This window comes from Cuculus canorus, chromosome 2 (assembly GCF_017976375.1).
Source record: "Cuculus canorus isolate bCucCan1 chromosome 2, bCucCan1.pri, whole genome shotgun sequence".
Classification (NCBI taxonomy): Eukaryota; Metazoa; Chordata; class Aves; order Cuculiformes; family Cuculidae; genus Cuculus; species Cuculus canorus.
Window position 1 is genome coordinate 144,273,997 of NC_071402.1, and position 71,906 is coordinate 144,345,902.

The following is a 71,906-nucleotide window of genomic DNA, read 5'->3' on the forward strand; positions in this document are numbered from 1 at the left end:
AAAATGAAGTGTGCAGGCATGGCAGGTGCTGGGCACACAGGACAGGCACACATGCTAACTCTGACTTCAGGTGTATGACTGTGCAATGCTGCCCAAGTGTCCACCTGATAAATCAATCAGCACTGGAAGTCATCCCCCCAGTCATCACGGAAGAAGGAATGCTTCTGGCCTCAGTTACAAGTTTCATGGGGCGCAGTAGGAAATACCACACCTCTCTTTAAGATATGTATGCTCAGAGACACACCTCAAGACCTTCTCCTTCCAGGTCATTTCTAGCTTCCTACCAAATCCACACTTACTTACATGTACTACAGGGAAGGCCAAGAGAAGACATGGCAGTTAACACTGGAGTCTTTCTGGAAGGCTGGAAAATAAAACCTAACTGCGTAGTAGTAGTTACATAAAACATTGAGGAACTTGCTGAACATTTTTAACATTATTTGTGTCATTTCCCTTCCCTGAAATGTTGCTGCTCTGGCAAGATGTGTTACTGCTGTGTTGCAGCCAAAGATGTTTTCATATTTCTGTGGAAGAGCCAACTTCAAAGGAAACTCTTTGCTTTCTTGAAAATATCTTTTCTTACACAGAAAATAATTCAATTTTCCCTGAAAATAACCCAGCGTGTACATGAAAATGGTATTTGGTTAACTCTACTTGAGACGGTGAAGCCTGTTTTTATGTTCTTTCAAACCTACCTACACTCAAAGCCACATGGACGCAGCATACAGCAGATCTGCAGGGTGAGCAGGCAGCCAATTAGACGAGACATCATTACATGGGGTTTTTTGGACTATTTTTCAAACACATCCCGTAGCAGGAATACCTTTGCCAGTATCTCTGGTGCCCTGGTATTGCCATCTCTGTATGCCAGAAAGAACAATTGTGGTCCCCATGGGGACCACCGGGACTTTGCCCATCAGATGTTCCTGGGGGTCTAGGTTGGTCCTGTGCCGCTAGCACCTGGGGAAAGGGAACATGGTGCCATTGGGCGGCTGTCCCTGGAACATATCCATGCTCCCGGCCCTGCCTAGAGCAGCAGCTGGAACCCACTGCCTCCAGGCACCTTGGCAGGAGCTCAGCAGGTGATGGAGCTGGGGTCCCTAAACAGCCTGTGCCACTAGTGGCAGTCAGGTCACTCCAAGGAGCTGGTGACCCAGCACAGAAGCATAGCCGTGGTGCCAGCCTCCTCCAGCATTCCTTTGTGCCTGTGGCGGAGGGTCACCAGGCTGACTGGCATCACAGGATGTGCTGTGCAGACAGTGACTCATGGAGTCCAGACTGCTTTCCAGAGGAACGAATGCTGTTGGATGAGAGGGAAGCTGGCATGGGTGATGTGGACACTGAGCTTGGCTTGGAAACCACTATCATTATGCACAAAAACAAGGGAAAACAGCTCAATGATTGGAGAGGATCCTTACACCGGCAGTGGATAAGGCTCCTAAAGCAGCACCCACAGTGACAGAGTGGTAAAGGCCTCTGCTCAGGGTCAGCTCTGACAGCTCAGGGTCAGCTGTGCCATGAGCTTATGTGTACCAGGATCATACACAGGAGCTCCTGATCACTTACAATTTATATAGGCAAGAGAGGAGCTGACAAAGGAAAACACCTACACTGGGGATTCACACACCAGTTTTGAAGACTTCCTCTTTGGGCAAACTGTGTTTTTCTCTTATTTTTTTTGGGGGGGGGGGGCAGGGGAAGAAGAAAAGTTGACCTTGGCTCACTGTAAGGGAGAGTTACAGGAGAAGGCAACACTTCACACTGTCAGCAGCCTTGACAAGCCCAGGCTGCTCACAGGCTCCACGGCACTTCAACTCCAGAGGTTTGATGCATGCCTTCCTGCCACCCCCTCCTCTCAGGCTCTGCATACATCTCCTGAAGTCACTCCCTACCTATTTCTCATTTCCATCCCTTGCCCCTCTTTGTCCATGTACTGCTTCAGCATGTGACTTGTTATGAGTTCTAGGAGGGATTATAAACTTTTCAAACATCATTATTTACTTCAATTTTTTGTATTGGCAAGGCTATGCCTAGTGCTGTAGTCTGAAAGTGAGGCATTGCCCCACTCTGCATGGACACTGTGGTAGTACTCTTCCTCTGAAACCAGTTCCTGTTTGACAAGGTTCACGCCTGAGACCAGGTTTATGGGTGACCACGATGCTGTAATTCCATGTGGGTTTGAAAAGAATCAGCTAAGCACAGCTATTTTCTCTTGCACATCTCACTCTGGAGTATACCTGACTCTCCTTCCTCTGATACCCTCTTCTACAGACAAACTCACCTTCTCCTGGGCACCGCTCAGACCAGCCCTGCAGCCACGCCACCCTACTGCTTAGGTGACACGTGGTGCTGCCTTGCACAGGAGGTGTGGGGCGCAGGTGAGCAAAGGCTCATGGCTGCTCGCCTCCTCCCTGGTGAGTCACCGTGCCCCAGTATCAGTCGGCAGGGCTATTTCTGGTGGCCAGCCTGGAGCAGCATGAGTTTGCCCATGGGACTGTAGTGAGCCACTCCCAAGGTCCGTCTGGAATTTTTTTGGGCGTTGCTAAGTTTGGTCAGCACGCAATGTTCTTAAAGTCTTTGTTTTCTCATTGCTCAAATGATTAGCTTTGGATGGTGGTGGTTTTAGAAATGGACCTTGCTGGGCCTTTCCTGTCAGGAAAAGAAATGGAAGCTCAGGCTCCAAATAATGCTTTGGTGCTTATTTGCTGGGAATGTGCAAAGTCCTTTCTCCCTGGGCACAGGATACAAAGCAAAGCTTAGGAAGCTAAGTTGTTGCCCAAAGTGCCCAAGCCTGCCTTGGATGCAGCTGATACAACCCCAAGGGCAGTTTCTAGCAGTACAAACCTTCCCTGTTTAGGTCTCTCACGGCACGGTGCAGCTCCGTATTCCCCAGACCTTCTCAACTTATCTGTTTGGTCTTCCCAGCTGCTCCAGGCATCACACCTCCAGTGTCCCTCCCCTAGCTGCCTCTTTGCTTCTGCCACTTAGCCAGAAGAGCAGCACACCGGTTTCCTCAAGGTCTCAACAAAGAGGTTAGCACTTGGCCAAGGGCCTCCCTCCACGTCTGTGCCAGCACTGCACACAGGGCAAACCACTCTGCACTTCTACTGAGTTTCTCTCAAACCTCCATTTGGGTTAACAGGGGAGCTTGTTTAAACCTCAGGCAAGAAAACCCTTATTTCTGCTTCTTCCAGTTTGTCCTCCAGATCTCTTCTTCCCACTGACATTTTTTTCAGGAATAGAAAAACAAGGGCCTGATTTTAGAACGAGTTAAGAAAGCTGCAGAAACCGAGCAGCAAAAAGCTCACTTTCAGGAGGCATGGGAGAAAAAAGAGCAGGCAAGGACTGCAAGGAAGCAGCAGCTACAAGAAAATGGGGGAAAAAAGGGGCTTTGACTTCTCTTTTCTCCCATGTTCTTTCAAAGGCATAACCTAATCTCGAAGAGATCATTGCATCTCCAAATGTTCTCTAAACCTGCTGTAGGCTGCTTGCACGAGGAAGCCCTGCAGAGGAGCACAGCAGTCAGTCGGTGCAGTCTCAGGTTAACAGGCTGATCTGAGCAAAAGAAATCTAAGACCAGGAGGAGAAAAGTTACCTCTGGCTCTCCAATTTCATCAGTTACTGTGAGCAGTGAGTTTCTCCACGCACTTTGCAGTTAGCATTACTTTCAGTATTCCCGCCAGAAAAAATTAAACCAAACGCCAAAAACAGAGCCAAACCATTTGCAAAATCGCACAGCTCAGGGCAGACCCACCACCTCCTCGGGGCATGAGCTGGCAGGGATTTCACACCATCCCTTTTCATTTCCTCCTCCCTTGACCTCCCCTCCAGCCTTGATTGCTCCAAGAACACAGCTGCTCAGGCAACCAGATTAGAGAAACAATCTTCCTGCTCCCAGGTTATTTTAACCCAGTTCACTTCCCTGACCTCATTCCCAAGGCAGTGGCACAAACAGGTCAATTTATACACTACAGGGATCAACCACTATGGGATATGCTTGATAGATGTGACATGCTTGGGATATGATGTATTGCTACAGAGAGAAATACCCGCTTAGCTGCAGCCTGAGGCTCATCTGAAAAACAGTCCTCAGCTATTAGAAAGCTCGCAGTGCTGGTAGCAATATCTGGCGTTTGGTGTACCTGAACAGCCATTTGTTGACTGTGTACCAGTCCTCTGAAGTGATATTCATTATGAAGCCTCATCCTGTTTAGACCTGTGGATTTGCCTATACAGAGCTATTCATTTACTCAGTCGAACCTTATCACCTATGTTTGGTAATATATAAACTCTTAACTACTTTGATTAAGCCGGTCACTTATAACTTGTATAGTATGTATATAAAAGCCGTACACCAAGAATAAAAATTAAATAGTGAGCCTGTCCCAATATGCTAAATATTTCCACGCTAAATCATTTAACTGGGTGGGGGAAGAGAAGGATGGCATTAAAGAAAAAGAATAAAGAAAAATCAGTGTAACATTTTTCAGTGTTAAAAAACACTGCCTAACAGCCTGTAACTCCCACATGGATCTCATTGTTGAAGTAGCTCAGCACTCAAAAAGCATTTGCATAACATCGAGCCACTGTTTGGTGTGGATAAACACCTTAATTTTATAGAAGGGAAACTGGGCAAGATATTTTAAGCCCACCTCCAGTTACCTGAAAAGCTCCATCCTCCTAATTCTGTGAATCTCATTAAAGATCAAAAGACATCAGCAAAAGACCAACAAATTGAATGCAGCTCTCAAGGCAAAGGTGAAGATAGAGAAAACATAACCTAATGGTTTGTAAGTCAGCTGTACTGGAAGTCTGATACCTGGACTAATCCTGATCATGAAGAGGGATACCCTACACAGCTCTCCTCAAAGCAGCTAGTCATCTAGAGATTTTGTGCAAAGTATTAGAGCAGGTGGATTATTCTCAGCAGGACTTCTGCAGCAGCAGTTAACATCAGGACTGAAGTGCTGCCTGTTGTACACAAACCTGTGCAACATTCAGGCAGTCCAGAAGGAGTGTTCTGGTCTGGGAACAAGATTTTGTCAGAAACACTCACTGTCTGTTAACTAGAGTCCAAAATCCAGCAACAAAGACCTTCACTCAACTCTCCGTTAAGTTGAATGATACATGTAATGTACTGGGGCCACGGTAGGGGAGGTTGGCCTGAACACAGTCACAGCCCCACAACATTTTCAAGGAGGAAAGAACAGAGTGACCACAACTCAAGGCACTGAGCTGGATTTATTCATTTGACCATATCAGTATCAAACTAGAAATCACCTGTTTAAGATCATGTGTTAGATAGAAGGAGCATTAAATAACAGAGGTATGAAAAAGAGACTGTGCTTCAGAAAAGATTCAGTGTACAACATACACAGTATGCCATTTTTACACAAATGCTTATAAAGAGTCATCCTAAGCATTAAAAAGAGTTTTATAAAAGTTTACATTTTCATCCCATGGGATGTACAGAACTATGCAGTTTACATAGTTTTACTATCATCCAAAACATCATGTTTCAAATGTGTGAGGCACAGCAAGAACAATACAATTCCATTTCCATAGGAACATAAACACAGCTTGTCACAAATGACAGGCTTTCCAAACCATAGCACTCACGGCAATTATACATGTGTAAAATTTTAAAGTATTAAAAAGCAAGAGTCTGGAGCCTGCCCACTGTTACCACTAGGGAATAATATTTGCTCTACCCTTGAAAATCATCCACAGTATCCTTGCAGTAGCTGTAACACAGGAAGCAAGTGGAGCCACTGCTGTGCTTTGTCAGGGCCAGCTTAATGTGCTATTCCCAAAGCCAACCAATATAGTCAATGAAGGATTACCTACACCCATGGAAAAGAGGGACAGCACCCTGCTTAGCTCTGACAGCCCAGGGAAGACACAAAGTTAATACACATCTGTAACCAAGTGATGCTTTGGCTCCAGCAACAGCTGACAGGAATTAGCTCAGCTTAAGGAAGGCCCTGATTTCCATTAGGAATGACCAGAGACTGGCCAAGTCTCAGAGACAGAACAAGACTGAACCCATATTTGGATAAATGAAGATTTTTTTGGTTTTTTTTTGGAAGGTTCTCTCTAAGGACAGCTCAGATAGACTTGACTCTCACAGCCCACATGCTCAAATATTTTGCAAGCACATACATTTTATACAAGTGCAAAGCCCAGCACAGGAAGATATCCTGGATTAAGACATTCCCAGCAGTGTTCTTTTTGCCATCTGCTTGATGGTGAACCAGCAGATGCTCAAATATTGTTGCTTGGGATCAGCTTATCAGAGCCCCTAAGGGTTTAGCTTAATCATCTGTGCAATTAAACACTATTCACATTTTACAGCCTACAATGGCAATATTTTTATATACAAATTTGAAAATCAAATCCTAAAATAAAGTTTTAAGAGGTAGAGGTCCATTTCTGACCTGCTGACACACAATGTTACTGAGTTAGTCATATTCTAGGGCTGGTGGTCCCCTAACAATATTGAAGTAACCAGCTAGAGCTCCGAGGTCTATGTAGAGCGATCTTTGCCTCTTTAATAGGTCTGACTCTTCCATGCTCCCAGTACATAATGAGGAATCTAAAAAGGAAAGAGAGAAAGCATGTCGTTATTGGACAAAGAGCTACATTAGTTCAGTTTCATGGCTGCAGACATTACTGGAATAATTGGCCTAATAGTTGCTCTTTTTTATCTGTGGTTTAGAAAGCTTAGTTTTTATGGACAATGTAGCACAAACCTCATAAAATAAAATGGAAGATACCAAATCAACCCACAACTCTAGGGCAATGAAAGATAAGCAGTTTGATGCTCAGAACAGCAAGTGTGTTCAACTCTTTCAACAAACTCTCCGTCAGGTGGGCCAGCTAGAGAGATTCCTCATGCCCTGAGCCATAGTGCTAAAGGAGAGTTTAGTGCAAGAACACACTCTTAGATTTCTGCTAGTTGAGAATTCCCCTTCATTACAGGGAAATTTTCATCTAAACAGATGACATCCTCTTTGTGTGGATGGGTGTGACAATACAGAATAAACATTGAAACATCAGTCTCAACTTATTTTTTTGCTTTTAATTTGAAGTTTGAAGAAACCTTTCTAATGGCTTTCTAATTCCCTGAATACTTGTGTAATGAGTGCCCTGGAATTTTAAGTAGCAAAATTGAAGTTCCAGTTTAACAGTCAAACATTTGTTCATCTTCAAAAGAATTGATTCTGATGGCCTGAACCACTCAAAGAACTATGCACCCAAGCGGCAAAATCCAGAGGAATCAAAGCCATTCTAGATGCAATGTGTTTGATTTATATGCTAAGTAGATTCGTTGCAAAAAGTATGAATTACTCCATGCAAAATTTTGCACTGATATCTTTTCAAATTCTTATCACAAGCAAATAAACCACTTGTCTGTGATCAGTTTTTAAATGCTTTCCGTCAGGATCCTCCAAACTTAATTTAGAAGTAGAGGAAAAGCATCTTGAAGCCTGTTAGCAAGTTGCTGGCAACAAATATCCCTTGGTCTTGATACTATCTGAAGACACGCTGAGTTCTCTAAGGGATTATTATCCTTCATAAAGTACTTATTAATGTACAAAGGAACCATGTTCTATCCTACAGTCATTTTTGGTTTTAAAACAACTGGCTTCTACTTTTGCCACTCAGCATAATTACAGCTATAGTTTTGTGTGTGTCTTAAAGGAGGCACTAAATGTAGGAGTTTGGGATGGTGGTGGTTATTGGACCTTTTTTTTTTAACAAACAAATTACTAGTATCAATGAAACATCTCCAGTACTGTGGCAAATTAAGGCAATTTGGGACAGCAGCCTATACTTCATGAAGATGTGCCCTGAATGACTGCCATGACTTTCTCATGAGCCAGCCCTTCCGGAGCTGCAGAATTCAGGCAAGTTCTTCCCCTGGTGAAGTGTTTTACATAACACTTAATGAGCTCTGGGTCTGATCTCATCTGATTGGGATTTTTACTGGTGTCTTTCCAGAAGCTTTTTGAGTTTCATTTGTTTCTAAACACTCAAATCAAGTTTTGACACAAAGTGAAGTCTACAAAGTGTACGGTAAGTGAACTTGATATCATTACCTGTAATGTTTTCTGGCAACTGCAGCTCCTTCCTTGCAAGTAGTCTTTTCCTTTCAAACAATGCCGAGTCCAGACTCTGGCACCGTGGCTGCTCTTCGGGAGGCGGGTGTAAGGCTTCATGTTTCAGTAAGTCTGCTGCAGACAGCCTATGACTAGGATTCCTTTCTAGAGCTGCTTCTAGCAACTCTCTCATAGAAGTGCTACAGTCTTCAGCAATGTCCTCTAAGGGGGGAGCTTGCTTATGTATCTGTTGGAACAAAAAAATCCCACTGAAACAGTTATTCCAAAAATAATGGAAGAGGAAGTCACAGATAACCACACGAGTTGTCTGGGAATTCCCCAGTTACAAATCATCACCTCTGTAAGTTGTGCTGATCAATTAGGACAGAACACATAACTGCACAAAATTCACCTTTTTTTTTTAATAATCATGTTTTATCATAAATTCATGAAATCAAAGCAACTCCAGGCAACCCTAAAATCCACTGCAATACAAATTCACCTGATTTCTGTACCACACTGGATGAAACAGAGAATCAAATTTGCCAGGCTTCAGTTTATCTCTATCTTCTAAGCAAAACATACAAGTAGAACACAGATGGGTTCATTCGAATCAAGTTTCACACTGTTCTAACCCTGTCCTTGCAATAAATCCAAGCAAGGCCTGTAAATTGTAACACAAACCACAGAGGATTCCAGTTAAGCCTCTGTCTTGCCCTAAATGATCAAAATCCACTTCTTCCCTCCCTCCCCCGAATCAAAAACTATGATATCATCTCTCTGACAAATACTGAAACTGAGCTAGGGCTTTGCTAAGGAAGGATGCTTACAATATAGAGGTAGGATGGATACGCAGAACGAGGATATCTGTTCACCCAGGGTGGGATGCCGGTTTGCATATGAATAATAGTAGCTCCCATGCTGTAAATGTCTGCTTTTGTTGTGTGGCCTCTGCAGAGGATAACTTCAGGGCTCATGTAAATCTGTGAAGAACAGTAAAAAAGATTAATCTATAGGGGAAAACAGCAAAGACAAATCATGACATTTAGCGATCTGATAAGGGATCACAAAATCCCTTTGAGGGAATGCATCCGACTAGTACCTACAGCCTAAAGACCAAGCACCAGTTGGGGAATAGATTTTTCTGCTCTGCTCATTACCGCAGTCAAAGGGATTTTCTAGTATGGCACCTGAACAAACTCGTATTCCAGGTTTGCCCTTGCCAAACAGGCACAGCTGAGTGGCTGGGGGTCTTAGCTGAGCTTTGAGAGGCTGAGCTTCAAGCCACAGCTCTGTGTCATTCAGCTGGGTAGAAGGAACCTCATTCGTCTGCAGCAAAAGGAGGTGCCTGAATTGCCAGTTAGTTTTGCCAGGCACTGCTAGGACTGCCCTATTCTTGAACAACACAGGCCTGCGCTAGGCTAAACGGGGTGATCCCACTGCTAGCCACTCAGCTGGGGGTAGGAATTCACTCCTCAAATCCCTGCTACATTGGATACTACATAACTCTTCTGGGCAGATCTGACAGATATACACCTTCCTGTCTTCCATACTCTTTCTCCCCTCTTCCCCTTATCTGATGACCTGCATGTTGGGGCATTATCCTAAAGAAACAGGATAGTGAGGAACAAGCCAGGTCTCTTCAGACCTACATGCCCTTTTTACCATGTTACCCCCAGAGCAGCTATTAAGGCAAGCATCCTTCTTAGATCCTCTTTTCAAAACCAAAAATTCAAATCTCATCTAAACCAAAATATAATTTCCATCTAAACTTTTCACTGTTTCAAATGTTTGTGGATTTGTCGAGCAGGATTTAGTGGGAAGTTCCTGCCAGTTCCAGGCAGTTCAGAGTGCAGCTGGAAGAGAACCAGACAGGCAGGTTACAGGAGGTACACCCCACAGCTGGCAGGAGATGCCAGCACAGCCCTGCCACCACTGCTGGCTGAGGGAGTAGGTTTCAACACAACACAGGCACAGCCCACAACACACTAGGTTAGCAAGCCACCCTATTTGCTTCTGGTTTCTACTTTTCCCTCACCCAACTTCCCTCTAAAGTAGCCAAATAGAACTTTAATTAGTTCAAGTAAGCATGCCACAAAGAATCATGTTAAAAGCCATTAACTGACACAAAATCAGGAAGTTACATGTTTTGACTAATTATCACAGATAAAGAATGGCTGCGGGTCTCACGCAAATTCCAAAGAATATTTCCCAGTAAATCACATACCATATCTACAAATACTGCTTCTAATAAGAAGCATGTGCAAAGGTTCAGCAGGTGTCTACAGCTACTTACTCCTATACATTGCTTTCTTCAGGGATAAGATAGAGTGCGTCACACCTCCCATGTTAAAGTCTCAGAAGGAGCAAAGAACAGAATTTCTGCTTTTGTAAAAAAGGTCATTAGCAAATACAGTGCAACTTGAGTGAAATCTACATAAACAAAAAGCAGCTGCCTTCTTGAGGAAAAGAAGGATGCTAGAAAGAGAACCTGTCTGCAGTCATAGTCAAAGTGTGGAAATGGTCAAGATGCACCTTGATTGCAGGTGGACATAAAGCAAAAAGGAAACATGCACCAAAGCTGTCATTTCAGCCTGATTTAGGCTGGCCTAAGACTGTTGCCAAAAAAGTAAGCAGCTCAGGTTCCAGGTACAGTCCTCATTCTCACTCTTTCCGGCTGCTGAGCTGGCCACTTGTCTGCCAGTCAGACCAGAGACACAACCCATCCCCAAACCAGTACTTTTCATTGTGTTGTGCTAATTTTAGTTTAGTATTCCTGCAAATGAATCACACCTTCCATACTCAACAAACCGTAGCAAACATTTTCCTCCCTTCAAATGGTTGTAACTGAAGCTTAAGTATTTTAACAAATTGACAGAAGCATAACAGAAAGGCAGCAAATGCCCAGAAAATGTATTTTCATTTCATCACAACCATGGTATATTGTGCTGCACACATTCTGCATAGTGTGCATACACCCCAGTCTTTTCATGATACACCAGTTAACCAAGATTTAACTTTCTTTCAATCATTCTGACCAGAAATGCAAGTATTCATTTTCATAAACACAAAGAAGATTCACTATATTCAGACTTTCAGTGCCATAGCAGCAAATAAAACCCCTAAAGCTGTAGAGGAGAACATGCACAGGAGAAAGGTAACTCCAACTGCCACTTCCTTCTTGGATACCAGTCCTGCCAATACTAGATGCAAAAGAAACCAGCGAGTTCACAGGCATGGTGGTGCATAGCAGTGACAGAGTTCCAGCAAGGGCTTGCACAACTACATGCAGAAATAGTCCTCCTGGACAACTGCACCACTTCTTAAGGCTGTATAATAGAGGACGAAAAACATAGGAGGACTTTGGAGAGCCAAAATCTTCCTTTGAAAATACCAAGAAAAAAACAGTTCTATCAAAGATTATAGAAGACATTTGTGGATGACTGGATTAGTCACCCCACAATGCTTGAACACAGGCACTGAGGAGAGGAAGATGCTTACGAGGAAGGCTGTAAGCAGAGAAAGCTTATAGACTAGCACTTGTGATATTCTTCTAAGTACTTGATTGATTTGAAAATCTTCTTTCCCAGTATTCTCTTTGCAACCCTGCTTCTTGCTGTGATGCTGCAGCAGAACAGCAGGATTGTCGGTTCCAAGGACTGGTTACCTCTTACCTGAGACAGAAAACACCAAGCACTGCCATATTTCAGAGTTCTGGAGATTATTCTTTTTCCAAAGACATGACTGCAGGTGCTCAACAGTGCAGGATAATTTTCTTCCTACTAAATTGAAACCTAAGTGTTTTTTGCACTTCTTACCAACATGAACTTGGCCTGTCTTCTAACAGCCAGGAACAAATCAGAATAGTTTGGGTTGGAAGGGACCTTAAACATCATCTAGTAATTATCACAAGTCCACTCTGCAAACACCTCCACCCTTGAGAAACACCCCACCAGGGCTTCCAACTCATTGCCACAATTTTTCTTAGTCTCATTAACAGAACACACACACCCCTGCTCCCTGAACGAACAAGCAAAAGTCCAAACCAAACCAAAATAAACCCCCCACGAAGTATAAACACAATGTCAGAAAGCATGTTGCTTCCCATACAGTAAGCACATTAAGCTCTTTCCTCACGACTAGAAAGATAGTGAAAACAAGTGCTCAAGTATTTTCCCAAATATCTTGAAAACAAATAAACAAACAAGCCTGATATTCTGTGAAATCTTGGTTTATGCTATCCTGCCAAGGAGTGAAATGATCTTTGTCAGCTATACAAGCACCTCCTTTAAACGCTTGCCTATACTGTGGAAGACTATCAAAATGGTAAACACCAACATTTCAGCTAAAGGTTTCCTGTAAACAACCTCCTTAAACAAAAGAGAGCATGCAAAGCCACATTTGCAGCAGCTATCCAAGCTAATTGTTGCTGCTTCATTGTTTGCTAAAGCTCCAGCCCTGGAAACACTAAGGCAGGAGTGTAGCCCAAGTGACACGCAGGACCTCTGTGCGCTTTCAGAGCCAAAGTCACTGAGAACATTTAAAAGGACTTCCACCTCCATCACTGTAATGCCTAAGCAGCTTACCAGATAATCATCAACTGTGCCACACGCAGCCCCCAAAAACCAAGACAGTTACACATTGGTGGGGAACAGAGATTAGAAATGCTAAAGGATGAAACCCAGAGGTCTGTAATTTCTGTGGTTTCAAAGGAGGAGTCAAACTACTATGTTGAGCAGGTCATCCCAGTCCATAGCCGGTATCTCAGAAGAAATCTTTCTAGAGCAAAGAACAAATTCCTGTCTGAAGCGTCTTTGACCAGCAGCTGATTCACTACAAACAACCCTCCTCAGATTACTGTTCCTTTGTTTGACTTCAGTGAAGCCAAATTCCTCTTTGACTTCAGATTTAATAACAGCTAACAAATGAGATTTCAGAGAAGGTGACAAGGCTTTCAAAGTGTAACACCCAATTCTCCATTCAACAAGTTGAAAATAAAAATATAATGAAGATAATATTAATGTTTGTAACTTTTTGATAAGTCACCATAACTCTGTTTTGCCAAAGCTTCCACCTTCAAGCTCCAAATTTGAGCCCTAAGCATAACACCCATGGGAGTAATACAACATAAAGGCTTTTGTCCCTCTGGCTTCTTACCTCTGTTCCTCTAAGGTCTTTGGGATAGTAAATGTCTTCAGTCATTTGAACACTTAGGCCAAAATCCACCAAAACAGCCTTAGTTGACATAAAGACAATGTTGCTCGCTAAAAGAAAAACAAAATGACAACATTTGAGTTTCTAGCACACATGGCACATATATTACCACCTGCTTGTTTCATTTTGATATTAGTCTGAAAAGGGAGATTAGCACAACCAGTCTCTATAGCTGACACGGTCATTCTCCTTGCCAAAACAGGTCTGTTAGTGATTAGGTCAAATTTTGCGTCATATCTTAAACATCAAATTGTACTGGTTTACATAAAAGAAGCAACATTTGGTTGTTTTGCTAGCTAAAAAAATAAAAGAGAGAGACGGAGAAAATGGCTGAGGGCAAAGGAGGAAGGTGTAAGGCTGGCAGGCATGTCAGCACAGCGAGGCTTGCTCTGAATACATTTAATAGCCTCCAAGGTGGAGAGGATGCTGTGCAGATCTGGCTATAAAGAACACAGCTTCTGCTCACCAAGGGGTTTCTCTACACTAACAATTTAAATGAAGACAGCATCAGAGAGGAACTGAGTCTCTTCCACAGCAGCCACATTGGCTTCCTGCACCGATCAGCACGAGAGGCTCAGTGTGATGACAAAGGAGACACCACTGCTGCAGAAGTAATATAAGACAGAGATCCAGACTTTTACCAAACTGCAGCAATATCTAGGACCTTAATTCAACTTCCTTCATAAAACTCTGCCAAAGGCACGACTTTGTACCCAGAGGCTTTCTTTGCAATTGTACTTCTGATCAAATATTTATGAAGCACTTTGTGCAAGCCTTAAGAAACTAGTGTTTGCTGTTTCAGAAGATGTGGACAAATGGAAGTCCCCAGGTTACACAATAAAAAAAGCATTTTTCTCCCAGAGAAACCTGTGGGTCATTTTCCATCTCGCTGCCATCCAGTGGGAAGACATGCTTGATTTCAGCGGTACTGGTTCCTGAAGCAACCCTTGATCGATCTGCCTCCCTATCAGTGCCACAAAACTACATAAATAAATCTGTAATTTTAGGGATACCTTTGAAGATATGGATTTTAAACACCACAAAGAACAGTGCAGCAGGCCACACTGCCACAAAACCGCAAGTTCTGATGTCTGTTTGGGACTGCACCCAGACACAGACTTTGGACCAACATAAGGCCGAAAAAGGCTGGGAAAAGCAAAACACATTCACATCTGCCACGTTCACGATGGCCCAGTTCTCCTATCCATTATCAAGATGCAGTGGGTTGGGTTTTGGCTGGTTTTGGTTTTAAATCTTTTAATTCACGTCATTCTTACTGCCAATTACAATAAACCCATAGGAAAGACTCTTACTACAAGCAAGAAAGCACAACTAAGGGGAAAATTAAGCAGTTTTATAGTTGTCAGAATCTCAAATGCTTACATCTGAAGTAGTGACCTACATTAATTTAAAAAAAGAGCAAAAATCAAGATAAAAATCCTGATACTCTCCTTCTGTCAACTATTTTTTGTAACACTTCGGTTTCAACATTTCTATTTTAAACCACTAAGTTTAGCAAAAATTAACTCACAGAAGAGATAAGTCTTTAATAGTTGCCCTGTTTCTAGTAAATCAGAATGTATCTGTCTGCAGAGGTGAGGTGATATTTAATACTAAATTAAATTTAATGCATTAAAATTAAATTTTAAAGCAATTTAATATTCATGGCAGTGCAAGTGGAAGGTGGGCATGGAAGCATTCAGGATGAATTTATATGAAAAGAGGGAAACTTCTGGCTTAACACAGTCTGAAAATGTCATTCATTTTCTTTAGGTTTTTATTTCAAATTGAGTTGCTGAAGAAAGGCAAAGGAACTATGACTTTTGAATCTTCTCCACTGAAATGAATTCATAAATAGTGTAAATAATGATTATTTCCATAACCTGATCTTGTCATTTGTTGAGCATTATGAATACCTCCCTCCCAGATATATGCCCCAGCTCAGTCTCATGCTCTCCAACGAAGCCTCACTCCAGCTTGGATCAGAAAGCACCTCAAGGAATCACATACACATACGTTTGATATCATGGTGGATAATCCTCTTGGAGTGGAGAAAGTCCAGTCCTTTCAGAATATGCTTTGTCACCCAAATGATTTCAAATTCTCTCATAGGACCACAACTCTCCAGCTTTTCCATGACAGATCCTCCCTCTCCAGCTTCCATAAAGAGATGGATTGTTTCATCCCACAAAATAGCACCATATAATTCAGCAATGTTTTCATGACGGAAACATGCCTGTATTTCAACATCCGATGGCTTGAACTGTTCCACTGGGACCTAGAACATTGAATCAAAAAAACAGAAAAGCAGATGAAAAACCAAGTTACCTGTACTAATACTAGTCATCCTGTAGATCAAAATGGAAGAAGGAAGCAAAGCACTCATCCACTTGTTAAAATACAGAGCTTTATTTTGATCCTGTGACTTGTTCTTCCTTTCCAGTTAAGATACATCCTCTTTGAAGTTGAGAGAGTTTTTGGAATCATGCCCAGATAAAAAGTGCAATCTTCCAGAAAAAGCAATGTAGCAAGAGTTATTCCTGTCAAAATCCAGTGCTTACGCAAAAGCCCTATGCAAACTTCCTGGTGAAGGATAAAAATCCCACTGCTTTTTCCATTAGCTTTGTGCAGTCTAATCTACTCTACCAGAACTGTACACCTGTCCAACACACAGATCAGTGCTTGCAGTGCTCACAGTCTACACACTACCCCTCCCTCAATTACTGACCTCAATTCAGGCCTTATCAGCACTGTTTTACAACTTACAAGAAATGAATCCTGCTTTAAAGCGAGCACCCAACAGCTCGCTTATTTCTTTAAAAAGTACTGATGGCAGATTACCAAGACAATAAAAAGCAGTGTTTACCTACATACAGAAAGGCTACTACTGCTCTTTTTATTCTCCTTCCCTCAGACTCATCACTGTGAGCTAAATAAGAGGCTAATATTTTTATTTCCATGAGAAATACTGTTCGTATTTTCAGAAATATTAGGAAGCCTTAATTCTACAGTGGGCTATGCAGGAGTAGCAAACTAAATCTGTCCACAGGTAGATGTACAAGCTGCAAGGGAAGGATATACAGCTGCCTCCCCAAATCTTTCACATGCAGAGGTAATACAGGCATTTATTCATAAGCCAGGGGATATAAAGCAGTGTTCCAGATGAGCTTTTTTCTGGCCCTAATTTGCTGTTCAATTCAGATTCAATTCAGAATAGTATGTTGAAAGGTAAAGATGAAAGAAAATGGCTTGTGTAAAAATAGAGGGATGCTCAGCAGTTTTCTTGAAATATTTCACAACCTTATGCTCAGTCAGTGCCCAATAATGAGAACTGCACGTAAACTGAGCTCTCAGGGACATTAATGGCACCAGAGCAAAGAAAACTTCTGTCCAAAGACCATACTTAAAGGACAAGATCCTAAAACCATTTGCAGCAACAGGGTTTTGCTATCACCTTCAGCCAGGTCATGACCTCATGCTGATATTTTACCACCATGAGTACAGCAGGACAAGTAGAAATTCTTCTACCCCAACACTGCAGCAGGCCTGCCCACATAGCAGTTGCACATACTTCCAGATACTTTCAAAACGCTGACACTTTTGCAGCCTCAGAGCCAAAAATTAAACAAGTTTAACTGTTAAAAGCATGCATTTTTCCTACCTTATGTCAGCCAAAAACCCCGACAATCATGAGTCTAACAGTGGAATTTGATGCCAACATATTTGAAAATATACTGCATGTACTAAGTTGTACAGTATTTGCTCAGAGAGAAAACTACTGAACTAACACAGCATACCAGTTTGCATGCCATTCGTTTCTTCGTTTCTCTATCTTGGGCTAAGTAGACCTTCCCAAAAGCTCCCCGAGGAATAAAATCAGAGCCAATGTTCCTGTAAGTCAGCTTCCACGGAAACAGGAGCACATCTGAGTCAATTTGATAGCGCCCATTCTTGGGTGTGATCTGTGGAGTTTACAAAAAAAAAATATCACAATGAAGTTATATGTAGTGGAAATAAAACAAAAAATATAGCACTTCTATACGTGCATGATGCATGCAATCTGTTCTGCAGTCTTTATTTAGAAACACCAAATGGGAACAGCATGTGAGGTGTGGCATTCATTCACAGCCCAGGCATCCACGTTTCTCTCCAGTGACTAATTTACAAAGTGTAAGTTGCAATTAATTGTCTTGAAACAACAACAACAGCAGCTGGGTTAATGAAATTATCTGCCTCTTGTTATTAGGTTTACCTGCACATGTTTGTCCTTCCTGTAATCTGCTAACTCGTTATGCCACATACCTGTTACTCAGACGCTACCTTTTACAATGTGAGCAAGAGTTTCAGCATTTCCTAATATCACATGTCCTGCTAGGGGAACACATTTTAATTTGCCATCTTTTATCAGAATTTCTGCTCCCAATTAAAAGGATGAAGAAGTCTGCTGCAATTTTATCAGTTTTATACTGTAGTTCAAAAAAAAAAAAACCTTTCTTCTGTAGTTTCTTAATATTCTCTCAACTGAAGAATTAGTAATGTTTCCTGTGAATGTGCTTCCAATTAATTCAGGGATATACAGCATTGTCAGTATCTGGAATATCATTAACTTGTTTACTACTACTTTACAGAGATCCTTGAAGATCTGTAAAAGCACATCAAGGGCATTTCTCACTTCATGTATGCCACATGGTCTCACGTACAGCTCTTCAGCAACCCTTTTTAAGATAACAGCATATTAGAAAGATTATTTGGTTTAGAATTCTTTTTAAGATGTAACACACAAAATCTTTGTGGACTTTAACTACCCCCATGTTTTTCAATTAGGAAAGTATCTTCTTGACTGCTAAAACTGTCATTTGTGTCTAGTATCCACATGAAATAAGTTAATCCTTAAATGTTCTTAATTTTAGGGAGGACAAGTTCCTAACTATTGGGCAGAGTATGTGTCTTTTAATAAAGAGTGTTTTGGTTAGGATATGCTAAATGAGCCTTCTCTCTACTTATCAGAGCCAAGAATAAAAGACTCTAGCGACTCCTGAGCGCTCATTTCTGCATTTCAAGGGGTTGAGACTAGCTAATCCACACGGGTTACGCCTATCCTGGAAAATAACACAGACCAATTGAAGTGGATTTGGAGAGCAAGAGAGCAATAACCAACCCGCTATTCACGTTTTCTGGAGGCTTTCAGGACTAGTTGCTAGCCTAGTCCTGTAGAGTGACTGCTCGTTTGTGGCTATAACACATCTTTCAGTTTAGTTTCAACTGAAAGAAATCCAGCTTGCACACTCTAAGACCCCCCCGTGATGCAAGCCACAGTGCAGTCAGTGGGGGTCACCAGCCTATCAAACACTGTGAATCCTAATCAAAATGCTGCAGGTATTTACAAGTTAGATGCACCTGCTGAAATGCATGTACAGGTGATGCCCTGCCTCCAGTCCTCAGTTGCTTAATGGGGTCACGTGCACCTAATGGTACTTGGTTCATATCAATTGTATGCATCTGTAGAAATAATATGTAAGCAAAACAACCACCAGTATGTAGAACAGTGCCTATCCTAAAGTATAGGAAACAATATTAGCAAGTATCATTTCAGTGTTACAGAGTTTAAGTGACTTGTTTTGCAATACTGCAATGCTCCCTCCAAATCAGAATAAAGAAATACCCTGTGCTATTCCACACCTGCATAACCAGTAAGCCTCAAGTAACCAATGTTGACTTATAAAACATAATATATGCAAGATATTTAAGATGCTAGTTGTAAAACATCCTAGGGAAATAAAGCGGCAGGACAAACATACATGAATAAACTTCTGTTTCATGATTGTTTCCAGACCAACTGGAATTACACTAACAACGACACCAATATCTACAGATTTGTGCAGAACACAAATCATTTTAGGGAAAAAATAATCATATCTCAAAACAATGTATCTATATTTGAATTTAGCAACATGTGACATTACATAATACTGTAATTCTGTAAGTCACAGTTGATACTACACACTATTTCTCCTTATATTACTACTTCTTCTACTTCATGCATATAGAGTGAAACTACACTAACTCAGCAACTACACCAAAGTAGTTCCTAGACCTTTATTTGTGAGTTTTCAATAATGAACTCTTTTTACTACATGAACATAAGACACTGAAAAAACCTTACTGTCTCCCAAACCTCTAATCCATCACAGTTATAGCTTTTGCTTTTTTTATTGTGCATCTTAAGTCTGTACTCAATGTTGGGAAATGTTTTCTAATCTCCAAAGATACCAAAAGGCAACATACGGTGGATCTTTCCAAACAAAAGACCTTCCTCTATAGCTGCCTGAGACTGCAGGGGCTAGACTTGATAGCCTCAGAGATTCCTTCCAGTCCCAGGTTTGCACAATGAACAACAGCCTGATTGTTACTCCTGGGACTAGGAGAGATCTTCAGGTTCATTAAAAACTTCTAACTCCTAATATCCACTAATTTTCAAGTAAAAATAAGAGAGACGTACCATATTCAACAAGATTCCGGATTCTTGCTGTCTGCATCCTTTAAATTGTTTTGCAGTATTAGACACCTGATTTGCAAAAGCAAGCAGGTCTTCCACAGTCCCGTATTTGACGGAGGACATCAAAGAAACCTCCCTCTCACAGAACAGTAAAGATTCTGCACGTTCTTCATTTTGATTTGCCTCTTCACACACTGTAATTAAGCTGTCTTCATAGACTGCAAGGTCTCCATCTGGATAAAGGTTTTCCATGATGTCTATGACCTCAGACATATTTAAATCAGTTAGGAACAGGTCAATCTCCTCTTTGCTATCACTACCTGTGCTCATATACTCCATTACTGTCCACTTTGCAAAACCACTCCTGAAAAAAAAAAAAAGGAAGACACAAACCTGAAAACACTTTTCACCTGAATTTGTTCTAGCAAAGTAAAAATGAAAAGAGGCAATCAGGGTGATAGACAACTCATCATTATACAGTAAGATTTAAAATTATCAATTTGCATAATGAAGAAAAAACTTAATTAGCAGACTAGGTGAAAAGGAAACGGAGAAGAAGTCTTTACTAGTGAAGTTCTGTTAGAAGTTATCAGTGAACCTCCTCTGTCATTCATTCTTGGAATTTAATTTGATAAAGCTTTTCATTAGAGGACCTGGCACAGCAAGGAAGTACAAACAAGTTACATTTTCCTGGACACGCAAAAATGAAGGAGCATCCTTGATACAAATGAACAAATTGATTATTTGGAAATGACCGACAGAGAGATAAAACCTAACCAATTGGTTTATCCACAAGTTTTTATGAGTAATTAATGTGATGTGTCCAGAAAGTGGAGAAGGTCATGGAGCAAGATCATTCCCCTAATAATAAGCATCTATTTTTATCATTGCATAAAGCACAAGTCACCACCTGAGATACACAACCCATCGCTTTTGCAAATAACTGACCAGCACCAGACTTTAAGAGAAATTTTCACCAGTTTTGGAAGAAAGTCAGAAATGCAGCTATCCTAAATGCAATGAGCTTTTGAAGCAGTTTCCTGCAGATTTTTCTACACTCACTATTCTAGCAATAACTTTTTATAAAAGTCCTGACCGTTTTGCTGAAGTGGACTTTCACTACTAGAAACTGGATTCAACATCCCAAGACGACCTTTCCCAACCCAGGTTCCTACTTTATTCCAGAGAGAGTTACTCTATTAAAATTAAAAACATTTGCATGGTCAGTCATTAAAATACTTACACAAATATTTTTCAACACATGTATGTCTAGGAGCACTTACCTTGTATTTATCCTGGTTACATCACACAAAACCATCAAAAATTTCTCAATATAATCCCTGAAGTCGTCATGTTTCTAGAACCTGTATTTACCACCAACAATAATTTCACAGCGTTCTGTAGCAGTCTATTAAAAAAGAAAACAAATAAAACCATGGCATACCAGCTCAAGCAGAAGGACTGGTTTATACTCATGTGATTGTTTGCTTCATGGAAAGAAAAACTAGTAACCACAAGGCTGAGATAACAGGGGATTTTTTCTTTCAGAAAGACAAAAAGATGACAGCTCAGAAAAAGAATCAAGCTACTGCATGATCACCCAGATTTCCAAGTAGTAGTGAAAAACAATTTTCCATAGTTCAGTCCCAAGTTTTATTCTGTCTGCCTCATGCTTGCCAACAGCAAAGAAGAGAAGGCTCTCCTTTTCCTCTACCAGAACAAAGTATGCCGCCTTCTTTAGAGAGCTTTCACTTCCCCTTCTCATAATCCACTGCAACCATCTATCTTGGGCAAAAAAATAACAACCAGACAAAAAGACACTTAAAAACAAACAAAAAAAAAAAAAAAAGAAGAAAAAAGAAAGGCAGTAAGCACAACCTATTTATCTCAAGGACAAACAGCAGACTCGATCCCCTGAGGCCATGAAGCAATGCCATTTACCCAGGTACAGTTTCTGGTTATGATCATTATCTTTGTTACCCTCCCCGCAGGGACGTGGAAGCTTTGTGGCAATATTTCTCATGGGTTAGAGTATTTACGTCAGCTCTAACGTTGAAGAAAACCAACTAAAATGACGCAGCTGACTTGGCAAAGAAACTCGGGCCATGTGCTGCGCGTTCAAAAGGCAGGCTAGGACAGCCCAGCAGATGCAGCATAGGAAGAGGCAAGGGGAGCCCCTGCAGCACCACGCGCTCTCTTTCAAACCCCTGGGGTGATGTAGCAGAACAGTACCGTGCCCCCCTGGCCCCGCCAAGATTCACACAGTGACTTTCACCAGCAATCCGCACCAGCTCACCCAGTCTCAAGTCAACCTGACAGCACGCCCAGCATGAGGGCAGCTGGGAGGGAAACCTTGTGGTCACGAGCGCTACTCAAGTGGGGAGCTCCCAGTCTTCATATCTGGGCTGCTGACAGAGGTCGGGTTTTTCCAACCTACACAAGAAATAAAAGATGCTAGGGGCGTTTTCTAACCCCTAGCATCCCACCTTCCTGCTCTATGCCCAAGCTAAGGCGGTTAACCAAGCCTGAAATTGTTTACTCCTTAAGATACTTCTATTTTTTATCCATTGCAGGATTTTTATTCATTGCTTTTTCTGGTGCTGAATTAATGGGGTTGGAGAGAAAAGAAACAGTCCAGTCAGAAAAGGAACTGAGAGACTTCATCTGTAAAATCAGGTAAAGTTAGAAACTAGTCCTGAGGGACTTTCTTAAGAACAACATGAGCCTCTAGATGCTCTAGTCTTTTGAGGATAAAGACAAGTACATACCACAATTAAACTAGTTCGCTCTCTGGTAACATTTTCATGCATCTTAGGCACCTTATACAGTTTAGACCAACTGCAGCTTTCCATAAGCGCCAGCTCTGCTCTGTTCCTCAAAATGTTCCCAAACTACAGCACAATACTAATATTCTCAACAGTTTCACTATCACTCCACAAGCTCTGCAATCCAGTTAAATACAGAAATTGCGTCAGTAAGTGTAAAAAACTTATTACCTACAGTGGAAAAAGAAAACTAAATGTAAGCACTTCGGAGAGTTGCTAAAGCACAAGGCTCTTTCACCAGTTCCGCCATTATTTCAACATCATCATATGAGTCAATTGCAAGCCAAGACTATTTCTCTATTTATTATGACTAGTTTTTCCTTAAATCCCTTTTTCTGAGAAGTGTGCTACTTGAGAGCACTATTAAATCCACCATATTAAAGTAAGAGTAACTGGATACCAGACTTCCAAGACCCTGTGGGACCTTTTTGTGTCAAGTATGAACAAAACAAAACAAACAAACAAAAAAACACCCCAAAACAAAGAAAAAACACACACACACACAAAATAAAAAAATAACCCAAACCTGCATAGAATGGCTCAAAATAATCACACACCCACAATAAAGATTCCTCATGCTGCTTTCAGGAAACAATGTTTGGGTCTAAGTAATAAGCATTTGTCCAGCAATTGTAAAGTAGAGTAAAATAAAGTAGAGTAAAATAGACGAAAATAAAGTAAAATAGAGTAAAATAAAGTAGAGTAAAATAGACGAAAATAAAGTAGAGTAAAATAGAGTAAAATTATTTTAAATAGAGTAAAATAAATCCTTCATTGCTTTTAAGAAAAGTTAAAAGTAGACATCGAAAAACACAATCTCTTTGACAAATAGGTCTGTTCTGAAAGGATAAGCAATTCCAATTTTACATCACGCCGATTTTCACCTGGGGAAAAAGAACCATCCCCCCAAGCTCTGTGGGGGGCAGAAGCCCCTCCCCAGCAGCGAGGACCCCCCTCCTGCCCTGCAGCCGATTCCGCTGCCCGTGCCGGCAGCCCCCGCCCCTCCATCCCCACCACACCGCAGCCCGCCCGGTGCCCCCCGTCCCCGCTCACCCGCGGGCGCGGCAGGGAGAACCGTGGCTCTGTCTGTCCGTCTGTCCGCCCGCAGCAGCGCCGGGACCGCGGGGAACTCCCCGGGGGCGGGGAAGGACGCAGGTAGCGCCGCCCTCCGCGGGGAACGCGGGCGGCTCCCCACCGGGTTTTTGTTTCGGTTTTGGGATCCGGGGCGGGTGCGGGTCCCGGGCTGGAGGCGCTGGGGAAGCCCTTCCCACCGCCCCGGCAGCTGCTGCGCACGCTTAGGTGAAGCGTCACCCCAGCAGAACTCGGAGATCTAGGACAACGATGGGAAGGATTTAGTGGCAGCTGGGTTAAAGTACAGTAGCCTGAGTTTGGTAATTGCTAAAATTAGGTAGGACTACGTTTTATTCCTCACCCAAAAGGCAGTAACTCTGGCAGGACTGCACTGCCCAAAAGCTCTTTTTAAGTGATTAGGCTTTGATGAAGGAGAGAAGTGGCACCTCTAGATGACCAAAACGAGTTGCCGCAGCACTAGGAGCTGAGGAGTTAAACCTGTGCCCTGATCTCATGAGACACGTGCTGTATTCTGTCTTTGTTACCTGCACAGTGAGGTGCTTCGTGAACTCAATGGCAAAACTTTCCTTACAGTGTTTGAGGTCAAACTCTCCTCTTAGGCTTTAGTGTATCTTTTCAGTATATAACTCCTTTTCCGTTTACTCTTTCCAGATACACCGACTCCCTTTTTTAAAAGCTGCATCTCCTGTGTTGCTCAAAATTGTCCAAAGTCTGACACAAATAGCATCCTGACACATGCAGAGATTCAGATAGACTCACTACTTGATCTTGTTTTCCTCGGCATCCCAATTCTGCATGGAGAACACTGCTAGCACAGCTGACCTCTGCTCACACACAGTTTCTTCTCCAAAATATACAGATGATAAATGCATTGGTAAAACTCCATAAAGAATTGTGTGTTGTCTTTGTTGAGTTCGACGTTGTTCAGTTGCACTGCTCAGTGCGTTTGCTAAGGAATGTGTAAAAAAAACCTCAAGAAAGCTTAAGAGTAAAGGAAGAAAAAACAGAGGAATGAAATAAAAGGGACTGAGGGAGAAGGTAGGCTACAGGAGAGGTAAAAAGGTGAGAGGGAAGGCCTAGGAGAGGGTGGAATTGGCAGCACTTTGCAGGTGGGAGGCTGCGGCTGAGTAACGCATCCTTAATGTGTGGCAGCTTTCATGCTAGGATAGTTTAGGTATCCTCTTCCAGGAACTTGCTTTGGTTATTAGTTTTCCTAAACCCACAATTAATTTTAATGAAATCATTTTCCTTTTTTAGACTGGCTTCAAAAGGAAAAAGGGGAGTTTCTCCCTCTCTACATCAATGAAATTTTGGAAGGACAAGTCATAGTATTCCAGAGGAAACTTGCGTACTTGGCATAGAGAGGTGGAGGAAATGCAAGTTTCCACTCCGTAGCAGAAATATAGGCTATAGATTGAAATGCAGTATTTTAAAAGCTATCTACTCTCTGTCTTCTGGAGCATCCTAGGATAAAAAACAAAGATGATAAAGTTATAGCGATTACATACAGATCCTGACTTACCCAATGGCCACCAAGAGTGCAGGTCAGCAGCAAAGACCTGCTAACACGCAAAGCGGTCACGTACACTACAGATATACTCACAAGTTTTACATAAATAACCGGTTTTAAATATTAAATAAAACAATGTCTTCTCCATACCACAACCCAGGGAATTATGCAGCAGGCCAATGGCAGTTCCCCAGGGTGCCCCGCAGTTCTATGCTTCTACCACTGCCTTTCTGATCCCATGGGGCCCTACAATAACCCAAATTTTGCATCTTGGGCATTGGACTGAAATGTATTATTTGCATTCCAGGCTCCTCTCCACACCCACCTGTGCCCTCCTGCCCTCAGCTGCTGGGGCCCATGCGAGTGGTTCCCACAGGTCCTGGCAGCCGGGCACTCCAGAGGCCCAGACCACTGCGGGCTTCCTTGCACCTCCCTGTGCCCGGAGGCCTGGGACATGGCCTGGGAAGCTCAGTTTGTTCCCTCTGCCTGCTGTGGGCAGCTGCCTGTGATATGAGAAATAGTTATTATTACAGAAAGTGGAATATTTTTTTAATTTAAGCTGAAGCAGAGTTAATTTTTATCTAAGTGATTGTGTTCTTTGATAATTGAATGTGTGTCCCTCTGATACGACATTTACTTTTAGACAGCATTTTTTCCAGACACTGTTCATTCTTTGAAGATGATAACGTGTGAAGTATGATTTGTGCCTCTTCTTCTGTAACAGCCTTTGCACTACTTCCCTATCTCAATGGGGAAGATCTGCAAGATCAGGCAGACCTGGAGCCAGCTCCGAATTAGCAAGAGTTTTGACTGTTGTGAAGTTCATAAATAACATTAAAATTAGGCTCTGGTAAGTAATAAAAGATGCATAAGATATCTGGGAAAACTTATACATCCGCTCATAAGTGGGAAATCTGTTCCGTCCCCAGTTCCCATCTCATAGCCCAGACTGACGGGGATCGCTCCCTCGTAAAAAAAAAAAAAAAAAAAAAAAAAAAGGATAAAGGACGTTTGCTTTCTAAAAACCCAAAGCCAGTCTCGGAGTTTTATTAGCCAGCGTTTTCGGCATGCCCTGCACCCACAGCCTGGGGTCTGGCTGGGATGCTCGGTTTGTTCCCCCTGCCTGGAGCGGGCAGCTGCCTGCGCTCACGGATCTGCTCCGGCTGCCCTCGCACCCCGGCGGCACCGGCAGCCCCTCCCGCACTCCCCAGCAGCCGCTCCGCGCCGGACGGAGCAAGATTGAGCCTCGGCGGCCGCCGTCGCAAAGCGCCTGCGCAGGGGCCGCTGCGGGCGCGGTGCTGCCGGCGATGGCGCTCGGCGCGGGCGGGCGAGCGCTGCGGCTGCTGCGGGGCCGAGTGCCTCCCCCGCTGCCTCCCCCGCTGCGGCCCCCGGCGGCGGAACAGGCCCGGCTCGGCTCCTCGGGCCCCGCCGCGCTGAGGGCGCCGCGGGCGGCCGGCGCCGAGGAGGCGGGTGAAGGTAGGGGCCTGCCTCCTCCGGGGGCGATGGGGGCGGCGAGGCCGCGTTCGCTCGGGCGGCAGTGCTCCGCGAGAGGCGCCGCGGCCCCAGCGGCCTCCTGGGCGGGAGGCTCCGTAAGCTTTCTCGGGGCCCAGGCGGCCGTAGCGGCCTCTCGGGCGAGAGAATCCCTCGGGGCCCCGGCGTGCCCGGCCGCGGTGCGGTCCGGGAGCACAGAATCCGCTGCCATTGCCTAGGACTCTGTTTATTAAACGTAGGTGTCGGCTAGAAGTAAAGAAGCGATTGTGGTTCTCCGAGAAACCCCTTACAAGCGCATAGGAAGCACGTGGTGGATGCCATGTCGTCTCCCAAGAAACAGATTGTAGGACGAGAGGAAATGGCCTAGAGTTGCACCAGGGGAGGTTTAGATTGGGAAAAATTTCTTGACTGAAAAAATGATGAAGCATTGGAACAGGCTGCTCAGGGAAGTGGTGGAGTCACCATCCCTGGAGATGTTAAAAAACTTAGAGAAACAGTGCTTTGGGACGTGGTTTATTGGGAATGTTGGTATTGTGTTGGTCGTTGGACTTGATTTTATTTTCCAGCCTTAACTATTCTATGATTCAGTGTAAGCCAGGAACCAGTGAGGGCTCACTGTGTTGGTGTGCTGTCACTTGCACGTACTCTTGTGACTTACAGCTGGTGTAGTTGTGACCCTGAGGTCTCTGCTTATGCTTAGGTTCACGTTTCACAGTTTGAAAAACATGAGTTAGAAACCTTTTTTTGTTGAAATAGAGGAGAGGATCGGGCTGTATTACCACAGTTTAACAAGACCAGCACTCTTTGCAGTCCGTTAGCTCTTACAAACATGCAACAGATCGGATTAAGGAACAAATCCACATTTTGGTTAATCATCCTTGTTTCGGTGTATAAACTTGATCATTAGTCTCACCTGGTTTGCTACATGACTGTGTGGATGCTTACATCAGCACCAGTATGCAGATGGCAGCATTGGAATATGTGTGAGCACCATGTGGAGGAGGAGGCTGTCTCTTCCACCAGCAGTGCTGGTGTGTACCTGCTTAAAATAACTGTGAAACTCTTGGCAGTGACTGGACATACAATGTGGAACAGGTGAAGAAAGCAAAGTGGACTGCCTTTCGTGCATTTAAAATGCTTGAAACCAGCATTTGAAAGTGATCATCTGCATTTGTGCTATGCTTGGACTGTGCAAACGACAGCAGAGCTGGGAAGAGCTGTCAGAGCCCATCTGTTATAGTAACCAAGTACATACAGGTAGTGAATCAGGCAAGAATCACATAGCCACTCTGGCCTAATGCAGAGTGCTGTGGGAGTGAAAAGATCTGAGTTCATTTCCTGATTGTGTCACTTGTCTGTGCGACTTGCCTTTTCTGCATCTCAGTCACTTCATGCTTTTCCACTCCTACAGAAAATAGGATATTTATCATTTTCATTAAACACTTCTTCAGTGTTACGATGAAAAATGCTGTGTAAAATAAGATATTGAAACAACTACATTGGGGAATTATTTTTTGCGAGCCTGTGTGTGAGAGAACATTAAACTTGAAAAATAAAAGATTTTTTAGAAATAAAAATATACGCTAACAAGGGTCATAAGATGACGGTTAAGATTTTTTTGAGGCTATGATATTCCATGAGTTCCTCAAAATCAGAAACATAGAATAAAGAGAAGATAGATGAAGGGAAATAACCACATGTTCTCTGGCTTACCAGTGTGAATTATGGCAGTATTAACAGGGAGCAGCTTCACAGGCTCTGGGAATATGGTGTGGTCAGTGGATTAGCTTGAGAGTTAGGTAGGGAAGTGACTGTGATTTCGCGTTGGAACATGACCCATTTGTCTCTATGCAATCAAGAAAAAAGTTTGTATTTCTGGGTGTTGCAACGTGTTTCATTTCCATGTTAATTCTCTAGGCTGTCAGCAGTTGTACTAGTTGCTAGTAGTGTGGTGAGATATGACTGATCTGTGGGTTTATCGTAGTAAGGTAGAAGAAAGTATAGCATTAAATGAAAATTTTAAGTAGGAGTTTACTGTAAAAGAAGTGATGAGTTCTAAAAACAAGGAAATCTTGAATTGTTCCAAGGGTGAAAGTGCTGGGTTTGTGGTTGCTGAAAGAGATTATTTTTTCAGTGCAGCTTGGTATTTCCAGACTTGCATGTAGAGTCCAACTGTGTCTACTGAGTTTTTTGATGATGAACAGCAAATCAAAGAGCAAAGATTCTTGTATCATCAAGCTTCCTGTGGCATCACTGGAACTCAGTATTGTTTTCTTCCTACATTTCCTGTGCCTTCCTCTTAGAGGTGTAAGTGTTTATGAGAGAAATACACTTTATGTTTGTGTATCTCATTCATTCTTGATTGTTTTCTCTTTTGCTTTAGCTGTGATCCAGGACAAACCTTTGTTCAGTTGTGCAATCCAGAGGAAGAGATCAAGTGTACTAAAATCTGTTCTAAATCTTTCTTTTTATATAGAAAAACCTAGACGCTCATATGCTCATTTCTTCTCACAGATGCTGAACTCAGTGGCAGAAAGAAGACATTCACTGAAGTTCAAACAGAACGACTGGAGCAAGCAGAACGGACTATTTTAATTAAGTGCTCTCCAAAACTTAATGAAAAAAAATTATTGCAGTATTTATCTAGTCATGGAAACATTAAGAGTCATTTCTTTTTTGAAAATCGTGTAAGTAATTACCAGTATAAACTAAACTCTAGCCTTAGACAAAAAGAAATAGTAGCATTTGGCCAAGGCCATGCAAGTTACGCGAATTATGTGTAATTGGTATATTAAATTAGTTTTTAATCTTTGTTAACATTTACAAATTGCTGAGCACAGATTTTTATTCATAAGTCAGCTAAGCAACACCTCAGAGATAGCTAGCAAGCTCTTTTGCACTATATGTTTGAAGCTTTTTACATAGCACTGTTCATTCCTCTAACAACAGAGGTAACACTTTTTTGTGTGTATTTCTTAAGTTGTGAAGATAAGAAGATTTTACAACTTTTATGTTTAGTCCTTACTGCCAAGAATAGAATGTCTTAAATATTTTTGACCTTTTGTGAAAAAGCTTCTAAAAAGCATTGGGGTACATAACCTGGTATTCAGTTGCAGGACTGTCCAATTAAACTGTTTCAATACTGCCATGACTATCTGAGTAATATCAGTACAATCAGTTCAGGGCTTGTATGAATTTACCTAACCCTGTCTGTTTTCATTCTTGATGTTTTAGGGTATCCATGCTTTAATAGAATTTTCGGAAAAGGACAGTATAGTCTCATTGCAGGATGCTATTGGAATCCCAAGTGCTGCACAGCATCATGTTGTCCCATTTAAATCTAGAGTTTTTACTTTTACGCTGAAAAACCCAGTGAGTCAAGCTGCTGAAGAGACACCACTTCACCTCTCTCCTCAGTCTCACATTTCAGTGAAGGAGCTTATTCAAAAGCTTTGTTGTGCAGACAGTGTAAGTAGAGGTTTCTAGATCTCATCTCAAGTAAAAATGAACTGTGTCCATTTCAAAGTTGTGAGTGGTCATGTACAACTTAATAAGCAATTTATTTCATTTTAAAAAGTAACCCTGTTAGAATTTTGTGTGAATGGCTCTCCTGCCTTGAAAGAAATAAATGACCTTCATAATTTTAACTGTCAAAATAATTTTTCTCTATGAAATAAACCTGGTTTAGATAAAAAAAAAATCTTCTAGCGCCAATGATATCAAGTAGATAAAAATATATGTTAACAGATAGAAGATGGGTCATTGTACTTTTACAGTGTTCATTTTCTTAACCAGGTAAGCAGTCAGATGTACATTCTACTGAATGAGTATCAGCTTACAGAAGAAAATATCAAGCTCCGATTTCTGGCCTGTTCTCTGGTTCGAGATTTCACACGTGCATATTTTCCAGACAGCACAGTGAAGCCATTTGGTTCTTCAGTCAACACCTTTGGCAAATTGGGAAGTGATGTGGACATGTTTTTGGACTTCCATGACCTACAAAAGCATGCTACAAAAATGGTAAGATTATGCTATGCATCTTCAGTCTGCTGGATTTCTTCAACAGAGCAGCTAATTTGCTGTTTCACACGCAAGAATCAGTTTATTTATACTTAATTTTTGCATGAGTTCATACTATAGACTGTGAACAAGTTTATGTGAATGTTTGGATTTGTAGACTTCCAAAGGCTGGATGTGACATGATAGAGATCTTCCTTGCATTAAGAAAATTATTTGGTATTTACTTAGACCTTCTACTATTAGGATGAATTCCATGGTAAAATGCCCCCCCCGCCCCCGCATGCTCCAAAAGTTATTCAATGTCATCAGGCCTTCCCATTCTGCTGTTGTGTTTTATTCTCTAGAGCTACTGGGCTTCATCCATGATGCTTTAAAGCTTGATTTTGATTTTTAGGGTCCTCCATCTTCTATAGCTTAATAATTTTGTTTGTATGTGTGTGCATGTGCGTTTTAGGAGGGTTGTCAGGTTGTCTTCCTTTGTTTAAAGAGTGACTACGTGATACAGAAAAGTTGCTGAATAGTGTGTCAGAGTACATATATACACACACAAATAAGCGTGTAGAGGTGTGAAAGTTTAAGACACGAGCTAGTACAGGTGAATAGTTGCAAGTGACACACGTGTTAATGTTTGTGTTGTCTGTCCAAAGAAAATTATTTTGTTAACTACACCTGATTTACATTGTGAAGGGAATTATTTGGCTTACTTCTGAAAGGAACCAGTGCATAAGATGATATATGTGACATGAAGATGCTTTGGAGACCAGGTCCCAAGACTGGAACAAACTCAGCCAGATCAATAATGCAGATATTTCAGTTGTCAGACTTTCCATAAGATGCTTGGTAATTATTTGAGTGCCTCATTGATAAAACAACAGTAAGCACCAAGTGGTGATTACTGAGCAAGTATAGAGGCTTGAAATTGAAATACACTTACTTGAATTTGCCAATGAAAGTACAGAATTTGCATCAGTACCTTGGGAAGCTGGAGAATTACAAGACTTCCAGTAAGCAGTATTCAGTCAACGGTATTGTCTTTTTCAGTGCACATATTAGATTTCATCTTAATCATGTCTTGACTTGTACTATGATTTGGAAATCTGCATTATGCAACAAAGTTCACATGTCTGTTGTTGGGATTTAAGTAGCTTCAAATTGTAATGGTTATTTAGAGTAGGTTGCGTCTCAGTCCTTGTCTGTATAGGCATAAAGAATGGGAAAGGATTAGACAAGGAATTTTTGGAAGCCTCTTGCCTCTTGTGGTCCTTTTTTTGACTGTGGACAGTATAAATGTCCTTTCAGATTGGAGAATGAAATACGAAAGAAAGAGATGACAGTGTGGGTAGGAAGAAGGGAAAGTTAGATCAGAAGTTGAGATTCTTCATGGGTTCGCAATAGGTAATGAAGTAACTGATTCTGGCGTTTTGAAAACTTTTTTATTTGTCTGGTGACAAACAGCTTGGGGAAAACTATCTTTGATTTACTTTAAATAAATAAATTGACAGTGGGTTTATGCTTTTGAAGACAAAATTTGCTCGGCTTTTCTGTGTAGTTTGTATATTGCTGTGTGCTTTATTTTTAAAGAAATATTTCTTCAAACATATATAGTATAGTACTATTGCCACAATCAAACAGTGAAAGCAAATATGTCAGCTGAAGAGCAAGATCCATGTGTATGTGTGTGAAATATGAAAATCTAGGAACCCTTTATATTTTAACAGTAAAGTTGCTTCTCAATTTTTTAGGGAAAAATCTTTCAAGTACGAAACGTGCTTTCAAAGCATGTTTTGTAATTATCTGGTTTTTAAGTATTCATTCTCTGTAGAAGCAGGAGTTCTATTGTGAACTTCAGAGTTGTTTGGTTGATGGACAGGGTCACTAGCAGGTGTGATTACTTGTGGATGGTTGACAGACTTAATACTGTGGGGAAGCTGCAGCAAAAGCCAGCAAGCTGCTGTCTGAGCCTGTCTTTAAGTTATGTGACAGGTTAATAGGCTGTGTGGCACACCTACAGAATTGTAGAATAGTTTGGGTTGGAAGGGAACTTTAAAGGTCATCTAGTCCAACCTCTCTGGGCAACCTGTTCCAGTGTTTCACCATCCTCACTGTAAAAAAATTTCTTCCTTGCATCTAGTCTTTCCCCTTGAACTATAGCAACAGAACCTGCTCAAAAGTTTGTCCCCATTCTTGTAGAGCCTCTTTAAGTACTGAAAGGCCACAATAAGGTCTCACCAGAGCCTTCTCTTCTCCAGGCTGAACAACCCCAACTCTCTCAATCTTTCTTCATAGGAGAGGTGTTCCATCCCTCTGATCATTTTTGCACCCTCCTCTGGACTCTCTCCAACAGGTCTATGTCTTTCCTGTGCTGGGGGCTGCAGAGCTGATGGACCTCGCTCTAGGTGGAGTCTCATGAGAGCAGAGCAGAGCGGGAGAATGACCTCCCTCGGCCTGCTGGCCACGCTTCCTTTGATGCAGCCCAGGATACGGTTGGCATTCTGGGCTACAAGAACACATTGCTATGTCATGTCCAGCTTTTCATCCACTGGTACCCCTGAGTCCTTCTTCACAGGGCTGCTCTCAATCCCTTCATCCTCCAGCCTGTATTGAAACTGAGAGTTGCCCCAACCAAGGTGCAGAACCTTGTACTTGGCTTTGTTGAATCTTCTGAGGTTCACCTGTGCCCACTTCTCAAGCTTGTCCAGTACTCTCTGGATGGCATCCTGTCCCTCAGGTGTGTCATCTACACGTTTGCTGAGGGTGCGCTTGATCCCACTGTCTCTGTTGATGAAGATATTAAGGACAGTATTGATCCTAGTACAGACCCCTGAGGGACACCACCTGTCACTTACACCTTGTGTGGTTCAGTGGGACTTTTGTCTTGTGTGCAGACACAGTCCTAGTGCACTGAAGATGATGATCTTGTTGGTTTTGTTGAAATTTTGGAGCACTAAAATGTGGGCATATCTGCTGCCCACATTTCTCTATGTGAAAGTAGGTACAAAAATAAGGTACATTAGACCTTTATCCTGTGAAGGAGTGTAAAAATCATTAGTGCAACTTGATTTAGGCATAGCCAAAGTGGTAGACATGGGGTACCAGATCCTAGAGGGCTTCATGCTTTGTAGGTGTGGTGAGTCAGCCTAGTCTGGCCTCCAAGTGGCCACCCAGTTGCTCTTTACTCTCCCCTCCTCAGCACGATAGGGTAAGAAAATAAGATTTGCAAGGTTGTGGGTTGAGATAAGAATTTATCAATTACCATCATGGACAGAACAGACTCAGTTTATTGCCAGTTAACAACAGAGTGGGATAGTAAGAAATTAAAAAAAACCACACCCCATAAACAAACAAAACCTCAAACCAATTAAAAATACCTTCTGACCAGCCCACCCCGTCGTCCCCTCCTACCCCTCCTGGCTTCTTCCCAGGCTCGCCTTCACTCCAGTGCTTCTACCTCCTTCCCCCCAGTGGCACAGGGAGATGGGGAATGGGGGTTGCAGTCCGTTCATAACACTTTGTCTCTGCTGCTCCTTCCTCCTCATGCTGTTCTCCTGCCTCAGCATGGGGTCGCTCCCATAGAGTACAATCCTTCAAGATTGGACTACTTCAGTGTGGATTCCTCATGGGGTCATAGGTCCTGTCAGAAAACCTGCTCCAGCATGGGCTCTTCTCTGTGGCCGGCAGCTCCTGCCAAGAGCCTGTTCCTGCGTGGGCTCTGCACAGGATGCAGCTTCCTTCATTGCATATGTATGTGCTCTGGTGTGGCATCCTCCACCAGCTACAGGTGGATACCTACTCTACCATGAAACTCCATGGGCTGCAGGAGGACAACCTGCATCACCATGGTCTTACAAGGAATCTGCTTTGGTGCCTGGGGCACCTCCCCCCCTTTTACTTCACTGGCCTTTGTATCTGCAGGGTTGTTTCTCTCACATATTTTCTCACTCCTCTCTCCCAGCTAGTCTGCAGCATTTTTTACCCTTTCTCTTAAGGGTGTTATTACAGAGGTGCCACCAGTGTCACTGATTGGCTCAGCTTTGGCTCACAGGGGGGTCTGTTTTGGAGCTGTCTCCATCTATCTCTGTCCAACATGTGGAGCAGCTTCTAGTATCTTCTCACAGAAGCCACACCTGCAGCCTCCCCATTACCAAACCCTTGCCATGTAAACCTAGTATAGTAGGAAAATAAGATGCTGGGTATATCTTCTGTAATAGCAACAGACAATACTTCAGAGGAGAGTGAAAGTCTCATATACTTGGAAGTGTGATTTGTAAGGGTAATGATATACTCCCTCTACATAAATTGACAGTCGTAGAACAGGAGAAGACAAAGGGAGGTAGCTTTTGTTATAAGATGATACAGCAGTAGGGGACGTGTTATCTTCTGATTTCTGCACTATTGCAGCCTTTCAGGAGGTACCTGCAACTGAGGAGGACCAGGCAGTAATATTTCCTTATGGCAAATGTTTACTGATAGTGAATTAAAAAAGCAGCAAAAGCGGGACAACACAGTGTTTGACCACAGGTACAGCGTTTTTAACAGGGGGCAGGGGGGACACGGAGATGGAACAGATGGGATGGGATGGTGCAGGAGGGAGTTTGAGCGATTGGTGAATGACTTTAAAAGAGAGCTGTCTGATATTTTTAGATTAGCAGTTTTTTCGTTATATAAGATATGCTTCTCGTTGGGGTACTATACCAGTTAACCCCAAAGTAATGGTTTATCTACATTTGCTGTTTTGAGCGACGTGGCAAGAATAGGGGTAGAACCACAGGGTTGGGACAAGTGTCTCAGTGCATCGTCTTCCCAAGCTGACACCAAAGCTATGTATGAAGCGCCTATGAATTATTAAAAACTGCTGTCTGGGAAGGCACATTGGGATTTTTGTTACAAACATAAAGGTCTGAACACCAGCACACCCTCATGTCAGCCAAGTCCCTGTGTTTTTCTTTACTGTTACTTGTCTTAGTGATTCTTTTCACTTTGTGAGCCAGCCCAGCTGTAGCATGCAGCTACACAGCCAAATGGGGTTAGGTACCTCTGTCCCGAAACATTCAAACACAGGTGCTGACTGAAGAACTTGGTGAGAGCAGGAACAGTCACCTCAGTGATTGCCAGAGCAACTCAGAAATTCAGCACCTAAAGTGGGTTTGTGGGAAAGGTTGCAAGGTCTGCAACTTCTGGATTGTTTTGCTTGTCTGTGAGTGCATGTTTTCTTTGCAATAACCTGGTGACAACAAAAGTAACCTCTTCTGTGTCTCAAAGGACTTGTCAGGTCACTGCTTGATGCTGTTTGTATAGTATGCATTCACTCATGACATGTTCCAAGGGTGAGGATAAGTCAGTGTCAGGTATTGGGTTAACAAGCAAGATTAGCTGAGGCTTAAATACATAAAGAGACTATGAAAAGAACTGAGATTTTGTAGGTATGAATTTATTTTATTGAGGTATAAACTACAAACATAACAACTGAAAATACAAAGACCTACAGGAAAATTGGTGTCTCATGTTACCAAAATACATCTCCATGGGTTTTCCTATTTGTCAGAAAAACTGTGTCTGATATGAAATGATTATTCTAAGTCTTACAGAAACTTAGCTTAGTTTTGAAGGATTAAGTAATTTACGTGCTAACATTTAATTTTTTTTTTAACATAAATAAAGACCTTTTCCTTTACACTGCTCCTTGATTCACTAATAGCACATTGTTCTTTAAAGATTTGAAATGGAATTACTGATGGTTTGCAATTAATGGTGGTTTGGTTGTGTTTTGCTGCTCTTTTTAATTTAATTGTGTGTTCCTCTTTTCAGTCAGAGCATATGTGCTGTCTTGGGAATTGCAGAATTACTTGTCTTAGGCAATGGGGAGATACACTAGTATTATACCCACACCTGAACAAGTAACTTTACAGTAAGTTTATTACTGTTGAACTGGAAAAAATGAATCACTGAAAATGAATATAAAGTAGAAAGCAATATGTTTTTACCTTTTTAAATTCTGTTGGCCACTTTGGATAATTCTTGTCTTCCAGTTTCTTCCAGTTCACAGACACCATTGCAAATTGGTATAGTCTTTCTGAAGTGGTCTTAACATGTCTCTTTGGTTCCCAAACTAACAGTTTACCTTTAAAATTTTGTGTTAGAAAAAAGGCCCCTTTGAAATGGAGTATCAGATGAAAAGACTACCGTCTGAAAGATTAGCAACTCAGAAAATTCTTTCTGTGATTGGTGATTGCCTTGATAATTTTGGCCCTGGATATGTGAACGTACAGAAGATACTCAATGCTCGCTGCCCGCTGGTGAAATTTTCCCATCAGCCGACAGGATTCCAGTGTGATCTGTCTGTGAGCAACAGGTGAGGCTTGGTTTTAAAAAGTTCATGAAGAATACTAATGTACTTACATTTTGAAAACCTGTGATGCAAACTGTTTAGTCTGCTCCTTTCTGTGTTCTTAAATGTATATGTTGGCTCTGAAAGTAAAGAGGATGTTTTTGACTTGGAGAGCTTAGGTTTTAATGTGCTTAAGATATCTTTCTCCAGCATAGGAAATTCTTGCTAGCTGCAACGGAAGACTTGAGAACCACTCTATACAGTTAGTTTGGTTTATAACGATCAAAGAAGACAGTGTTTGTTAATCATTACTTCCCTTCATATATATAGATGAATGCACAGCCGCCTTTTGATTGCTTATCAGATTAAGGAGCTCAATTGTGTTAATTTTTAGTGATAGTGTCTTTTTTTTTCTCTTCATCTTAAGGGCCTGCATACACCTGTTTGATACCAAGATATCTTGAATGCTAGATTAGGATGTTTTCTGATGCATTAGGTTAAAGCGTTACTCTTATTTAGGACCTTTTGCAGCAGTGCCCGGTAGAGGGAGCAAGTTTCTTAGAAATGCCTCTCTTTCAATCTGTTTTTCCTCTTCTAGCTCGTTCTGTTTTGGTTGATAGTAAAGCATATAATTTGTTTTGCTCCCACTTGCGCTATTAATTAATTAACTCACCTTCATCCAATATACATTTGTAACCCTAGCATAAGGGTACGTAGTTGAAAATGAGTTACTAACCCTTTCATTGTTAAGAAATAGTAAACTATTAGTGATTATGTTTCAGAATACTTTTAATATGGCTTTCAGTGCAGATTTTGTGATTTGTCTACATCAGATGCAATCAGATCCTAGACTGAATTTTCTGAATTACCCAAAGTTCTGACTCAGAGTATGCAGGAGTTGTAAAGTCTGTACTGAGCAGATGTCTTACAATAAAGTTACTTTTGCATGTACCGCCATAGTGGAAGTCAGCATGCAGTTCTGTGCAAACTTCCTTGTAATGCTCTGCTGACAGTTTGGCTGGTTGGGACTATGCGTGTTGCCTTGTCATCATTTGGAATAAAATAAACCTCTGTGGACACAAGGAAGCATTTCACATTAAAGATATTAGAAGTCTAGGGGTTACAAAACTTTGACACGGTAATTTCCCCAAATGCCGTGGTAGATTTTTAGAAGAATTCAGTGCAAGGTGAGGAGTAGAAACTCCTACAACTGTAGTTCAACAAGCGCTTTAGGCTAAAACTGACCCCAAGGTAAGTTTTTGCTCTCACACCTTGTCTTAATATTTTTTGTACTTTTTCTTGCCCTCCTATATGTACACTACATGAACTATGTGTACTATATGTACAACCATATGATGAAGCAGATCGCAAACTGATCCACCTGAAAACTTTTATCCTTCCAAATTAGCTGTTTTTTCAGCAGAACCAAACATTAGTCATTTGAAAATTACCAAATCTACTTGTTTTACGAATTTCATTGTGACTCTGCATTTCATGTATTTTTTTTTCAGTGCATTATTTTATTACTTTTTAGATTAAAGTTTTAGAAGGACTTCAAATAGTATTTAATATATAGTAAGATAGCGATATTATCTAGTGTACCTCAAAGGCCATTATGGTTAAATTGTGGTTTTCACCTTAATTGTATGTAATTTTATTCCTGAATACTTGATGGTGGTTTATTGTTTTTGGGTTTGTTTTGTTTTCCTCTCACTGTGATGTAGAACAAGGAAAAAGGAAACAGTGCAAATGCAGTATTATTATTTACCCATAACTGTATCCTTCTCGCAATGGAAAGCTACCAGGTATTTCATCCTGGACAATTTCAGGCTTTCTATTCTACTTTTTTCAAATGCATAAAAGTTGCTGTGTGTTTGGTTTTCTTATGGATGTCCCTTTCCCTTACAACTGATGCTCTAGGGCTAAACAACAAGCACTGCACCTGGTACTTCATGATTCTCTTGTTATTTATGTGTCTTTTCATTTCTTCTTCAGCATTGCTATAAGAAGTTCAGAACTCTTGTATATTTATGGCAGTCTTGATTCCCGTGTAAGAGCGCTGGTGTTCACTGTACGATGTTGGGCCCGCGTACATGGACTTACAAACAGTGTTCCTGGTAACTGGATTACAAACTTCTCCCTGACCATGATGGTCATGTTTTTTCTGCAAAAGAGATCACCACCTATCATTCCAACACTAGACCAACTTAAAGAACTGGCAGGTAGGGTCAGCCATTCATGTGTTTATTGAAGTGACTTTCACATTTGTTTTCTTTAAAGTGGTATATAAACCTAAACAATTTCTTTGTGCTTTCAAATACAAATGCATATTACATATGCCTTAGGTTTGTGGGAATATGCACTTTTTAATTATTTGTTTGGGGTTTTTTTGGTGAAAATAATTGATTTTTAAAGGCAAAATAAATAAATTTTCAATACAATACTAATTTCTATTTAAAGATAACTATTTACTTAATGCTCCCATGCTGGCTGGTTTTTATTTATTTTGCATTTTGGTTTTTAGAAGAGTTGTAAGGTCTCAAAGTTTCAGCAGTTGTTAAGGATTTTGTGCAGATTAACATGATGCATATTGTTTTCTAGAAACCAAATGTTAAAAATAAAGGCTATGTTTTTCCCTCACAATTTGTAATATTCTTGACAGTGGTCATGCTATTTCATGCATAGCTTTTAGGGTGTATTATCTTCAGCAAATCTAATAAAAGCATAGAGGATGCTAAACCAAGTTCTTAATTCCTCTCCGTGGAAGCTCTCAGTGGAGAAGTCTGTGTTCAGTTGCTTTAAAATCAGCTTAAGCATTTGGGTCAGAATTGTATAGAATTTTTAAACATAGAACAAGATATTTGTCCTGAAATTTTACAAGAATATTCTTGATTCTCTTAAGTTTTTAAAGAAAAGATGCTACACACTTTGGGTCTGATTTTTTTTAAACTCTCCTGTTGGTATTAACCTCAGGGATTTGAGCTGTTTAGTATGTAATGAAGTTCTGTATGCAGATGTATCAGGTTTGTTACTTAAAAGAAGTAACTTCATTGATACAAGGATGTCATTTACCTTATTGCTGTAAGCTTTTGAAAATAAGCCATTTTCTCCTGCTTCTTCCCTTTTGTCTGTCCATATACTTTTTTCTTTTAAATCTTTAACTACTTCAATTGAATTTTTACCTGAAATTTCACTTGTGAATTCCTAATCTTATTTACTTAATATGGTAGTATTCCCTGAATTCAGTCATATTTGTTATCTGAATTTTATTAAATACAGTTTTGTTTGGTGGTTTTCACTTCAAAATATGCCTGCAATTTTTGTTTCAGATGAAAAAGACAAGCATATAATTGGAGGATATGATTGCACATTTGTTAGTGATTTAAGCAAGATTAAACCTTCAGAAAGTACAGAAACACTTGGTAGGCAAATCTTCATCAACTTTTTTTTTAATTTTTTTTTTTGAGCATATTGAAAATAAACTTTTCCTTAATGTTCTTTTGTTTTTCTTTGCCTTAGATGTATTGTTGGGTGAGTTTTTTGAATATTTTGGAAACTTTGATTTCAGAAAGAATTCTATAAACCTTCGAAAGGTAAATGAATTTTCCACTCATCATTTTCCATTGAATTTCTTTGTCTGTTGTTTGACAAGCTACATATGTTAAGCAACAATTTCTGCAATTTTTACTTGTATATGCAAAGTATATTTAAACTGGTTGTATCCAGAAACTGGGTCCTGAGTCCTTTTTGTAAAGGTAAAGAGTTTTCCTCGGAGCCTAATCCATTACAGCACTATTATGACACTGTAATGGTCTTTCCTTGGAGTTGTTGGAAAGCACAGGCTGCGATGCTAGGCCTGTATGATTTTGCTTGACAACCCTTTAACAAAAGTGGCAGTTCTAAATAGTAGAAGCTTTTACTTCTGTGAGAGGAAAACTTTTAAAATGTTGTGACTTTTAAAATGTGAGAGGTCTGTGACAAACTCTGTGCACTAACAGGCTTTGCAGTTAAAGTTGGGAGTCCAGACCGGAACAATATCTGCTTTAAAACTTACAACTGAGTTCTGAAATTTGCTTTTGGCTCTTGAGTTTCCTACTGCGGTTTGCACTGGCCTACACTAAGTGTACTTACAATTCAGTAAGCATGAATGGATAACATGATCATTCTGTGCTTGCCAAGAGGTCTGCACTATTAGTTTGGTTTGCTTTGTGTGTTTAAATCATGCTTTTTATTGAGGTATGTGTGTGTATGCAAGTATACTAGAAATACATATAAATGTAACTACCTTAACTGGTACCTGCTCCTGCTGGGCTGCTTCCAGGATGGAGGGTTTCAGTGCCATGTTGCTGTGTGGACACTCTTGTTTGTGTCCTGTTTCCTACTTGGGCACTATGGATTACTAGCATGAGAGCTCTTTTTGCAGGTTGATTCTAAAAACTGATTCAGTAAGCAGGAGAACTTTTGTTTGCCATTAAGCCGTAAAAAAGGCAAGCAAAAATGTACATGTGGTGGAGCCTAAGCTTGAGAGGGAAATGTCTTGTGCTGCTGATGTGTTTCTGTTTAACCAGTCAGTCCTCTTTGCTCTGGGCAAGAGTATGTCGCATTCGCATGGACTCTTCCTGGACTAGCATTGCCTTCCCGCTAGAGCTTGGAAGGTTGGCAGAGGTTTTGTAATACAGAGGAGGTCATCTAAGGAACACTGATAAGCTCCAGGATGGAAGTGGATTTGAATAGCAAACTTACATAGCTGTCAACAGCTTGTGTTGTGTTATATCAACTGCCTGAAAGTGGACCAGGACCTGAATAGTTATGTTACTTAAAAGACCGGAGTGGGAAGAATTTCAGCCATGTGACTAATCTTGTTTTGTCTTATTAGCTCTTAATGAGTACTGTGAGAGGAATGGTTTGGACAGTTTAAGTGCTCGTAGGAGTTTGTCAGGCTGGGCTCTGCGGGTTAATATGACACACTCATGCTGCCCATACGCAAAATGGAGATAGGAGTAGGAGGATGCAGTGAGTGAGGTCTGAAGTTTGTGGGAAAAGCAAGTGAGGGAATGCCCCAAAAGACAGGCTAAACTGTAGTCGTGTGTTCTTTGCCTTGAAGGAAATCAAAGCTGGAAAACCGCTGCTAAGAGGATCCAGAGAGCAGGAGTCACACAGTCAAGTTGACAGGAAAATTAACTTGATTAATAATGACTTCTTTTTTTTACAGAAAGTTCTCTACTAGGTCAAAATACTTCTAATGCGATAACTCAAGTGATTTGTTATTTGCTCAGTCTATAATGCATATATGCAACTTTGGCTTTTTCTTTATACTGTCTGCAGGGAAAGGAAGTCAATAAACCTGAGTCGTCTCCTCTTTATATCTGGAATCCCTTTGAACAAGACCTTAATATCAGCAAGAATGTTAATCAGCCACAGCTGGAGAAATTTGTAGCTATGGCCAGAGAAAGTGCCTGGATTTTACAGAAGGAAGATAAAACTCAGCGAGTGATCAATAAAGAGCCTTGGGGACTGGCAGCCCTACTGTTACCATTTGGAAAAAGTAATTCCAGCAAGATGAAGAACAGGATGAAAGGAATAGGAAGTGAAACAATCAGAAGCCTTTTGGACTCTTTAAAGTTAAATAATGCAAACAATCTACAAAAAGCAGTGGGAAAGTGACTTTCAGCACAGAAACACAGTAGCTGATATTCTGTTTTAGGAATTGAATGTGACGCACAGCCCAAAGAACGTTACTTTTAATATTTCTATTATGGTGAAATGGAGAGTCAAATGACCTCTGTTTCCCATCACGATGCTTTTTGTATAAATCTGCTTTCCTTCTGTACATTTTTCTCCTTACTCTTCACTTTTCCATCTGTTTTATCAATGAAGAGCGTTGAAATGCAAGTTTTACAGATACATTTTGGAAGTCAAATTCAGTTGGGCACTCTTTAAAAAAAGTAGAAAAAGACCATCAAGAGCATCATGGAAAAAAAGGCTTTGGGAATTCTGTTGGCTAACATACAAATGATATGCTAAGAAAAAGCTCAAGAAACAACCACCTTCCTGAAACCAGTTTGAAAAATGATTAATATGAGAACCATTGCTTCCATTCCAGTCATTTTCTGGAAGCCAGTAAAACCAAAGTGCATGTATCTATTTTTGCAATTGTTTTCCATTCATGTAGATAGTGCCAAGACAGAATAAAGACAATTAAATTAGTTAGTAAGGTTTGTGGTTTCATAAAGCATTGCTCTCTGAAGGTAGTGCAATTGTTTTGTGTTGGAAAAGCGGTTTTGCTCTTGCATTTACTACCTGATCTCAGATTTCTTCAGATGACTGTTGTTTTTTATACCCATAGGACTGTTTCCACCCACACTTGTATGTACACTTACATTTCTCATTTGGCCTTCAGCTTCACTTCAAACCTGTATTTCAGGTTCAGGCAGGGGCTTTTGCACGTCCTTCTTGCCTCATCACTCCTCAGAGTGGCTGCCTACTACGTTGACACCAAAGCCTGCCTCTTACTATCCCTTGCAGAGATCCATAGGGAATCATATATCGTGCTGGAGCCCTTTTCTGGTTCTTGCCGTGTTTTTCAAATGTTTGGCAGAATAGTGACTGTCCCCTTCCAGATCAGTTGGGACAGCAAGAGTCAATGCTTAATTACTTAAAGCATTGAATTCTCTGTCCATCTGCCTCAAAAGAGTGTGTTTTCAGAGGAAAGAAGAGAGGTGATGGAAGGAAGGAAGTTGGCAGTGTCAGACAGATTTTCAGGCACATTTGTGAGTGTTCTACTTGCTCAGTTTGAGAGCCGCTTGTCCATTAAAACTAAATGGCAATGGTGATAACAACAGACTGTTGTCTTTATTCTTGACAGAAATGCCAGACAAGAAATGACTAATTCAGACAGTATCATACAGATGCAACATCAGTGATAATGATTACTTACTGTTTCATTTTCAGTATTTTTAGGTTCTTTAATGTTGCAGTAGTATATGGTTTTGTGTAGACTTTCTAATGGTGTAATCTGAACAGCTAAAAATGTATCTCTTTTTCCCTGAAGTATTATTTTTTGGAAATACCATTGGCAGTAGTGTGTATTTCCAAAGTATTTGTGAAAACTGAGCAAGGAAAAACATTTTCCAGCAGTTGCAGCTTAAAGGGTTAGACCTTGAGTAGCAGGAAGACCCTCTTACACATCAATTCCATGTTAGTTTATTTGGAATTTGAATTAATACTCATGTCCATTTCTGATTTTAAAATATTTTCTTGAATAATGACTCACAGTCATTATCTTTATCACAGGAATTAGTTCTCATCTTAACTTCTTCAAGATTGAGCCTTGAATTTCAAACTTAGTTTTATACCCGAGTGCTGGTGCTAGCGTGTGAACTTCTTTTTGGAGAGTGGTATGAAGTTTATTGTAACTCGTTAGTGGTGCTAACCCAAAGCCTTTGACAGCAAGCTCGGTACTGGTGCTGTAAGGTGTCTATTGCTACCTTAATCTCGTAGATCATAGAAGTAGTTTTTTCTTCTGCTTCCCCAGTAGTAGACTTTAAAGCTTTTTGAAGATTAGGGTAGTACTTGAGTACCTGTGAGGTTTGGGTTTTTTCCCAGCTATACAAAATGGGTAGTACTGCAGTGCAGTAATAAGAAGGTGGCTTATCAGGAACTGAAGTGTACCGCGGTGTGGCAGTGTATACCTGCTTGCATTATATTCACAGTGGTTCACTCTGACATAGATGGGAAAAATTTTATAAGAGTTTTGACATGTAGATGCAGGACACTTCTAGTCAAACCAAATGAACTTTGTTACTCGGTTATACAGCTGATGTATGCAGAAGCGCATGCTTCATTTTTACATGTGTATAGGCATTCAAGCTGCTTTCTATTCCTTAAAAGGCAGGGCAGAATGTGGTTACTGTACACACAGCGCCTTTGAGAATCACTTTTCTGTTTAGACTGCCTGTCCCTTTTGGGGGAATAGTTCTGAACCCTTGTCATCGCTGCAGGCCAATTTCTGAAAAGAAATGAAAGAAGCAAAAAGCAGCATTGTAGCAATGGAAATGCACAGGTGATTGAGATGTCTGCAAGTCCAGGGAGCTGGAGGCCAGTCCCTGAGTGAAGCGTGGAAACTTCAAGGAGCAGCTGTCATTGATATAAATAAGCCCAACTGGCAGCTTTCATAGAGGAGGCTGCTAAATGGGGGTGGAGAACCATGAGCTTCCCTAGAGCATGAGCTGTATGTGGGAGAAGAGCTGCACGAGACTGGTGAAGCCACCTGTGGGAAGGCAACCAGGCAGAGAAGAGGAGGACCCAAGATTTCAGAAGGTGTATTTAGCAAATCAAGAGATATGGTGTGATTATAATTTCCTGAAGGCAGCAGCCTTTTCACATTGAAAATGATTAGGAACAACCAATATGGTTCTGTCAGTGAAAACAAGGGTTGGATATTTGTCAAGAAAGGATTCTGGTAACAGTCTGGACTTGAGCGCTTGTTCATATCATTCAAGAACATATAAACAATGTCTTGGCAAGAGTGAGTGAGGCAGGAAGATTGTCAGTTCCCAGACTTGGTGCCGATAGGCTAATATTGTAGGGTAGGATTGTTGAAAAGAACATGCGTAAGGAATATTAGTGAATTAAACACATTTTCCCCCTCTCCCCCTTCCCCTCACAGGGAAGATTTGTTTTTTAGTGTGGTCTCCCATTCCCTGTCTTTTTACTGGTTAGGGCAACTGCGAACATGCAGTTCCTTGCCCTGAAGAAAATGCTCTTTGGGACATTAAGTTAACATTTGTTGCCAGGGACTTCTTTTTCTTTCTAGATGTTTGATGCTCACAGGCGTTGCAGGAATGGGTTCTGCTGCAGTTGCCACTGCTCCATCGTTCCTCTAGCTTCCTCAGAATCTCTGGCCTCGGTCCGCAGTTAGCTGCTGGGTGAGCACCTCTAATTCTCATGGCCGAGACAGTCACAAAGTTGAGACTTCTTGGCTGCTGGCAGATGCTGTGTTCTTCCACCGCAGTTTCCAAACTCTACAGTTCCTGCCTGGGATTCTGTCCTTTGGACTTTATCAAAGGTTGGGAGAGACCTCTGGACCTAGTGAAGCATTCTGCTTGAGCAAGATCAGCTGTGAGATTAGACCAGGTTCCTCGGGGATTTGTCTTGTTAGGCCTTGAAAGAGAGTTTCCAGCCTCGGCTGCTTTGGAGAGGTGATGAATCAACAATCAGGAAGTTTTTCAAAGTGAAATCATCTTGTTCACTGGAAAGCTCTCTTTTCCAAATGCGTTGCCTAGCTTATCACAAAATTACCACTAAGGTTGTCTTCTAGTACAAAATTATTCTGAATGTCATGGGTAGTCTGGGGTCAGTTTGTTTAAAACAAGGGTTAGGATTTATACAAGGCTACCTGGTGCTTGGAGATAAAATCTCTTCCTCCATAATTCCTATGCATTGAAAGTCTTGGTCCACTGCTTTTGTAGGCTTGTTTCTCATATTTCTGTAAGTAGAGGGGTTTGCTTCTTTTTGCAGAATCTTTCTATGCTTTTCCCCATCCACATTGTCTTTTCATGATTTCTCACTGACCTTATCTGTAAAAAATGCTATTTCATTTGGCCCGTAGTAGTTTGTGGAGCAGTAGCAAATACACCTATCATTCAAGAAATAGGTAGTTTTTAAAATGTGTCTCTCGCATCCAATGCAAGTTTTTTTCAGCTGTTTAATTTCTTGTGGAGATTGAGTCTTCATACTGCCTTTTCTGTAGCTCATAGAGGGATCCATGAGCTGGACTGGATGGGCCTCACTAATACTGAACATGTATTTTTAGGAAGTATATTCATTTCAGGGATTTCATTTCAGATTTAATATAGTTTGCTGTATTAGAAAGCTGAAGTTTCCTGCAAAATTTTTGATAGCGCCCCATTAAAATTATTTGTTTTCCTTTGTTATGGGGAAAACTGTGTTCAATTTGTTTCACAGAAAGGCTTCAGAGATCAGTTTTTGTTCCCATGCTGCGCTCTTATGTATACAGATTTGTAGTCAATGTAAACAGTGCAGCCCTGCACAGGAATCTTGCATGGAACAACTCCCAGAATGTGTCTTCTAGGTATACTCGCAGCCCAATGGGGGAGATAAAAGCCCCATGAATTACTAAGGCATAGCCACCCATTTGTGTTGCTGACTCCATGGGATGGAACAATTCCCGTAATTCTGTATTGCTTTTTCTCGTAATGGACACAGGCAAACTTATGTTTTCCTGCAGTGGAATGGTACATGTGTTAGAAGCTGTATTGTTAGGTTGAAAAACAGTATTATTTAAATGCCATTTGAATATTTACATCTTAAGTTTGATTTTCTAAAGTCCTTCTCCAGGAGTTATTGCTGGAGATTTTCAGGATGAGAGAAGGAACTGGGAAAATACATAAAGGCTTCACATTTCAAGTAATTAGATAAATCATAGTTACTATTAATTATCAAAATTAATTATATATTGGAAAGTAATATATGTAACAAGCCAGCAATAACAAGAAACACTGCATTGGCTCTCTGAAACAATTTTCTTCCTTTAATCTTCTGTAGTGCTCCCAATGGTGTACCACTTTTATAAAAGGATGGGATTTGTGAAAGTGTACTGAATGGAAATTACAATATCCAGTACATGGGAGGGTGCATGTTCAGCCACTGCAGTAAATAACAAAGAAGCATTACTGATTCCATCATAAAATGAGATTCAGAGATTTTGTGACTCCAAAAATACAATGTAGAGAGTTGTTCCGTGGATCTTTAGGTGATTCATGCTTCTTCCATTTTAAAATGATCTTTGGACACCTATCAAAAGAGAGTTTGCTATAACTCTGTGATAGCTGAGCTTCAAATTAATGTCTATTTAAAATGACCATGATCTGTTTTTTTGAGACACTAAAGACCTCAGCTATTATGCAGTTATGCACTAAAATCCATGTTTAAGTGAGTTGGCATTGCAGTTGGCTTAAGAATGTGGGATATTATCACTTTGCACTACCCTGAAAATGTAAATGCTTACAGATAGCAACAGACTTTCGCACTTCTCCCACTTAGGCTGTATGATTTTAGTTCCCCTTTTTACTGTAGGCAATATTTTCAATCTTTGAAATGTTTTGTAGCAATTAGTTTTGTATTTGGTAAAATGATAAGTGGTAAAGTAGAAGATCTCCTCTGTATTTGTTCAGTAAGTTGTTGTTCCATTGTGCTGTTGAAGTATTTGATGAGATAAAGTATAAAATACCTGATGCTTTCCTTCCTCAGATGGGGGCAGAGGTTTGTTGCATACTGATCACGTAAGTTAATGCAGACTTGATTCAGAGACACCTAGTCCAAATTTCCTACACATTTTTAGACCCCACTCACCATTGCAGCAGAAGGCTATAAATATTAACGACTGCCAGCTGCTCGCTCCCAGTAGGGATGCTTTCCCCTGAAGTTAATCGTTCTGATTCAGTGGGAACCTTTCATTGCCGAGCCGATCCAGGGACTTGTGAAGCCTGACAAGGCAAAGAACAGTTAATCATCCCCATGCCCCATTCCCAGCAAGATTTTTTTCCTCCTGACTCCAATAACAGCAGGACCCAACCATAAAATTCTTAGATATAGAAAGAGCGATCAATGATATTATAGCAAGGCTATTTCTGTTCCTCAGATTTGTGCAATTTATGTTGTTGCGGGGGAACAGGGACGTTTTTATCTGACGTCTGTATTCTGCTTTTCAAAAAAGATTGATGAAATTATGTTCTCCCCCCACCCCAGAGTTTAATAAGCTAGAGCTTTCGGAGTTATGCTTCACTTGCTCCCATGTTTGTCCTGGCAAAGAGCAAAATGTAAAGCTGAGGCTTTTTCTGCTGGATGTTTTTCTTTTCTGTGATAAACATAAAATATGCAATTGGTGTCTTGAGAGTAGTAGATGCAAGAGTCACAGAATCACAGAATCACAGAATCACAAGGTTGGAAAGGACCCATTGGATCATCGAGTCCAACCGTTCCTAACACTCCCTAAACCATGTCCCTAAGTACTTCATCCACCCGTTCCTTAAACACCTCCAGGGAAGGCGACTCGACCACCTCCCTGGGCAGCCTGTTCCAGTACCCAATGACTCTTACTGTGAAGAATTTTTTCCTGATATCCAACCTGAACCTCCCCTGACGGAGCTTCAGGCCATTCCCTCTTGTCCTGTCCCCTGTCACTTGGGAGAAGAGGCCAGCTCCCTCCTCTCCACAACCTCCTTTCAGGTAGTTGTAGAGAGTAATAAGGTCTCCCCTCAGCCTCCTCTTCTCAAGGCTAAACAACCCCAGCTCTCTCAGCCGCTCCTCATACGACTTGTTCTCCAGCCCCAGTCAACCGACACTTCCCAGCGCTAAACTCTCCGTCTTGCCAGGCTGTTGAGGAGACACAACAATGTTTCATTTCGATGATAATGCAGCGGGAACACAAGTCTGATTATTTGCTATGTAGGTCACAATGGGGTATGTTGGCATCTCCGTTTGCAGACTTTACAAAGAAGTCTGGGAATGGGAAGCATGACAGGAAAAACCCTATTCTGATACAACTTAAATTGTTCTGCTGGCAGAGGCAGGCCATAAACAGTTTGCTGTGAAATGCTGGCTGTCTAGCTAGCATAGCTGGACACTGTATATGAGGAGCTTTAATTATTCAGATTAAACAGCTCGTTTACCCAAGTTCTGCAATTAAAGTCTAGGTCCTTGTTAAGGAGAAGGCCCTTAAGAATACTGAGTCGTGCGCTTCCAGCATGAGTTCCTGGCATCAGTTTATGTTCATATAGATATTTCATGTACTTCAGAGTCAGGGGAAACTGGCAGGTAACTTGGTTAGCTCAGGACTTTTCTTGAAGCCACGTGCCTTTTAATGTCTGTAATGATGCTTCAGAAACTTGTTCACCTGTCAGTTTAGGTTTTGCCTATTCGGTCAACGCAAGCTTTGCAAATTGGCAGGAGATGAAGTTGTTGGGGACATGATTTTGTGTAATGCATTACAACATTTTATTTGACACCCCATTGCACATCATGACGACATGTCTTGTGGGAGTACCAGCTCTTCCCTGGCATCTCTTCTTTCCCAGAAAGCCTCTGGTTATTGAAGATGAAGAATGAATCTTTTATCTCTTTCCCTATGTGAGTGCTTTATGGGAGGGACCTGGAACTGCTTTTTTTTGGTAGCTTTGGATGGTATTATGCACTCTTTGGAGCATGGTGTGTCTCTGCATGTAATTATGCAAGCATCTCAGGCTCTGGTTTCCACATTTGTCCCTCTAGTCTTCTGTTACTATTCTCTAAACAGCAGCTCTGCAGTAAATATTGCTGTATAGGTAGGAGAAGCTGAGGCATATATTGTGCCTTCCTGTTTTGGTGAGAATAACTCTTTCCTAAATGATGCATCTCCTTGAAACTGACTGTCAGCTTGTTCTCATACCAGTGGGAGAAATGTGCAATGTCTTATAGCATTGGTCAAATATATGTTATGGCAAATATTACAGCCAAAACCATATTTTTTTTTTTTATTTTCCACGCCACACACATTGAAGGAAAAATATTTACTCTCTTTGTCCCATATCTTGAGACCTGAGCAGATTTTTGAAGCAGCTGGAAGCAGTGGTCCAAGGTCAGATCATGTACACTTTTTATTCCCTGTGGAAAGAAGGAAATAAATCTGATGGCTGGACATGATGTTGTCTAATGATCATACTTGTTCTTGGCATGTTTATTAGCACAATGTGGAATTTTATGAGACTGGTCTCCTTCTATCAGTCCTAACCATTTATAGCAATTCTTTTCTCCAAGGTTCAGTTAATTATCTTATGAAAACCTGTCTCATACAAGAAGGATACCAAGTCAGGTGATAATAAACTTGAAATAACAATATGTGCGATCAAAGGCTTTAAGTTGCAACACAATTCACAAGAGAAGTGGGTGGTAACTGGTATTTTTATGGCAGCCCCTTCATGAAAATTTGATTTAATCTATTTTTTTTTTTTATTACTGGTGAGGTTTACTTTTAGAAAAAGCCAGGAAAATTCTGTCTATCTGCCTAAAGGTCAGATTTCTCTTTTTGTGGGGACTGAAACCCTAGCTAGTGTTTGTGTATATATCTGTAACTTAATGGCTGTCAACAGAAATCACTACCTGAGGATCTTGATTATTCTTGAATAAAAGCATAAAGAAGAGTAAAGGAAAGGGTTTTTGATTTCTACTGCTGCATTCTTACGTGAAATGCATGCAAACACAGAGCAGAACACCACGTTCTGACACAGAGAAGCATCTGTATGTAAACGCAACCTGAATTTTCAAAGGGGTCCAATATTGCATCCTGAATCTTTTCAGCATCATTGAAAAATTACTGAAAAATCAATTACACAGCAGTTTGTGCTGGTAAGAAGAAACAAAGCATGTCTTCTGTTGAAGCTTCATGCTGTGGTGAATGGCCAGTAGATCTGGTGAGCCAGTTGTCCCTTCCAGTCCAGGCTTTGCTTCTGTAAATGAGCCAGTGTATATCGGGAAGAATGGGAAGTCATCTGGAAACTTGTTCCAACTGATCCAACAAATAGCTCAGTTGATACTGTGATAAAAGTGTAGATGACTATTTCAAATGTTCAAATAATTGTGATGTTTTTAATTAACATATTATAACCTCATTTAACACTGCCACTATTATTGGTTGCTTAAAGATGAAGAAAAAAGGAGCATAGATCATGAGATGCACTAATTTTCCCATTTAATTATCTGTAACAGCAGAATAAGGAGTAGCATGGTAGGATGAAAAAACATCTTTTGATAAGACTTTACCACATACGTGTTGACTGTCAAGCTTGAAGAATGTATTTAGATTTGGATGGTGTAATAATTACTGTTATATTAGGCTATTTTTATATGCATCTATTTAATGCACCAATTTAATTTAAATAAAACTACCATTAAAAGTGTTGCATTTTGTCTGATTCCTATAAAAATGAAGAGAAATAAGGTCCCCCTTAATTTTCGCCATTGGCAGTAAGGATGGAGCTGACAAGATGCGCAAACCACCCCAAAGTTCAAGGAGGGATTTCTCAGTTGTTTGTGAAAGTTTTCTTATTCCTCCCTCACAGTTCTAAGGCATTTTATACATATCTATGTGAAACCTTCCGTTGGGCTGTTCCAGTAGCCTACCCTACTGGTACCATTTTGAGAAGCAAACTCCTGTTTGTAATGTGCAAAATGTATTGAGGATTGCAAACCCTCTCTGTTACAACTCTGGGAAGCATAATGCTCTCCTCCTTAGCAGGGTCAGATGTTGAATCAAGAGAAATCTCAAGGCTGTTAAACTATTAACATGGATCAGCTGTGACAGTGGTCCTGTATTTATATCACTGACAGAAGGCATATTCAATCTCAATGGAGGTAGAGTAGGGAAATTTACCCTATATCATTAAAAATAAAAATATTTGCCTTAAATTCTGCTGTAATATAACCCTATGCAATTCTAGCATTACCAGGGAGTGCTTGTGGCCACATCATTTCAGCCTCTAGTGAAAACTGACAGCAGCAAAATACATACATGCTTTGGGGGTGCAGCACATGCTAAGACAAGAAAGTCATCGAGAATGTTAGATTTTCCCATGTGTCATGCACAGCACTTTCCTGAGTGAGCCCTGGTTACATCTGCTGAAGGACGGCAGTTTTGCACACCCTTTCACTGAGGTTGGCACCATTAGCCTGAGATTGGCACACCCTCTCAGCTGCTCTCCCCTCGTTCCTGCTCCTGCATTGCCCTCTGGTGTGGGCACGTGTGGTTGCATGTCCATGCACCCATCACCCCTGGAAGAGTCCGTAAGAGTCACCCAAAGCCTGTGGTTCCCCTGCTTCTCTATCAATCTAACAGGCACAGCAAGTTACAAGCTTGGTTTTCTGTTGCTTTTAAGAGTTCCTGCAGCCTGTCAGCAGTAAACATCAGAGCAGCTTCTTATAAGTTCTGTTCTTTTGCTTTAATCAGAAAAAGACTGACTTTGGCTTTATTCCCAAGGTGACTATCCCCACCATCGCTCTACCGTGCCTCCCATGACGCAGAGAGCTTCTCGCAGGCTTGGGCTCAGAAAACTACACTCTTCATCGGGAAATTACCTTTCATAAGCGAGTCCTTCTTGTGCAATAGTGTGGACCTTGCTGCTTTTGCTTTCCTAGCTGTAAAATGGTAATTTGGAAAGCTCTGTCCTCATCCAGTGCGACTTTGGAGCTTGGAGCTATTATGCTTCAATGCTCCAATAAGCTGCCGCTCTGGCTGGGGACTTTTGAAATGTCTTGTGCTCTATCAGGACGTTTTAGGGTATGTGCTGTATCACCCAGAGATATTCTCCTGGTGCCCCTCCCTAGGGGACCCCCTGAGCGGCAGCATTTCCCAAATCGTCCAAAATCCCTGGGGATGGGGGAGCTGGCTGTTTGCAAAGAAAATCACCCAAAACTTTCCAATAAGGGAGAGAGAAAACTGACTGCTGTGATTCTCCTGGGTTTAGCTCCAATTGTGAAATCCTAGGCTAAAGTGCTTAATTTCTCCTTGGAAATGGAAACTCATGGCCAAGGAATTGAATAAACCTGTTAACATGGAAAAGGCCTGATTCCCTCTTTAGCCCATCTCCTCTGCAAAGTTTGTAAGAGTGTTTCTGTGCACCAAAGCCCTCTGAGGGGTGTAATCCAAAGCACATTTTCTGTTGGTGTAACACTTAAGGGAGAAATCCCTTCCAACATGGACAGCGGGAAAAGTGTGATAATTGTATTTTCTTCCTTTTAAGGCATTTACACAGCTTGAAGATACTTTATTTGTATCTCAAAACCAGTGAGAAAAGGCAGGTGGATGGTGGCTGTCAGTAGGTGAGAGTGACTCTGTAGTGCAGAGTGCATACAGCAGGGAGGTAGGAATACACTAAATGGTCGGTGCAGATGTGGCTTCCTCTGCAGCGGGGGACAAAGCATCCCACTCTGAGCTGCTCTGCAGAAAGTGCCTCCCTGGAACCATGGTGGTCAGCAGCAGCTGTAGGCTAGCACTGCCCTGCGGCCCCCTGTGCTTCTCTGCCTTTTGCATTCTGCTTTCCATGATGGTACAAGCACATAAGTCAGGGTCTGTGCTGTACATCCTCCCTTCCTCTGGTCTCCTCACACCTGCCTCTGAAACTTACTCTCCTCCCTCCCTTGTGATGCGAAAAACCCTGAGCAGGTTCTTTATTGGAATAAATAATTCCTGTTTTCTGCCTACTTTCTCTCTCACCTGCCAGATTATTCATTGCTGGACTGCTGCATCTCTTACACCTTTCTAGTATTGACTCCATCTCCTGGACAAATGTTGTCCCTCTTCTGCTTGTTAAACAGCTGGGAGATCCTGGCAGTCAGAAGACAGCAAACCAGCACTTCCTGCCTTGATTTTGAGTTTATCTCCAGAATTAATAGAAAAAAACCCCTTTTATCTGTGTGGAGTTTAACCATAACCAGTCCTTGATGATGGCAAAGGTAATGAGTTGGAAAGTTCTGTCTGCACATAGGGATGGTATGTGGACTTGGCCTTGCAGTAGCCTGCAATATGCTAAGAAAGACAGATTGGGTGGTCTCTTCCCAGGAGGGTGGGGAAATGCTGTAAATCATAATTTTGGATGGCTTCAGTGCAGCACAGGAGAATAAACTTCACACTGCTGTTCCCTGTCAAAAAACATTTACTGCTCAGCTGAACCACAGCAGAGCCTCCATGAAGTAACATGTGGCACCAGGACATGCAGATTGTCCCGCTGTCAGGGTACACAGCAGTGCACCAGCTGAGGTGCAAGCAGCTGATGAAGCCTACCACGTCTGCCTGATGGATTGTGCCCTCCCAGCCATGCAATGACTACATTGATGGGCTTTACTGGGGCTGTTTAGAAATGTTCCACCACAGTGCTTGCAAAACTTTGAAAAGCAAACAAGATATCTGGCTCTGCCAGAAAAAACATCTCCTAAAAGGAGAAGATAAATTACTTTTTCTGTGCAGTGGGCTGACTTTCTAGAAAGGCAAAATGCTACTGATAGTGGTGGGAGGGTTAACAGAGGCAGCTCATATGAGGAGGTGGTTTTTTTCAGGATGAAATTATGCATGTGTTCTGCTTGCCACAGACATTGAAGCATCGGCCCACCCTCCCTCAGCTCAGCTTCTTTCTCTCTGTGTGAGACTGTGAGCTGCTGTGCAAAAAATACATATTTTAACATGGAATACCTGCTGCAGGAACACATGCCAAAGGCAACAAAGCTCTCCTTGCGAGCTCTGAAGCAACCTGCCTGGCCTTCTCTCCTGAGGCTGGAGCAAGAGGTCATTGACTAGAATGGGCTTTGCTGAAGTCCCCATCAGGCTGGGAAACCTTTCCCATCGCTCCACAGATATCTCTAAAACTAAATTTAAACGAGAGTCTTCCCAGGAGGTTTGTTCATACCCTTGTTAGCATGAACCAGAATAATGATATCATTTGTTCTGTGGCATTTTCCTGCAAAATTCTCATTATTCCAGGGTAATTCTTTCAAGCCCTGTTAGGTACACATAGTATCTGCATTCTTTAAACCCTGTGAAGCGCTGTAGACTTTTCTGTTTGGGCTGAGAGATGATAAAGTCTAGTACATCAGACACTTCTTACCAACAAAGAACTCATCTGCCATTTACTACAAAAGTCCTTCTATCAATCGTTGAATGAAGAGATACTAATCATAACAATTTGAAGCTGGGCAACATTGGAAGGACGGCAAGGATGTACTTTTCTGTTAATTCTCTGCAGTACTTGTAGCATTTTTTTTGTAAAATTATTCAGTTCTACAGTATACTCCAGAAAAAAACACCTCAGTGGCAATGTTTCTATATCCTCTATATATCTACCTTCCTCCTCTTCCTTTTCCTCCCACTCTTCTCCAGCACCTTATTTCTAAGTCCTCCTCCTTCCTCAGTGCCTATGGGAGGAGATGCTCTTTGCGGCATGTTTGTGAACTCACATTTCCTGCTCTGAGGGGTGCAACGGTTACAAGCTTAAACCCTTGTGGTGCATGCTTGACATTTTCAGCTTCATTTTGCAGAGGAAGAGAGCTCTGGTTAAGGTTTTCCACTGACCTCATCCCAGCCTCAGTGCTGACATCACCAAATCCCCAACAAGGATGTCCACATCTTTCCAGTGAAAAGGTGAAATGATTCTGTTTCAACATACGAATTTAACTTGCTAACCAGTGTGTGCTTTAGGATAGTGCAGAATTTTCCTGAAAGATTAATGATGTTAAAAAGTGCTAGTGGCAGGCAGGAGCAGCTTTCAGCTGTGTTGCTGTCAGAGGGTGACACAGGACGCTGAGCTGCTCCCCAACTTCTCTCTGCGCCAGGGCTGGGAACCCTTGTGCCGACTGCCCTGTGCTTGGGATGGCACAGCGAGGTATGGCAGCCCACCTGCTCACCACGGTGAGCCCAGCATGAGCTGATCATGCTCCCGACAAGCCTTGGACAGGCTTGGGGGAGAGTTCCCAGTAGTTGCTGTCAAGTGTGCTGGTACTCACGCTTCCATGGAGCAGGTGTACTCTGAAATGACAGGGTTTTTTTCCGAAGTGCTCATCTGCCTTTTATGTTTGCCTCCTCAAGCAGAAGAACTCTCTGCATTAATACACTGCTGCAGCTTTTCCAGAAATATTGGCCTGGCCTTTGCCTGTGTGTATGCAGAGCCCCCAGCAGGCTGGTGGAAAGGCTAAGTCCCCCTCCCCATTTCTCTGCATATGCCCACATTACCGCAGCAACCCACCTCAGCCTCAGCCTGCTCCTCATCTTCCTGTCTGCTCTGGGTGCCAACAGCCACCTCCCTGCCCCACGCTGGCACCTTTTTCCCTTCTCAGTTCTTTCAGTGAGACCAGATCCTTCTGTAGATTCAGCTGTGATTTGGATTTTGGACACCACTATCTGGGAAGGAAATATTACTCACTGCTCTGTGATAGAAAAATGAAGCAAAATTTTAGCCACATATACCCCAGCCCTGGGAGACCTGTTGCAGCAAGCACGGAGAGCCAGGCTTCATCTCCAGCTTGTTCCTATGTACGCAGGCAGTATTTGCAAGCCTAGAGCAGGTTGCGTTTGGTGTAAACTAGATGTCTGTAGCCAAGTATTATGGGCACATCAAATCACCTAGATAGGCAGAAATGCAAGTCTCTAATTTCAAGCCTGTGCCTCTGTGAATCTGAGCATTTTCTTAAAAGAGTTCAATTAAATTCCGTGTTCTGGAGTGTGTAGTTTTAACTTAGAGAAAAAGCAAGCCCTATCTGTGAAAATGAGTTGCATTCCATAAGGCATATTTTTTTCAGTATTTAACAGAAAATTAATTACATGGTGTCATTCATTATTAATCTGCATACAACCAATGAGTGATTTCTACAGAACCCACTGTGTTTTCTCCACTGCCAAAGCCTGCCCCACTACACAGACTGCCCAGCAGGGCACCAGAAGCTGGTGTGGAGGACACTAGTGGGGCAGAAACCAAACCAACTATGCCAGTATCTCTGCTCCTGAAAGACTGTAGGCAGGAAAGCCCCACCATGGTGGGCTGGGCAGCTCTGCAGCACTGCTTCTAGAGGGGAACAGGCCAGATGCACACACAGCCTCTGCTTTGCCCCTGACATGGTGAAAGAGTGCCGCAGCAATCACTTGTGCTCTGAGGTTGATCATGTCTGACTTGCCGTGACCACACTCACTGAATAGAGATGATTAGAGTAAATTCCAGTGCTCTTTGGCTCTCCCTGGTTCTGGGACGCTGATGAGCAGTGACAGTTTCACCACTGCTGTCCTTTTCCGTGGTGGATATGTGAGATGTATATGCAGAGATGTGGTGGTATGTGCTGCTACTTGCAGCCCAGTTTGGGGAGGCTTTTTGGCCCCAAACATCCTCTTTGTCATATAAGAGAAATAAGACTTGCATTGAAATGTGGCTGGAAAAGTGGAATATTTGTGTGGATCTGTAGACACATATATCAGTATCTTTGTGTGTTTTTCCCCAGGGAGAAGTGGCAGATTGGTTGTTTGCTTCAGGGAGGTGGAGGAAGGATCAGAACGAACACCTTACCTGGCTGAACCAGGAGAAGGGTAATGCTGTGTTTGCTCTGTGATACACACCCTCTTCAGACCTGTCACCCTCCCGAGTGCCACCAGAACCAAAGTGCTCCATAACAGCTCATGTTCCCTCAGCTCTGCCCTCCTGGATCTTCTGTCCATGCAATCCCTTCCCTTACTAAATGGTACAGCACAAATTGTGAGCACACCCGTAATCATACACCATTCTTCTGGAGCCCAGTGGAAAATAGTAACAACCGTTCAGAAATGCAATAAAACCATAGAAACTGCAAACAGTTGTGAAATCAAAGAGTCTACATGTGTTTGAACTGTTTGTGAAGGATGCTGTGGGCAGGACGGTGAGCCTGCATGTGCACCTGCTGCAGGAGACCTGGCTGGAGACCAGGCACATGTTGCTGCAAGGTGAACAAAGGCGTCCAAGCAGTGCTGTCAGCACAGTGGTATTCAGGCTGAGGAAACCCACTGCAGGAGATGTCAATGCTGGCAGCAGAGAGGTGGCTCCTGGCATCTTTGGGTTTTGTTTACAAAGTGTTAGTCTCAGTTGGTGGCAGCCACACTGACGTGGCTGGCGGGAAGGTAGTTGTATCCCAGGCTTCAAAAAAAAAATCCCATTTTCCTGTCTTCAAAGCCACCAAGCTGTATAGACATTGTGTTTGCAGGAGAAGCTCTCTCTCTTTAGGAGGAGAGAGCTTTTAGTGAAACGGCTTCTCACCTAGCATCAGTGCTATATGGGACAGTGGGAAAGAAAGTGAAGGACAGCACATTTTACTTTGAAACTTCAGCAGCTGGTTACAGAGAGAGAAAAGTTTTAATATAAGGTCCAGCACATCCAGATTTGCAGTGGAAAGTGCCCAGTGGACTTTTAGCTGTTTTACATATTTAAGAACAGATGTGAAGCTGGAGTTCTGTTATTGCTGGGCATTTCTCAGCTGTTCTTTGCCATGAGACAGTTCATATGTTTTATATGCCAATGCTCTTCTCTTCTCATTGATACAGACCTGAAACATTTAAATTAAATCTTCATTTTGAAGAAATGGCAAAAGAAAATATATTATTTTTCTCCAATCACCCTCTACTCTTTCACCTATCTGGCCTTCACACACAAACACCCAAGGGCTGTTTGGGGCTCTCTCTTGGTCTTTGTCATTCGTGAGCTGGAAGTTTCATGCTGAAAATTTTTCTGCCAGCAGAGACTATGGTCATTTCTACCATCCACTTCAGTTGTGCCAGTGCAGCCGGTTTTTTGGGCTGTAGCATAAACTATGTTAGTGAAATTATTTGGGTTAAGAAATAGCAAGCCAAAAAGGGAAAGCTGCATCTGTTTAACGTACGTTCAAACAGAGCAAACAGTTTACTTTTCTTAACCATTATACAGAAGTGAAGTAACTGCTGGCAAGCGAGGCAAGACACCAGGCTAGCCGTAGCCAGCAGCTGTGCAGCCCCTGCACACAGGAGCTCCATTCTGGAGGCAGATTCTTGGGTGCCTCAAGCAGGTCTTGGGACAGGGACTGATTGTGCTGATGTGGTAGGTTGTCCTTTTGCTCCAAATCCATAATGAGCTGATGTCCCAGGAGACACCAGAGACCACATGGCAGCTAATGGGGGATGGGCTTGGAGGTCGCCAGCAGAAGGAAACCTAAGAGCAACAGAGTGTTATGAAATGTGTCACCACTAGTGGGACAAAACCCCCAAATAATGCCACAAAAATAAATAAGCCAGAAGAGCAAGGCCATCATGATGTCTCACTATTCCTCCTTGCTCCTTACAATGTGCTCTATTTACAGCCTGGGACCCTGTGCTATATCCTCCACTCAGCTTCTTTCTTGTGTGTCAGCAAATGGTGCTGTGCCTGGCCATGCTGCCAGCCGCTGTCATAATGGTGCCTTTATGTTCCTTCTTTCTTTTCCCTGCTCTAAGCTTCTCTTCAAACATTGTCAGCTACATGATCCCACTGTCATGGAAAACAAACAAACAAACAAAAAAATACAACTTCCAGCAGCCAGGAAGCTGGCATTTATCTAGTTATAACAAAAAAGTGGCTGTAACCTGATTGTATGGATGACTTCCTTTACTAAGGCCAAAAAATGTGACTATTTCAAAGCTGATTTATATTTCCAACTGAAATCCAGAATCTTAATCTCTCCTACTCTTTTCCCTTTCTAAACTATGCTTGGCTGTGTGCAGAGTGAGGAATTAGGGTCAAAGGTGGAAGTCAGAAGGAAGAAGGATCAATTGTTCCTATTGCAAAAGTAAACAACAGTAAGTGCTTAATTGTTTCTGTGTTTTTTAATCAAGTGGATTTTTCAGATTGCTCCAAAGAGCCATCAGCATGTGTAAACAGCACAGACTGAGAACCAAGTCAATCCACATCCTCCTTCTCTCTTGAGGTGCTTATTTTTCTTGTCATTGGTTCAGGATGAGGACATGCTCTTCCAGTGCTTCGGGCAGGAAGGACTGCAGGAAACCCACTTCTCGGTGGGTCAAACCACTACTATCCATTCCTGAACTGGGACAGGTTTGGAAAAGTCTTGGGAAACCATGCTGGGTCACCTTCTGAGTGCAGCAGAGCAATGCAACTGCCTGAGCAGCCCCAAAAGCCTAGTCCTGCCTTTGTGAGAGACCACGGCACAGGGCTCTGACCCTCTGACAGCCATCAGAGGCTGTAGGAGGAAAATAAGCTTACACATAAACAAGCCCTTTGGGAAACACAGGAACTACTGATGCCTCATTTCCAATGGATTTGTGTTTCATGCTTGCCCTGGGAAAGTGGGATCTCCTATGCTATACTTTCCAAAGCAAAGAAAAAGAGGGTTCCCATAAGCCTTGCTCCATTTTCAACATCAACCATGCTCCATACACCTTTATTCTGATGCCAGCCAGGCTCCATGAGGGTGTCTGGATGGAGGCAAAGCACAGAGCTTTGCACCCCACATCAGGGCCAGGTGCTCTGGCCATCTACAGCAGCTGAGCACCATGGAAAACATCACCCATTTTGGGAACAAGCCTTCATCACAAATAGAGCTGCAGGCTGGGCCTCTGGCTGCCCACAGGTTTGTAAGTCTTCCTGTCACTCCCAGGTTCCCCATGAACTTAAGTGCTCCCTCCTTGCCCTCCTGGAAATGTGCTGTTTATTTTAGCCCTAGCATGTGTCCCTTAGGAACAAGTCTTCAAGTAACTGAGGGCCAAGCTGGGCTCTACTTCAATCTGAACATGAGCCAGCAGTGTGCCCAGGTGGCCAAGAAGGCCAACGGCATCTTGGCTTGTATCAGAAATGGGGTCACCAGCAGGTCCAGGGAGGTTATTCTCCCTCTGTACTCGGCACTGGTGAGACCGCACCTCGAATACTGTGTTCAGTTCTGGACCCCTCACCACAAGAAGGATGTTGAGGCTCTGGAGCGTGTCCAGAGAAGAGCAACGAAGCTGGTGAAGGGGCTGGAGAACAAGTCTTACGAGGAGCGGCTGAGAGAGCTGGGGTTGTTTAGCCTGGAGAAGAGGAGGCTGAGGGGAGACCTTATTACTCTCTACAACTACCTAAAAGGAGGTTGTGGAGAGGAGGGTGCTGGCCTCTTCTCCCAAGTGACAGGGGACAGGACAAGAGGGAATGGCCTGAAGCTCCGCCAGGGGAGGTTCAGGTTGGATATCAGAAAAAAATTCTTCACAGAAAGAGTCATTGGGCACTGGAACAGGCTGCCCAGGGAGGTGGTCGAGTCACCTTCCCTGGAGATGTTTAAGGAACGGGTGGATGAAGTGCTTAGGGACATAGTTTAGGGAGTGTTAGGAATGGTTGGACTCGATGATCCAGTGGGTCCTTTCCAACCTGGTGATTCTGTGATTCTGTGATTCTGTGAATCTAATTTCTAGTAGACTGGATGCATTTAGCAGGAACGAACCCCTAGTGCCCAATTCAGCTCTCTCTTTCAGCCCCTCCCAAAGGCACTGAAAGTTGCAGTTCCCCACAAAGACAAGGATGTTTGATGCTCTGGGACTGAACTGGGTTGTCATGGTGATGAATGATATTCCTGTGCTTGAAATGGCCTTGAGATGAGAGATAGTGAAGGGCTGGATGAGTTTCTAGAGGCCAGCTGTCTTGTATGTATTACAGATGATCTTTTTTTCCCCTTCATAGTTTTTCCCAAAGTTTCATGTGTTTTGACACACAACTGTAACCAGGATGCTGAGGGATTTACGAGGATCAGAAAGGCTTTCATGACTGTTGGTGATTGTGGGCTGTTACATTTCTTCTGCACTTCCCAGAGTTGCTGGAAGGCTGTGGTCTTTCCGTATGGGACATAACGGATATTGTATAAATCCAGATAGCTACACTGCAGGTTCACTTTGAGCAGAGCAGAGATGAAGAAAAGAGTTTAACTTGAGCAAGAGGCACACCCTCTGTTTTGGCAAGAAGTAGTTCAAATTCTTGCTCTGATTTATGCTAGTTTATAGAAAAGGCTGTACCAAGCTCTTGAAGCATGTGGTAGCATTTAACTGTATAAAACTTGGAACCAGCTTCAAGTACAGCACATGAGGAGATCAAAGCTAATAAACTATATATTTTATATAGGCAATATCTGTGATGAAGGAACAAATTCATCTCAGTGATGGCCAACAGGGAGAACCTCATTCAAAAACAAAGGCTGGTGTGGTCCATGTTCCACTGTTTGCTCGTTTTGCGGTGAGATTTTTTATTAGAAACACCATTTTAATGTAAACTCTGCAAAAGCTTGTGTACTTTGAATGAAGGTGCTCTAGCTCTTGAGGCCATGACGTATGGCAGCAGACAGATCTGGGCTCTCTGAACATGCGGTGCCTGGGGCAGCAGCTCTGCCTCCCCTGCCAGGGAAGGGATGAGGCATGCACCTTTCTTCTTAGGCAGCAACATGGGATATACTTTCCTCTTGATGTAGTCAGGCTGATATAACTGCTTCTGGCTATATTTTTCCGAAAGGGGAAGAGGGAGAAGAAAACCTTCACTTGGCTGCGTTTTTTGCCACAGCTAATGACCAGTTCCCCAGTCTCAGTTCACTAGGAACCAAAGGTGACCTGCAATGCCTGTCCTAGGAAGCCCAGGGAAGTCAGCACTGCTGTCGTCCCTCCAGCCATCACCAGGGAGGGGGTCCTCTGCTGTAGGGGACTGCAGCTGTTCCTGCCATCATTCTCTTCTGAAATGCGCCCCCTCCCCATCCCCACTCTCTCTCTCTCACTTTGCGCAGTTCAGCTTTTACCTCCCAGTTGCTTATGTGAAGGGCTGTTCCGTGTGGCTATTTTAGTCATTTCCTCCAGTAAGTTCCTGTGATTGTTGGGTTGGCATTGTGTGAGTCACCCGCCACACTTCCTCCCATGCTCCCTCCCAGATGGGAAAAGGCTTCTCCTGCTAATTTTCCTTTGTTAACCAAAACATCCTGAAGTAATCCCACCTTTAACACCACAAAGGCCATGCTTGGTGATGGCATGGCTGTGCTTTGCAGGTGCCTGCTCCATCAGCAGGGCCAGCAGATGACACTGAGCTGTCTGGCAACGTTACTGCTCACGGGAGAAACAATCTGGGCTGACCTGTCCCTTCACTATCTGCCTCCAGCTCCACGCAGTTGGCCGGTGCCTGGGGCTCTTGTCTGGCAGTACAGCCAAATTTCACCCAGAGAGGGTAGATGCAGTCTTGCTCTCACTCTTTGCACGCAGACCCAGGCCTGCTGGGGAGCCTCTGTGCAGTGACCTTCCTCATGGCCTCTCCTGCCCAGAGGACACCTGCATGCTGCAACCGGCGTCTGCTCACCCCAGCACAGGCAGTGGTGTGTTTCTAAATCCAGCTGACACTATCGGCTTTAACAGACATGAGGCGCAAGCAACTACACAGCCCAAAGCCACAAGTGTCTGTAAGCAAAGCCCTTTTGGTGACTGGGATGCTTGGTGCTGGCCGTCACCACTCTGTGATGGAGAGCAGGGCTGACCGGAGCCATCCCAGCACACTGCATGTGTGCAGGGTGTTGAGAGGCTCCACAGTGCACCTGGGCAACACATGGCCCTGCGAAAGCACAGCACGCACCTGGTCAGGCATACTGGCTTGGCTCCCCCGCAAATGAGCTGCTAGCATGTGAGCACTGAAAGTATCCAAAATATAGCCAAGACAAGTATCTGAATATATGTGATGGGCAAATGGGAAAGAAACAGCCCAATATGTTTCTTTTTGTCACGTTTCTTTATAGTCTATCATGTTTCTTTTGGTCTGTTTGGTTTGCTTTGGGCTTTTTGATGTTGTCATTCAAAATAAAAATGATTTTTTTCTCCTCTAAGCTTCAGACTGGTATGCAACTAACTTTCTGCCCCTATAAGAGTGGAAAACATCAGCAAGCTTGAATCTAGCAATTGCTTTCTTTTATTTGATGGAGACATAATGTTTTCCACCTTTGTGGTGTGCTATACAGATTAGTAATCCTCAGGGGTGCTCCTTGCACACCAGTTTCGCCCCCATTCGAAGTAGTCAAGCAATGTGCTTGTAGGAATGTTACTCAATAAAAGTGGCCTGTGAACAAAATCCTATGACTTCTCTTCATGGTTTCACTTCAAATGTGCTGATTCAGTAGTGACGCAGGAAGAAGGTCCAAGCCAGTGTCATCTGGAGGGATGCCATGAGCCACGGGTTGGGCTTGGTCTGTCCGTCAGCATCACACAGGACAGAGCCATGAAGAACAACTGGTTTAGGTCTGAAGGAGAGTGCATGTTCTAACCTTACTCGGTTCTTTTCAGTGCAAATGCAAGGGGCAAAAATTTCCTAAAAACCATGTCTCTACCTTGTAAGGAACACAGGGCCACCCCGTATGTACAAAAAGGCAGGCAGCACACCCAAATTACTTCATTCATCCCCAGAGACGTCAGTTCTCCCTGCACCAGGCAGCTGCAAGGAAGCTGTTAGCTCAAAGCCTGGTGCAACAGCACAAGCGCAATACACCTGGGCCTCTCCTTCCCTTTTCATTTCTCAGAGCATCTGGGATCTTATTTCCTAAAAAAAAAAAAAACAAACCCAAAAAACCAAAAAAATCTGAAAACCATCTGAAGCTCAAAATCAGGAGATTGGGAGGGCTAAAAGTGTCTATTCACAGCTGTTTGGGGTTGTGCTGCACCTGGGGGCTATCCTGGTTTTGAATTTGTTTTTCTAAAGCCTGTTGGGATGGTAATTGCTGGGATAGAGTGCTGTGGGGCCCCAGAAACACTCTCCTGAATTTTGGTGCCATGCTGGTCCAGCTGGTCTTTGCTGAACTCTGCTGCCTTTCAGCAGGGCCACTGAGATGTCACAACAGCAAGAGCATTAAGGAATCTACTTCCTTCTGAATTTAATAGGCTTGGAAGTCTTTGAAATCCCTGGCATTTGAGGTGAAGTAGTGGTGAGCTGGAACAAGTTTGTTTTATTCCCAGTCCTGCTTCCTCAAACACCTGAAACAGCAGGAGAGACAGTGAAGGATTCTTTTGCTTTGTATCCCCTATGCCCACAACCTTGTAACTTTATCAGGGCTACAGAGGACAGGATCCCTGAATGTTTTTTTCCAAAAAAGGGCTTATCCAGTGCAGTCAAGGGTTACCAATAGTTAAAGACCAAAAGACACATGAAGACATTTGAGAAATTGTATCCCAGATCTGCCTCACACAAACCTCTACTTTTTGCTGATCGGCATCTACTACCTAGACCTGTAGAGTACGTATCTTAACTGCTCAGATGGTTAAACTAACTATGAGACTGGAGCACCTCACAAAGCTGAAAATGGTACTCACATGAACTCCCTTCTGCAGACAAGACTGGAAAAATCATAAGGGTAAGTTTACCAAGGCCAAACAAATGTTTGAAGCAGAATGGGGTCTCCTGAGTTCTTGACTGCCACCAAAGACCCTGCAAGACCTCAGCAGAACTGCACGTTAGGACAGGGATGCTCAGGGGTGATTTAAACCCCTTCCAATCTCTGTGCATTTTGAAAAGTGTATGCCTGCTCTGCTTTAAAGCTCACCCTTTAAGCTTTAACGTTTGTTGGCACTCGCACAGGGATGCTCCAACTGACCTAATTTTACTGATCTTTCTCATCTATAACCTCCGTGGTTCATTGACTGCAGGGATTGCTGGGCTTCTCATTAGTGGTTAGAAAGTGGTTTTATGCTCTTGTTCACTCAGCACAGAACATAGAGCAAAATCCTCCAGAGGGTTATCCTTCTGCACAGATCAGAGCTACAGTCCACAGAGGAGCAGGCTCCTGCTGCAAACTCACCCTTTTTCTCTAAGAAAGGGGCAACCAAGAAAACTAGAATCAGACCTACACTGCTCACGTAGAACATGTAGATGTGTTGACATCTTATTTTTTTTATGTAAGCTGCTCAAACTCAGGATTTCTTTAGTCAGGCCAATTTTTGGGCAGTGGAGCTGCCTCTCACAGGTTGGCAGTGGAGCTGTTACTGATGTGTGTGATAGCAAAGGGGCTCTGCGTTGTTTTTCTGTCATCCCACCCTCACTATCAATCGTGGTGATGCTTTCCAGGCTTCCAGCTTGGGTGAGGCTGTTCAGCTGTGGAAGGAGTGGGCAGCGTTTCCTCCAGCTGCTATGCACAGCCCTTCACCCCAGCCTTCCCCAACAAGCCGTCACAGCTCTTCCAGACTCACATGGGGAGAAGGAGGAGAAGTGCAGGGGTGCTGCTATCTCTCTGCAAGGGAGGGAACACCCTAGCATCAGCAAGATAAGAAATGAGGCTGAGGGTACCATGAAACACCCTCTCCCAGCAGTAAGCAGGCAGCAGAAGTAGTATCCCATCGCTGGGACAGTACTATTCCCAGTGCATCTACTTCTGCGCTCTTCTTTCCAGACAGCCTGAATGTTGTTGCTTCTTGTTAGTTGATTTTCAGGTTTCTTGCTGTCCCTTTTAATGTCCCATAGCCACCCACAGGCAGGTGGTCTCCTGGGGACCCCCACCCACTGGGTGCCAATGTTGTACCAGGCACCACAAGCAGACCCCACAGCAGGATGACAAAAAGCAACACTGTTATTGAGGGTACCCTGCAGGATATTTTCCATTCTTCATACACCATGATGCTTCCCTTTACTTGTTTTGTCTTAAACACTTACTTGCTGTTTCCTAAGGGGGTAGGAGGGAAAGAAAAAAATGAGGCAACTATTAATTAATATTAAGGCTAGGATTTCACAAATACCTTTTTGGAGGCTTTTGGTAAAGATCAAGCATAGTATAACATTAAATATTTAGTGTGACCTCTCAAAGGGGATTTGGTCTTTACATATGAAAAAGGGATGAGACTTAAAGATTAAACCAGATCTGTTTAATATCCAGCTTCAGTGACTCAAAATAACAATGCAAGGAGGAGTGACTGAAGAATTTGCTTGTGGAGGGTTAGGCACAGTGATTAGACATAAGGGACGGAACACAGGTCTGGGGAAGATGTGGCTTACTAAGGGTGTCACTGGGGGTGACACAGAAGTAACTGGAAGGTGTCACAAGGCTGGAGAAACTCTGACAGCCAAAAGGAGAGGGGCAGGAAAAATGTGACCACATACATAAGGAAGGGTTATGTAACGTTCAGGTGTGGTGGCCTGATATTCTCCCAGTTGGCCACTGAGTGGACAACCCATCCTATTACACTACTGTAGTATCTCTCCATGCACAATGAAACTCAGGAGTCTTCACAAAGGACTCTGGGGAGTCTCTCCTGCTAGACATTGGATCAAAAGCAGAGCTCCTGCCCCAGATAGTGTTTTAAATTGAAGAGTTTGTGCCATAGGTATGTATATTTATACATGCATGTGCACTTAAATAAGAGAATTTGTGAAATGTGTTTCTCAAGCAGAGTAAAAAAAAATATTTCAAAAGACAGAAGAAAGTAAAATGTCAACAAAAAATTTTCATGCACAGTTTGTTAAAATTAAAGGTTAGAACAGGGAATTTCCATAGTGCCATAAACCCTTTTCTTTTTTTTGCTCTTAAGCAAGAAAACCATGATATGAAGCCAGCTCACATCAAAGCCAGCAGTTTGTTTATTTAAACCTCTCTAGGAGGGCTTAACTAACCTGGTCTGGCAGTGGCATGAGCTACAATGCAGAACCCTGCCTTGGTAGAGATGAGCCACACACGGCCAGAGCTGTGGGGAGGCTCTATTTCCCTGCTGCCCTGGCTCAAGCACCTTTTTCAGTTTGATCTTTCCTAAACAATGCACCTATAGTGTTTGACCTGGAAAAAAATTCTTGCTTGACCTTCTGTGAAGTTGATTTCAGCTTTTTTCCCAGTTCAGCTCTGTGCCATTCTTGTGTCTGAACGAGCAGTAACTACCTACATGGGAGAAAGGTGGTAGTGGCTTAGGCAAGAAAATAAGCATTCCGCAGTCATCTCAGTTTCAATTGTGTCCCATTTTTTTCCTGTGGAGCAAAACCCTGAATGATTTCAGTCATTTCCCTTTCAAAAGAATTGCTTTCCTTATGTAGCCTTGGACATTCCAAGCAAAGAAATATTTTTCTTTCCAGCAGCCCTGGTGAAGGAGCGGCAGGAACTGCAAATGGAGCTGTGGATAGCTCAGCATTACTAATGCCTATCAGATCCAGTTCTCATCACCATAATGCAGCAACTTACAAACCTTTAAAAAAGAAAATTGTACTAAAGCTTGTGAAACCTGTCCTCAGTTTGCCATTTAGATTTTCCGAATATAGAATCAGGAGAGACTGTTATAAACATTCACTCTGACTTCCCAGGCAGCTTAGGCCAAAGCTTCCCCCAATTACTTTGCCTTTGAACTAGAGTGTTTCTGTTTAAAAATGCATTACAGGAAACTTTCTAGGTTTTGAAAACCCACTCTAGTCTATGCTAAACCATTTCCATGTTTGGTTAATGTAATTCCTGAAACACCTTCCTTTTTTCTAAAACCCCTGCTGTCTGACATCCAGCTCCAGAGTTTGCTGTACTTTGTGGTTCAGACTGACGAGCTGCCCGATCACATTTTTATTTTATTTAGCATCACTTATGTCGGGATTTGCCTTGCTTTCCTTTGGATAGCTGCAGTGAGGACATCTCCAGCAGAGCAAGTCACTACAGGCTCTTAATACTCCATTGAGGGAAACAGGTACTTTGAGGATACAATCTTTGTCACCTGTTTGAGACCTATCTTTTAGCAGAAAGAGAACTGTACAGCTAAAGTGCTTATTTCTTTGCATTGACTTCAAAGGGAGTCTAAAGAATAAGCTTAAATATATCTGTGCTTAGTCAGAAGAGACCCACCCAAGCAAGTGGTGATCCCAGCCCTCTGAAGTCACCTCTGAGAAACTCCAAAACTGCACGGAGAGCCCCAAACACTGTTATACAAAGTAGAGTTATCACTCCTTCCACTCACACTCATCATCCTTCCCCCAGCCATTACAGTTTCCCAAGCCCTTCCTGCAGCAGTTGCTACTTTGATTCTCAAAATCCTACCACATCCCACTAGCACAGTAGCTTGAGCTGAGTAGTAAGTTCCCTAGCCATGACAAGGGCGCATCATCATCATCATCATCATCATCATTCTTTGGGGTTTATTTTTACTGCCTTGCCCGTGTGCGTGGAGAGCTCCAAGGTCCATTTAGCAGCTCCGGGTCTGCAATGAGATTGCCACCTCCCAGGGTATGGCACATTTCCTTTTCTCTCGGAAGACAGCTGTGCTACGCTACCCCAACCACCTCGTCCAAAACACCACAGCGCACTGAAAACATGAAATAGAAAGGGAGACATTGTTGGCTCAAGGCCTGAACGGAGTTTCCTCAGCTCTCAGAGAGAATAGTCTGTAAAGGAAAAGCTTCTCTGTTTGACAGGGTGAGCCTTGAGCAGAGATTAACTGGTGTGAAAGACAGTTTCTACAGGAAAACGCTGCCTTCCTGCCGGCAGAGCGGGTGCACATCTGGCTGCCCCTCTGCCCCACGGCAGAGTCGGGCGGCTCTGCAGCTGCAGTGACCCCAGCGCCAGCTCTGGCCATGCTGCTCCTGCCCCCAGGGACACGCACTTGAGCTGCTGGGCAGTGAGTGTGCATCCCTCCCTGCTTTTCAGACTGCCATTTCCCCTCTCTGCTCTCTTCCAGGTCTCTTTTTTTTGGAGAGGCTTTTTTCTGCCACCCTTCACCTGCACCATTTACGCGTACTTTCCCTCCCGAGCCTTCCTCCGGGCAAACTGCTGACAAATAGACCGTCTGAGGCCAAAACAAGACGGTCCCATTTTCCTTCCCCTCATCAGCTCTTGGGACGTTTTGCTGAGAATTCAGAGCTATCGTTGCTTTCTGTGAGGCTGTCTCTTGGTCTGTGTTCAGTTCCCACAGTGTCTGGCATTCCCCTGGCAGCAAAGGGGAGGAGGAAAAGCTTTCCTCTTCTTTCCCAAGCAGCAGTACCCGCCTATAACTTAGCCCAGCCTGCATGCAAATATACAGTCCTTAAATGAGGGACTGGAATTACCACCACTGCAAAGTAGCCAAGCAACATAGCAAGCAGGAGGGAGTACAGAAAAAGACAATGAATGCTCCATTAAGTGGATGGTTTGCATATTTGGAAAGATCACCTGGAGACTCTGCCGAAACCCCAGCACTCTGGGCAGCTTCAGGCTCTTCAGAGCAAACCACACAGAACCACCTGTGAGGTAGCTACTTTCTGAGCCTGGAAAGCCAGTCCTGTCCCCTCCAGTGCTGTTTCCTCAGCCTCATTCCCCCACATCCTGTCCTCTCTGTGCTTACCCACTCCAGCCCTGTCCCTTCCAGACCTGTACCGTCAGCCGTGTCCCCTCCAGCCCTGTCCCTTCCAGACTTAAACTCCACCTCAGACATTACCCTTGATATTCAGAAACCCCATCCCTGATGTCTAGGTTTCTATTAGTTATTTAAATAAATAAACCAGGATGTACAGCTACAGGCTGTCAGCAGGGCTCATTTTAGCAACCTGATCTGGAGATAAAGAGTCCTGGTGAGAGACTGGGAATGAACAGTTGGGAACCAAAGTATCCCTCCCCTCCACCTGCATGATGGGTTGGCAATGGTTTAGCATTGCCAACTTCTGCCTTATTAACTGCTGGTTTTTAGCATCCATTCCTGGGGAGTGGGGGCTTGGAGGAGCCTGACCCATACTCAGTTGATACTTCGCGGCCCCGCAGAATATAGGCTGAGGGCACTTGCTCTATCAGGGAGCTCGTCTTGGCTGGGCCACCCCGCTTCCAGACCCATAGCACTCTGTAGGGACATAGCATGGCCTTCTGTCTTCCCATTCATGCTCATGTGAGCAGGGAGAAACTTCTGTCTGTTTGAAAATTCATATTGCTTCAAAAGTAGTAGTGGATTATGTGAATATTAATATAAGAGACTATTACAGTCACAGAACTGCTGGGTTTTTTTTCTTCCTGATCTGTCTTGACCTGTCTTTGACAGAGCTCCCTTTGCTTCTGTTGAACATTTTCCCTATTGGTTTTACTACCATTTCATCCCATACTGACTTTCCCTCAACTGTGTCTTAGCTTTTGCTTTTACACAACTCATCAATGGCAGAGAATTCCCTTAAGAGAAAAAGAAAACCTTTGTTGTCTGCAATTATTTATTGGGGTTCGTTTTCTGTGTATTCTTCATCACTGATCCATAGGAAGGAGAGTTGTTTTGTTTTAAAAACATATCTACTGAGGTAAAGCTAAAATGAAATTGAACAACCTATGGGACAAAATTCTTGAAGGTAATGAAGCATTCCCAACCAGTAGATGCTCCTTC

General features: G+C 42.6%; 2 protein-coding genes across 2 annotated transcripts; one reads left to right on the forward strand and one right to left on the reverse strand.

Moving 5' to 3' along the window:
- Positions 1-5,233: 5,233 nt before the first annotated feature.
- Positions 5,234-23,803, reverse strand: MAP3K8 (mitogen-activated protein kinase kinase kinase 8). Its single transcript, XM_054060213.1, has 9 exons — positions 23,691-23,803; positions 21,096-21,220; positions 19,816-20,176; positions 17,114-17,278; positions 15,333-15,594; positions 13,260-13,366; positions 8,933-9,085; positions 8,103-8,349; positions 5,234-6,595 (listed from the first exon to the last, which is right to left on the reverse strand). The coding sequence occupies exons 2-9, from the start codon at positions 21,128-21,130 to the stop codon at positions 6,462-6,464; spliced, it is 1,464 nt and encodes a 487-aa protein (XP_053916188.1). The 5' UTR covers positions 21,131-21,220; positions 23,691-23,803; the 3' UTR covers positions 5,234-6,461.
- A 2,700-nt stretch (positions 23,804-26,503) lies between these two features.
- MTPAP (mitochondrial poly(A) polymerase) lies at positions 26,504-49,004 on the forward strand. The gene is given in 10 exon segments (XM_054058993.1): positions 26,504-26,715; positions 29,245-29,417; positions 29,965-30,198; positions 30,526-30,750; positions 36,888-37,099; positions 39,071-39,297; positions 40,405-40,497; positions 40,595-40,668; positions 42,401-42,710; positions 42,713-49,004. Coding segments are annotated over 10 exon segments (1,767 nt in total). The 5' UTR covers positions 26,504-26,546; the 3' UTR covers positions 42,763-49,004.
- Positions 49,005-71,906: the final 22,902 nt, after the last annotated feature.

Excerpts from the sequence above, each read along its gene's own strand:
- MAP3K8 (XM_054060213.1), bottom strand. The coding sequence starts at position 21,130 with ATGGTTTTGTGTGATGTAACCAGGATAAATACAAG. Across the intron at positions 9,086-13,259 it reads AAGACCTTAGAGGAACAGAG|ATTTACATGAGCCCTGAAGT; the intron begins GTAAGAAGCCAG and ends TGTTCTTCACAG. Across the intron at positions 8,350-8,932 it reads ATCCATCCTACCTCTATATT|ATACATAAGCAAGCTCCCCC; the intron begins GTAAGCATCCTT and ends TTGTTCCAACAG.